This window comes from Tauraco erythrolophus, chromosome 1 (assembly GCF_009769465.1).
Source record: "Tauraco erythrolophus isolate bTauEry1 chromosome 1, bTauEry1.pri, whole genome shotgun sequence".
In the NCBI taxonomy this organism is placed as follows: Eukaryota; Metazoa; Chordata; class Aves; order Musophagiformes; family Musophagidae; genus Tauraco; species Tauraco erythrolophus.
The window spans coordinates 17,517,194-17,587,932 of record NC_141465.1 but is presented as its reverse complement, the minus strand read 5'-3'; the positions used below and the strand labels follow the sequence as shown (position 1 = coordinate 17,587,932).

The following is a 70,739-nucleotide window of genomic DNA, read 5'->3' as shown; positions in this document are numbered from 1 at the left end:
CCTTCTACCCCACAACAGAGCTAGCTTGCTTTATGATGAGACGTGTGCCTGTGATTCTTTCCACACTGGCAACATTGCTTAAGCAGCCTTTTTCTAAAGGCTCAAGCTTTAGAGCTGAGAGATCTCACAGAAGTACAGCTATCTAACTCCACCATGGGAAAGCACATCCCAGGAACTGGCCAGCTAGTAACCTCTGTCATCCCAGAAGTTTCTGAGCAACCATACTGGTTCCTGGTAGAAAAAACAGGAGCTTCAACAATCTACAACATTTGCTAGTCTATGACATTTCTACACAGAGGGACCTTTACGCACACGAATGGCCCCAAGCCGTAACTATATCAAGTTATGCACATGACCAAGTCTTTGCAGGATCGCAGCCTCAGGGACTACGGAGAGTCCAACAGTCCCGAGCGACTGACAAAAAGACTCTCACAGCTTACATTTGGGGTTGAAACACTGCTTACTAGAACAAAGTGCAAATTAAGTGATACCAGTCCAGACAACACAGATTCCAAATAAGCACAAACAAAATATTTTCCATTGACAAAACGCCATCATGTGATTTGCACATGGCATCCCTCACAGCAGAGGCGATTGGGAAGTACATTGACTAGTTGCCATCTGCCTCGGAATTCCCCCAGCAAAGCTGGCCTGGCTGGCAATGTAGGGTGCTTAACTTCCAGGCTATTAAACCTCATTGAAATCAATGCAACTCAAGTATGTACTCAAAATTAAGTAAACGCCTGCGGACTGTAACCAACTAGGATGCTGCACAGCTCTGTGTGCTTCTTTGGCTGATTTGTTTACCAAGGAAATGTCTCAGAGGGACAGAAATTAGAGAAACCTTCTAAAAGCTGTAAGAATACCTTAAATAAACACAGGATAGTTGCATTTACATTAAAACTACTGTGTTTAAGACCCAGTTTCTTAGGCCTTTCCAGAGATCATGCACTCACTTTAACCTTCTTATAAGCATCTAACCTGGATAAATTAAAAGGAGAACATAAATTGAGATCTTCTTCACTTGCCAATACAAGATGCATTATTGCCCTAGGCCTCAGAGAAAACTGTAGATTTGCATTCCCGCTTTTAGTTAAGCTAATGAGGAGAAGAAGGAAGAGAATTTTTGAGGTGGGCTCTTCCTCCTTTCATCTGAAAAGCGGTTACTGAGCTGTTCAAAGCTTGTGTGCATAGCTCTGCGTGCTCAGTACCTTTCGGCGCCTGACTTCCCAGAGACTACTACTGCACCGTTGAAAGGAGAGGTGAGTTCTTCCTATATGCTCCCTGGAAGCAGGTTAAATACTCAGTTAGCAGACAGCCCTCTGAAAAAGGGATACTTTCTTGTTGTGTTTTCTTCTTGTTTCCTTGCAAGTGATGAAACTCCTTAGAAAGGCTCAGGCAGCACAGACACTTTCTGCTTGTGAGCCTAGTAGTTTGGCTGTCCATTCTTCTCACTAGCTGCATGCCAGCGTGTTTTCAGTGACCTAATGGCACTGCTACTTTGGGGTAGCTGCATGGGGAAGCAGACTGCAGCTGCTTCTGAAGGATATAAATATTTTTACTGTCGGGGGGCTCCAGCAGTCCAACAGGCTCAGGGACACCTGGGCTCTATTCCTGGCTCTTCTGCAGACCTGCTGTATTGTTTTGCTCCTTTCAGTAACTCTAAATGAAGACCTTTTCCTGCCAAATTTGTTAGGTGTGAGGCTTCCATTTGAAAACCTGGGCCACAATAAGGAATTTGAGATGATGGGGCTGGACTGTGAACGCGGGCCCAGGCGTTCATTCGATAACAAAATCCCACGAAAGCCATTGCACTGGTGAACACCACGAACGGCTCACAGGCCAACCTGACTTGCGCCATATACCAGTTAGCCATCTGCTCCCGTCAGATATTATTTTATGGCTTTCCTTTGTTTCCACCAAGGCCTAAACAGGAATGAAATTGTGAGTCTTGTCGCTAGCCGTTTTAAATAAATAGGTCTGCCATCGCTCTAATAAGTTTGACAAGTTGGTCCCAGGCCCTGGGCAGGAAGCTAATAAACTTCAAGTTGCTTTTCTATTGTTTTCCTAAAACAATTTGACTTCCTTTCTGATAGCCTCAAATTCCTTCAATAAAAATAGAGTAGCTGGGAGCCAGAGGAAGAGCTGAACTTGAGCCAAGTTGTGCTTACAATGCCGCCTGCGTAAGATCACATTTTTACCCTGATCCACGAAGACTCTTTAAAAGAATAGCAGGCAGACAGCTGCCAATGCATGTCAGCAACAGCTCGGGAGCTAGTCTCCCCCAGCATCAGTCCTCCAGGCTTGAGGGAATCTCTGGCCAGTGAGCCAGTGTCAGACCACAGCAGAAGGCTGAGCTCCTGGGAGCTGACTTAGGCTTGCTTACCCTGTCCAGAGTGTCCTCTCTCAGACACGAATTTCTTCTGGGAGCCGAACACTAACAGAGAGGAGGCCTCCAGCAAGACCAAGGAGCTGTGCTAAGGCTCACCCTTCAGTCAACTTCACCTGTTCCCCCCTCTACCTGTGCAGGCTCAGCAAAAAGAGGTAAAGGTCTGTTCTTTCTTTTCTTCTCACTTCGGGAAACCTATATATGTATACATGTATACACACATATATTTTTGTGAAGCAGCAATTCATCTAACTGGGAAGTTTACAGGACAAAGTGAACGTCTGGTGGCTAGGTAGATGAGGACTCCTTTCTTGAAAATTACTTGCTGATTCTTTGGACAAATCCTTTGTGTTCTCCACGGTTTGGTTCATCCACCTGTAAAGCAAGGAGAATGTTTATAGGAGGTGCAATTACATTATCATTTGCAATGCACTTCTCAACGACTCAGAGATGCTGAAGAGTTGAGAGGTGGAAGCAGTAGCTGTGAGAGTGCTGTGCTTTATTCCAAGTAACATAATGCTGATAACTAAGCATTTACTTTGGGATAGGTAGTCATTTCTCCTCAGTGAGATGAAACCCTCTTCCAGTTTTTCTTGCTGAAAACTTGACTGGGAAATGAGACTGATATTCAGTGACGTTTCACACCTTGCTGTTTCTTGTTTCCTCTTTTCTTACTCTGTGCTGGTTTGGTACTCTGGGATGTGAAGGGGAAAATGTCCATCTATAATGGAATAATTTGGGATTTTTTACTAAATAAGGAACTGTGACTATGAAACCATTCCCTCTCATTCAGAGGCCCATCATCACATGCTGTTCCTGTTCCCTGGGGCCCAGCCTGTCCTTGGGAATTGGGATCCTACTGAAGGATACCTTCAGGCTGTCTCCAGAGGTCTAATGTATAATGGAGAACTTCCCTCTCCCTCCTTCTCTTTCAATCATATCCATGCATGGGGATTTTAGATAAAATGTTTCACCAGGAATGTAGCATCCATTGGTGCTTTAGAGAAGATAGTAGAGGTGCCTGTCCAGCATGGGATAATATGAAGAATCAGAGTGAGTGTAATGCTGTGGCCAGGCATCAGAGATGAAATACATAGAAAAAGTTTCTACCTCAACTGCTGTTGGGTGGTGTTTTTTTTCTGAAATTTCCCAACGCAGTAAGTCTGGTATCCTCCCCGAGCACAAAGTCCTCGGTAATGGCAGGAAAGTACGAGACATTTTCCCTTCAGACAGTCTCTTGAAGTTCTCAAATCTCAGGAGAGCATTTACACACATTTGAAACAGCCTTCCAGCAAAGCCAGATGCTCCAAGAACATCTGTTCTATGTGAAGAAGTTCTTTCGTATGTGAGTTCTCATCGATACTACTGCTTATTTGCAGACCTTCTCTATACATTGTGTTGGCTTGCTCTTTCCGTTTGTTTAAATCCCTGACACAGAATGAATCCTCCAGTAAATATCCATGGGATCAATGCCAAAAAACTCATCACACTGAAACTCTATTCAGGGTTTACCTGGCTTCTCTGTGAAAGGGAAGAGCTCTGATAAAGGCAATAACACAAGTACAGGAAATAGAAAGAAAAAGGGATCTCGTGGCTTATCAGGTTCAATCCCTTTGAATAACAGGCAAGTACAAAACAAATGGCCTTTTCTAAATTTACTAAGCTCTGTCCTAAATCTCATTAGGTTTCCGCCCTCACTTGTGCTACTAGAATGCTCTTCCAGCACCTCCTTCCCTGCTCTGTTGCTTAGAAACCTTCTGATTTCCAGCCTAAATTCATTCATGGCCAATTTATATCTATTTATTCTTGTGCCACATTGTCCTTTAGCTTATGTAGCTCTCCTCTCTCCCTAAGCACTTAGTTTCCCAGCCCCCAATTCCTAAAAGTATTTATAGGCAGCAAATCTCTCTTCTCTTAACCTTTGTTCTGCCAGACTAAGTAACTAAGCTCCCTTATAGTATTCACCCTGCAGGCACATCACACCGTGTTTTAATTACTTTGGGTAGCTGCACTAGCATGAAGTTCAGTGCAAAATAATTAATGTAGAAAAGCTTGAACTGGTACCTCATCTATTTTCACATCAGCTCAAATATCTCTCTGCAGTCAGTTCTGTGACTGATAAGTAAACATGGCCGAGAGACACCCTCCGTCCCTCTGATCACCCCATTGCCTTTCTTTGCACCTGTTCCAGGCTGAATATCTTTCTTGAATGCGGGTGAGCAGCACACACTATTCTGGTGGGGTCTCACATCCTCTTGGACGACATTAATCTCACTCGCTGCAAGTGGAAATACTGGTCCTAAAAGCCCACTTGCCTTTCTCACCCCCACATCACATCCCTGGTTCCTCCTCCTTTGGTGACCTTCACCCAGGACTTTCCTCTTCTTGATCCTGCCAACTAGGAACTCTCGATTGCTAAGGGAGATTCCTGTTACTCTCCTAGCGTGTGACTTTGCACTCTCCCATCTAACCTCACCTCGATCACTCCAGCCACAAAGAGCCTTCAGCCTTCAGCTCTTCTGGTGCTGGAATCCACCTCTGCCCTGATGGTATCTCCCATCTTTGTTCTATCAGTAGATTTCATTAGCATTTCCACTTTCAGTGCCAAGGTAATTATACAAATATTAAAAAAGATCCATCCTGAGAGCAATCTTTGAGCAGTCTCACAGATAACTTCCCTTCAACCTACTAGGGAACTGGTGTCTCTATTCTGTCAGTCTCTTACCTACTTGAGGATTTCTCTAATAATCCCTGTCTTCTTCAGCTGAATCTTCTCCACTAATTTGCTTCTTCTGGGACATCATATCATATGCCTTACTGAAGTTCAGGTAGATAAGGTCTGAAATGTTTCTTTTACCTAGAGGGTCAGGAATCTTACCCCAAGAAAGCCATTTACCCTTGATCAAAAGATGGTACATGTTGTCCTATTTTCCCTTAGCCACTGTCTTTATTTCTCCTTTCCTTCAAAATCCATGCCATAGCATCATAAACTGCTGAGATCTGCAAGCTGAACATGACAAGCTGTCAGCTGTTCTCCTCATTCCCACTGTCTGGAGGAGCATTCTCTTCCACTTGCTCTCCTCACTCAAGTCATACAAGTTTTGCACAGCCGTCTCTTAGGGAGGGGAGGAAAGATTTTTCTTTCCAGCTTACCAGTGGGCAAAGCAGCTATTTCCCTAGCTGTGGAGTTGGAGAAGCTGCCACGACACCTCTGTTTTCACTTGAAGGGGATGCAGTAGGGAAGAGAAGGAACAACACATGGAGAGGCTAGCTGGAGCATCCATACATCTTTACTCACCTTCCTGACTTTTGCCTCCTCGTCTGCCTTCACGATTTCCCTTCTGTGCATCAAAATTCAAATACTGTCCACCACCAAAAAAAAAGAGTTCATAATGGTTACCTCATGTGCATGATACATGTACTGGACAGAAACCTTCTGCCCCCATTCATTCAACAGAACTAGACTGTATCTGCTGGATTCACAGATTAACTCTGTAGGAGAACAGGTGTGCTGCTCAGGAATAATGCTAGGATAGGAAACACAAAGGAGCCAGAAGGGAGAATCAGATCTGATCACCCTGAGCACACAGCAAAGTGTCAGCCACGCAGGGAAGGGGATTACATTTCAGACAGCTCACTCTGAGGAACTGCCTCTCTATAGCACACGGGAAACACTTGACAAGCCTTAGCTAGCCTATCCCAAAGCCATCTGTGAGCTAGATCTGTATTATTAACACCTTTTTTTGGACACTTCTGTGATGAAGTCCTTGACAATTTCACTGGCATAAAATCAACAGGACTTTACATAATAATGTTTTATGGAAATTACTCCAGAAAGATGACAGAGCACAGTGATATTCTCCTTTCCATTAGAAATGACCATTGGTTTCTTCATACCAGGAGTTTACTGAGATGCTGTGGGAATTTACCGCGTACTGTATGTCCTGCACTAACCATCAGTGAGGATTCAGCCCTCTTGAAAAGGAGTTTCACTCTTAACTTCAAAGTGAGAGTGTCCACATAAGACGTCTCCAGAGGTAGCCTCTTGCACAGCACTGTCCCTGCATATGCTGGCTTTCAATCTTGTGACTAAAGGAGATACTAAATTAGTAGGAGAACAAATGGTTAGATGAGTCGCCAGCCCTATGTTTTAGTCTCTGGACTGCTTTTGCTTCATGATCTATGCTAGCTGCTGCATAGGCACTACTGGGCAATGATGCTCTGGATGGGAGATATCTAGCTTAGGAAGGATTGCTGGAGGGACACCCACCAAAGCTTGTGTGCAGCAAGACTGTTCTCAGGGTAGCAGAGTCTTCTGCACAAATTTCACTCCTCTGACACAGGTTCTTTGAGATCAGCCATTATCAAAGCCAGGAGGCATCTCTGATTCACATCCCATCCCCTGACATGTAGGAATTGGAGGCTCAACTTGACACATACATGAAATACAAGAGCTTCATACATTTGATGTGCCAAAAGCATTTTTTAGAAAGGCCCAAACACTCATGCATCAGACTGTGTGTGTGCAGAGAGGTGGAGGGGTATCAAAAAATACCCCTCCTGACAGACAGGTTATTCTCTATTTATTAGTAAGGGGACCTGTGAAACCCTCCTGGGAAGCATCAGGTGCTCTCTGGGACAAGAGCTGTGCTAGGCCCCTGGTCCAAGCCAGCAGAGCAAGTCCTATGTTATTTGGAGAGGCAAAGGACCCAGCTCCACATGGGTTCTGCTTTTCCTGATTAGGCTTGAGTGAGTCAGAAAAATATCCTTTATTGATGTCCTGTGTGCAAGAAGCTTTCCAGGGTCTGGCTGGGGAAACTGTGGGCAACCTTGTCTCTTTTCATTTAAGGAAGAGTTAGACCATGCCATGTTATCTGGGGGAGGAGGTGCGAGGAACAGCCATAGCGGCAACTGGAAGGGACAGCGTGAAGCCGGCAGCGAGTGCATCCTGTCGGCATGGGGAGGGTGGCACGGGGAGAGGCTGAGAGTGGAGAGGGAGGAATGAGATCCATGGTCTTTAAAGGAAAAACAACAGGAAACTAGGTTTGAAAATAGAAAGATTAAGCTGGAGGGGGTGGGAGAGACAAGAAAAGTAGGTGAAGAAAGAAGAGGGGGAAAAGCAGAGGCAGTGGGGAAGACAGAAAGTGACACAGAAAGGGGGTGGAGAAAAAGAGAGGAAGAGAGAGAGAACCATATTAAAGGAATAAAACCAAGCAACCGAGAAGAACAAGGAGTCCAACTCAACAACAGAAAGGAAAAGTGCTAAAGTAAGGAAAGAAGACAGAAGACAAGATACTGGAAATCAGGTAAGTAGCCACAAGGGGAAATATCAGAACAGAACTGCAGAAGCATGGATGGCAGATCAAGCTGTTACACTTGAGGAAAAAACAGCATGAGCGGAGAGAAGGACTTGGTGAGGCAGGAAAAGAAGGATGGCCCAAAATTAATTAAGAAATTTACTTTTTCTTTCAATTTCTGTACAAAATATTCCCACTACTAACAAGACAGGCTTGGGACGTTTTAATAATCAAACTCTTCTTGCCACAGGCAGCTACAGAAATGACGAGGAAGCCCCCCTGCAACGAACATGTATACCAGTAGATTTCAACGTACGAGAATGCAGGATAAGGGCCCCAAGTATCCTCAGCCAGTATAATGTGCAAATTGCAGTTTCTGTCAGATCCCATTTCGGCATGCCATCAGGCTGCTCTGGGGAGGGTGGTGAAGGGAACTCTTACCTATGAGAGCCTCTCAGGGTATAAACACTTTATCAAGTGCCTGCATGAACCGCCTATATTCCGAAGCGCGCAGGATGGTTTCAAAATACTGCAGTTTCTTTTGCTTGAGAGTATTGTGTCCTCGCTGATCTGTGACACGGAGCCTGGGAACGTAACTCAAATGCAGAGAAGTGCTTTGCTCATATCTCCCAGTCACCCGTACTGTGTGTGCCGCGGGAGGAATGCCTTTCTTCTCCATCCCAACGCTGCCCAGGGCAGCCTCAGCAGAGAGGCACGCAGACCTACAGGGACAAACGCCCTCTCCCACTAGCAGCTGCTGTTTCTTTTTATTTGCCTTCCTAAATTTTTTCCCCTTTTTGTACTTTGAATAATTATTCAATTACATTTCCATAATTTAATATTTCTAGCGTTGCCACTGCATGTTTCAAAGAATAGCCTGGCTTAAAAACACAGTACCCCTATACATCCATCTGGAAAGAAGCAATGGCAATGACTGTAAAGGTTGCCTGCTAATTGCAACCTCTGATCTGTGGTGACTCCTTTGATTTCCTAAAGGGCCATTTTACAGGCCATTTGTCATGTCTAATGAGCTTTGTGGCAGTCTGATTTTAACGGCTCAGGTAAACTGAGGCAGTGCCTCTGTCCCTGAAGTACCGTAAAAACCATCAGAGGATCATGTAAGTAGGAGTTTTGGGCAAACCTCAGCTAAAAAAGTCACAGGCTGAATGAGCCTTAATTGTTGAACTCTTCCTTCATGCTAATAAACCTGTCTAAATACCTCAGCGAAGCAGTATATGTGAGAGTTTTTCCCTACTGCTGCCTATGTGATCCTCTATTTAAGGGTAAAGAACTTACTGCATGTAACACATGTGGATATGTGTGTGCAGCTAGGAGCACGTTAAACTGTTACTCAGAAGCCTCGCAGTATTCAGTATTTGACCAGAAGCCAAACAATTCTGCATTTGCTGGTCTTTTCAAAATTTACTCTGAGAAGAGTGCAGATTTCTAACTTTTTTCCCCCTTTCCTTGGGAGGAGAACAGTAGTTTAGCAGAATCCCTGAGGCTTCAGGGTTTAAAATACTCATCAGGCTCCGGTCGCTTGGGAACTATGTTAAGTATTCCTGCTACTATAACTATTTGGGGTTGTTAGTTTTTTCCACTCAACAGTACATATTATCACAATGTTTTAATATTTCGGGCTTTCACATGAAACATTTAAACCTTGCCAGAAAACACAGAACTTCATACCCTAGCCTCTCTTCTCTTTCTGACCTTCAGACAGATTTCACACATTCTGCACGTTTGCCCTTGTTTTCTGACTTATCTCGCAGCATTGAAAATAGACGAGAAGGAATGAGTAATTCAGCACTATACCATGTCATTAGGGAGCACATTTCAGAGACTGCTCCACACCTCGGGTGCTGTTGTATGAGGCACGAGGACAGAGGCTTAAAATTAGAAATAGTTCCCAGGAGGCACCGGAGAAACTTCAGTCTTTGGACTAAGAATTCATAAAGAGGGGAAAAAAAAAATCAATTTCATGGCTATTCATAATCAACAGAGAGATCTCTATGAACAATACTTTAGCATGCCAGCTCTTTCCTGAAAACACATATTCGTCCTACACAGTAAGTAATGAGCAGAGATGCATGCTTCTAAGTCTCTCTAGTGTATCTTTAAAGAGGGGTCAGTGGTTTTTAGTGTAAGAACTAAAGGGTTTACACTTACATTTCCATCTTTCTTCATTATCTTTGTCATTACGGACATGCCTTGAGAATGGCTGAGAATTTCCATACAAAACTCCTCTCCCTTAGAAGCAGAAAAGCTCACTGATGCCTTGGTCAGGGCACAGGGTTGCTGAGGAAGTGAAGCAGTTTGGCGAGGGTGACTGCTGCAGAGCTCCAGGGTCTTCAGCCGCATTTGGATGTCTGGTCAAGAAGGGAGGGAATAGTGGGATGGGAGAAAAACTCCAGTTTAAAAGCAGTTAAAGCTGTCCGAGAGGACTGGGGTTAATTCTTCCTTCGTACTCCAATTACCCTTGTCACAATGGGGCGAAGTACTTAAGCTAGGTTTCTTCACAAATGGCCCCTATCATCTTCTGGATGTCTGACTTTTAGTTGTGGTCCAGCTGGTGGAAGTGATAAACTCTCCCACTCCAGCGTTAACCAGGCAGAGGTCTACTTTAACGTGCATTATATAATGCTAAGTGCACTTAATATAAAACCCAGATTAGCAACACCTCCAAACAGCTTCTAAAATTAATGAACATCTTTTTATCTCAATCTCTCACTGCCTTAGTTCCTCAGCTGTAAAGTTCATCTAATACCATCTCCTCGCCTCCAGGTGTTAATGAAAATAAGTACATTAATAATTGTGAAGCAGTCAGATACTGTTGTGATGAAAGCCATAGGAAAAACCCATGAGAAAACTAATAATTCTGTCTTTAGAACTGGACTTGAATAACATACAGTAAATGAGGCACAGGCCACCCACTGAACAATGAGGAGAAAACAAAACAGTGAATAGCTGCTGTTCAAGAAAGCCCCAGCCAGGCTGGCACAGAATAAAGCAGGCATCCTGTGCAAAGAATGAGGTGACAATGTGAGGATGTGGTTAGAGACTCACAGCTATGGGGCACAGGCACAAAGACATTGAATTAAGATGACTTAGAACAGTAACACCGGCATTTCCTAACTGCCTACTGCTGGGTTTTGTAAATTTAATATTGGTTGTTTTTAAGGTGGAGGATATGCAAATTTACATACATACACTAAGTATGTAAAATAACTCACTCAAGTTATAGCCAGACTTCACCCTGAATGAGAAATTAAATACTTGAGGCAAGGATACAGCAATGAGGCTGGAGTGTGAAGAGAATCCTATGGATTTTTGGAAAGAAGAAATGACATTTGACAAGGTAGCACTAAGTGGGAAGTTACTGAAAATTTCCCCTTTCTAAAGCCGAAAGCGTTAGTGATCTGGGTGTTGTAGAGAGTGAAGTGGTCAAAACTGCCAAAAAGCTGAGGCAAGGTTCTGGGAGGGGGAGCTTGACTGTAGGAGAGCAACGAGGACGTGACAGGCAGGAAGAAGATGGGAGGAGGGGAGGGAAGAAAGGATGGAAAAAGTCCGAATGAGAGCTCTCGCCTTCTCCCACTATCTCCCCAGTCTGTTTTATTTCAACACTGTAAAAAAATGCCTTTCACGCAATCTATGGACTAGTCTAAAATCACATGGATGGGGTTTTTGCTGCTATATTGGGCCCAACGTGATGCCCACCATCACCTCCGCGTCTCCTTATACCAGCCTCCTCCACTGGCTAAACAGTGCTTAAGGCCAGTTTCTCTCAGCAGAGCTCAGGAACTGCTTTACTACAGCAGTACCCAAGTTTCTCAGCAGGTTTCTGTTTTCTGAAGCTTCCCCTGCCTCATTTGGCTGTCCCTCCTCCTGGATACAGGACTGCTCAGTTTAGCATCAGCTGCAAATTCATATAGGTTAGCTTTTCCCTGGAAGGATAAAGAAACTGTAAAGATTCTGTAATCCTGAACTGGGTGCTCTTCATCCTGTTAGTTAAGGATTAAGCTGAGAAATACCCGTTAGCCTCTTTGCAGCATTTACATCAGAGAGAGAATTGATGTTTTTCTAGCAAAAAGCACACGTTCGCCTTAATTTAGCTTATCCTAAGTCCACTTTTGCTGTATTTGTTGGGCTCTCTAAGGACCCACGTTTCTCTAAGGCACAGAGAATTAGAAGGTGCTCTCTGCATACAAAATGTAAGCCTGGATACCACTATCGCATAACTATTTGATGCAGGCTTTTCAAACACAGTAGGACAAACTCGTTGCTCAGCTTGACACATCTGAGTTCAAGGTCGTTTCTGTTCTTGGTCTCCTGCATCTACATCAGGCAGAGCTTGGCCCTAATGTCTGGATATATGAAAGCACAATTTGACCCTGGCCAAGGAGGAGAAAAAGTAGCATTAAATGGCCTGGGCAGACAAATAATAAAAATTCAGCTAACTGGGAGTCTACAGCTTCCACCATCACTTCAAATTGAAATATTCTACATAATACTGTCATCTGTATGTGTAACACATTCCTGATGTACACACTTGGAGGTGCTGAGTGATTTCCCTCTGTCTGTGTGTCTGTGTGCGTCAGGGTGGGTGTGTGTTCAGGAGGTGACAGGTCATTCAACTCCCTTATCTTCTCACCCACTTTCTTTTTTGTGAACTCTGAGATTTTCCACATTTGGAGAGGAGGGGGAAAGCATACCTCACAAAGGAATAACAAACTGTCGGCAGCTGCAAGCAGGGCTAGCGGTATGGACACCAGCATCACCCTTCCAGAAACTGCAGTGAACTCAGGAGGAGCAGAGAGATGAGGAACATTGGATATCTGTCTTCTAGGACAGGAGCTGTTAACATGGAGCTCTGCCTCTCCCATGAGATTTGAGCACTGGAGTCAAAGTCACTCTCCCTGCTACTGATTAAGCACAGGACTTTGCACCCAAGGAACTAGAAAGGAACTTATGCAAACATATCAGACTTTTCTATATATATATCTCTCATAAAGAAGTACAAACCTATTCAGTCCAGATCCGTGTGCAGATCAGACTTACAAATTTGGCTAAAGAACTGGCCTGTTGCAGGCAGAAACTTATAAGCACATGCATGCACATATAAAGCCAGAGGGACAGTGTTTGGACAACAATGCCTAATGCGTCACTGCTTGTCTATTGTATACACATATGAAGGAGCCAAGGTCAGTCAATGAGGAGTCAATGAGGCTTTGAATAACCTGATCTAGGAGAAGGTGTCCCTGCCCATGGCAGGGGGGTTGGAACTAGATGATCTTTAACGTCCCTTCCAACCCAAATCATTCTATGATTCTATGAAACGGTGAACAAAAAGATACACGTTGAGGTGGGCTTTAGCACTGATTTATGTCGCAAAGCTCTGAAAAAGCCTCTGGAATTCAAAGTATCACACCCATGCTGGACAGTGCATTTCTAAATTTATTCATCTCATGTTGTAAGCCATGTGCCCCCAAAATGCTTCCTGACCAGGTCCTGGCAACCACGGAGCACTGCTTATGTACAGTGAAAGGGTTGCTTCTTCCTTTTGGGTACTGACCATGGCTGCGGGCCCTGCAGCAATAACAAGAGGTCCACCTCTTAGAAAAGCACCAGAAAAAAGAGACTCTGGTTCTGCCAGGTGTACCTGCTGTAGAAGGGTAGCACAAGAGGGATTTCTTTCAGGTGACCGAGACAGCATTGTACCAGGGCACAGGAGAGAAGGTCTGAGGTCTGTAGAAGCAGTGTCGTGTTGCTATCACAAAGTCTAAGAGGACAGAGAAAAGGACACAAGTTTGCAAGTCACAAGCCCTGAGCTCTGTCCCCAGACTGCCACTGACACACTGACCTTGAACACGCGGTTTGCCCTTTCTGTACCCCAGTGACCACCATCTGCAAGATAAAGATGACAGCGTCTGAACTGCGTGGGATGCTGGGAGGCTGGACTACTGCTGACAGGGGGCTGGAGATCCTTAAGTGAAGGTACAGCTGCATAGGAAAGCAGTGTCAACTAACCTCCAGTGCAGAGCTGAAGTGTCCTTCCTAAGCACCTACAGGTGTAAGCGGCCAGTTTTGTAGTGCAGGGACCACCCAGGTCTGGCTGCAGCCTGACAGTTATCAGCACAGGGGAAAAGATCTCTGCCCACATACCCCCCACAGTAGCTATCTGTTGTGCTACACACTGGCCTGGACCTGGTGTGAGGTGACGCAGCTGGAGGAAGGAAGGCCATAAGCAATTTCTAGGCACTGACCATGCCACAGCTGGCCCAGATGCTCCACTGCGCAGGGCTGTCACTTCTCACACGTCCACTACCTAAGGGAGATGGCTGCCTCCCTATTTGGTAGCTCAAAGGGGATGGACTTTGTGCATGGCCTTCACACAGCCCTGTGTCTGGTGTGTGAGCCTCTTCAAAAGATCTTCAGGTGCATCCAAAGAAGCGTGGCCAGCAGGTCAAGGGAGGTGATTCTGCCCCTCTACTCTGCTCTGTGAGACCCCACCTGCAGTGCTGCATTCAGCTCTGGGGCCCCCAACAGAAGAAGGACATGGACCTGTTGGAGCAAGTCCAGAGGAGGGCCATGAAGGTGATCCGAGGGCTGGAGCACCTCTGCTATGAAGACAGGCTGAGAGAGTTGGGGCTGTTCAGCCTGGAGAAGAGAAGGCTCCAGGGAGACCACCTAGCAGCCTTCCAGTACTTAAAGGGGGCCTACAGGAAAGCTGGAGAGGGGCTTTTTACAAGGACGTTTAGTGATAGGACAAGGGATTTAAACTGAAAGAGGGCAGATTTAGATTATATCTAAGGAAGAATTTCTTCACTCTGAGGATGGTGAGGCACTGGAACAGGTTGCCTAGAGAAGTTGTGGATGCCCCATCTCTGGGAGTGTTCAAGACCAGGTTGGATGGGGCTTTGAGCAACCTGGTCTAGAGGAGGGTGTCCCTGGCTGTGGCAGCGGAGTTGGAAAAAGATGATCTTTAAGGTCTCTTCCAACCCAAACCATTCTATGATTCTACGATTTGTGTCCAATTGAGCAAATCACACACGCAGCTTTGGCAAAAATGGCTTTGATTTTGTTACTTTCCCCTCCCTGGGAACCGTGCTTCCCCCACACAAAGGAGCCTTCCTCGGAGAGCCTCTCCGCATGCCCCTGGGACCTGCCAAGGGGAAGAGGTGAGCCCAGCAAGGGAGAGCAGAAACAGTGTTATAATCAGACTCTCCCCTTTATTTTAGAAACATCCTGCAGAGATGGCGACCTCCTGTCACCTTCCTTGTGGGAAAAGTTAGCGTGAAGTGTCAAGCTCAGCTATTTATATCGCTGCTGATAGTCTTGCCTGTCTTCTAAAGAGGGGAAGCCTTTCTTCCTAACAACGGGAAATAAACTCATATAAAGAAGATGATTGCACAGGAACAGCCTTCCTGGCTCTCTGGTCTGAATTCTTATCTGTTCCTCAAAGACTTGGCTAGTCCAACCAGAACAGGCGCATCAGCCAGAGAAAGCAGCAGCGATGCGAAACACTCGCCTGTCCTTCAGAGCATGCGGCATCACCAAGAGGATGGGCAAAACTGCTCTCAGAGCAACAGACACTTCCCCTCCCACAGAAAAAGGCAGCACAGAACCAGAATGGTGGAGAGTAGCCTGTGGCTGGCGAGCCAGCCTGGCGCACTAGCAGGTGCCGTCCCCGCTGGGGTATTTTTATCGTGGAATTTGGCAGTCACAAGGCAGCCCAGAGCTGAGCAGACTCCATGCCTGGCCCGTGGCATGATATTCGGTTTTCCCCAGCTTTAGTAGCGTTGTAGGTGATGATTTAGCTGGGACAGCCATGTTGCTGGGTTTGCGCCAGGCTGCGCTGGTCTTTGTCACCTACACGTTTCCCAGTGCCAAGATCCCATGACTGCGCACAGGTCCTTCGTTGATCCAGCAGAAAGCCGTCAGCCAAAAGCACGGCCGGGCAGTGGCACAGCCCATGAGCCTGCATGAATATGCATGACTCTGCTGTCAAGACAGTCTTCTATCAGGTGCTGAGACCCCGCAAAGATACCCAGAGGTGTTTTTTGCTGATTCATGCCAGAGTGAGACAAGATTTGTCCAACTTGAGTCCAAACTAGGAATATAAAAGACCGCAGATGCTCACAGGCTGAGAGGTCAAAGCACGCGAGGACAACAGTAGTCTGGGAATGAGGAAAGGGAACTATATGGAAAATTCCCAAGAATAGTAAAGCCCTGAGGAGAAGGGCTAGGTCAGAGGCAGTCCTGCGTAGCCAGAAAGAGCTGTCAGGAGGTGACAACAATCCTTCTTTGATTGCTGGCAGCAGAGAGCTAGATGCTCTCTTCTGTTGCTGTAGAAGGCCCTTGGTCTGGAATTGCAAGAATAGCTCGCTAATAACTAAAAACCAACTAAGGCAAAACCATTGCTCTAAGAGGGAAACTCTTTCACTTGGTTTCCAAAACCTCTTCTCCTGTGGCCACCTACCTCCTCGTAGCAGTCACCTCAGCTTGCCATGGGGCTGTAGCAGGATGATCAGGAAGCATCTTTGGGCAGCCCCTCCTTTAAACAGCCTGTGCAGGGGAGCAGCCAGCACGGAGGGGCAGAGGATATGGCCCTGCTATCTAGCCTAAGCCTCATGGCTGCCAGACTTGAATCCATCTGATATATATCCTCTTGGAAAGCCTTGTGTATGTGTGAGGCAGGTGAAGGACTGTTATTCTCAAATCCATTAACATTTTTCATTTGTGGACTCCTCTTACATTTGTTTTACTTTGTGTTCTGTACACATTATTTTTTCCCATTTGCAAGTGTCTAGGTTTAGAAGCTTTCTCTAGGGAAAACAAGCCATAATAAAACCCCAAACTACCTGCACACAGTAGAACTGATGGGAAGAGGTGCTCAGTTTGTGATTGCACACGCCTATGGCAGGAAGGAAAACCCAGCCTTGGCACAGCCAGGGAGAACTGTGTTCATTTTTACACTAACAAGCAAGGTGAATCAAAAAAAGGCAGCTGTCATCTAACAACAGCAGGAGCAATAGGGGCGCCTGCAAACAACATAAACTCACCTGGAAAAATGAGGACACCCACCATTGTTCATGCCGTCTTGGAAGGAATATTCCACGCATTCAGTTGTGCTACAGCATGTTGACGTTGGATGCACCTGTACATTGAACTGTAGGTAGTTGGTTGCCTTGTCTGCACTATGGGGAAAAAAAATAATTAAAAACTCTGATTTCAGTGCATCAGTCTGTAAATATTTCCCACCACTGATTTATCTGCCTGTGTTTAATCCCCTGGTGCTCAAAGAATGAAGCCATATTCTCATTTCTCCAGAATGCAGTAACGGCACTGAAGCCATTTCAGAAGGCGAGACAGACCCACGCATTCGGCAGTGCAGACAAGGGGAGTCAGAAAGACTAGCTGATTTTCTGCGTTACTGCTCCTCCAGTTCTGGGCTGGCAGCAGATGAAAGCTTCTGCACATGCCAAGCAGCCACTGGGATCTACATCAGCACGATGGCAGCACGCCTGCCAAAGCAGGAAAGAGCCAAAGCCCATCCTTTGCTTTCTAGTACACCCCTTTCTCCCTCCTCGGGAGGGAGGGAGACAGGCGGCGGGGCAGCAAGTGGTCACCTCCCTGTCTCCTCACCTGGGCAATCCTCACCTTTCCGCAAGGCAGCCCTCAGCAGCACCAGGAGCTTAAGGATTCCACTTTTGATCTTTGTCCCATCCATCCTTGCAGATGGACGCTGCATATAAACAAGCGATGTCAGAAATGATCATGTGCACTGCTACACTAAATTATATCACTCACATAACCAGAGGAGGGGCTATTTTTCCCCAACAAGCACATCTCTCTGTTCTCCAGCCTTTGCTCACAGGAAATCTACACGATATTGCTGCAGTAAATTTTCAGCTTTTAACAGTGTCTACTCTCCACAGACGTTCTTTGCACAGTAAAAATAATTGGCTCTTAAAGACAAGACAAGGGACAATAAAGAAGGAGAGTTAACAATTTAGTCCCTACGGCGTTGGGATTTACCTTGTCTAGTTCTTTTAATATTTCATTATGATGATCTTTAAGTTTTTCATTTATTTATTAAAAGGGTATTTTCAAAAAGACTGATTGTGAGAGAATATTATCTCCAAGGTAATACTGTAGACTTTATAGCACCTGGCCCTTAACTCACACACAAGGGAGAGCTTTGCAGTGCCTTGGGAAGGTAAGTATGGTGAATATAACTGGATCAAATGATTGTTCAAGCAGTCCCACAGAGCCCCACAAAAGAGGGATTAAACCCATCGTTCTCTTTTATCCATAAGGTTAAGTGACTTGGCCAGAAACAGTCTGTCAGAGTCAGAAACAAAATTGAAGCAGGCTCTCCTACATCTTCACTTTGCACTCTTACTACCAGCCCACCAAACCTTTCCTCTCATCAGACCACCTACCAAACAGCACTTCCCAGGAGCTGCTGGTCCTTGGGAGGCATTTCAAAGGAGGCTTTTTTCTTTGCCCGTGTCATTTGAACTGTGAATTTTATCTCAGAACTCAAGAAAAGAGGAGGGAGCAAGATCCGCCGTTTAGATTTTGCAGCAGTTCCCTCTCAGAGAGGCGTGACAGGGTGCCAGCAGATTAGGTTTGCAGGACTGGCACAGCTCACCAAAGCCTTTACGCTCCCCAAAACATTTGCAACTTGTAAATGAAACACTCCCAACTGGCAATGCTGCAAATCCAACGCAAAACCTATGGGCAGGGGGCAGGTGGGCAACAGGAATGTTTTCTCTGCATTTCTTTCAGTGGTGGTGCCGAGCTCAGAAATGAAGCCCAGGGCTGCGAGCACTTCACGTTCCAGGTGTCGGTGCAGGTATTACACAAAGGCAACATACGAAAGTGCCAAGGTACTGCTCACACCAACCTGTAGACGCCAGTCTAATCTCCCAGGGGATCAGCCCATCAGGAATTCCCCAGAGCGCAGTTTGCAGACAGACGAATGCTGCTTTAACCACACAGCCCACAGAGGGTGCAGTATGCAGACCGCAGTAAAAGGACTGTCTGGACCAAGAATAAATCTGGCTCATCCTCCAAGTTTTGGCAGCCTGTTTAACAGGTTGTAGCTGAGTTATGCGGAAAAGATCACTTTTTGTTTCAGTAGCTGAATTAAAAAAAAAAAACAACAACACACCAACAAAAAACAAACAAACCCAACACATTGTTTTCAGTGGATGTGAAACAAAGTTTTCAGCAAACTAGATCTCATTCATCAGGTCAAACAAAAACATTTCCTTTGACACAAAACAAATCATTTCACTCCATGCATTCCCAGTTGGGCACTTCCTAACCCTCCTTAGAACCAATCTCTTCTATTTTCTCCCACAGAGGCTCTGCCTACTTGTCCCTTGAAGACTTCTCATCCCTCCTGGTGAGCAGTAATGGGGGACTGGAGTTTCCTGGGAGAGTTCCTCGAGGAGGTCCACAAACACTCCACAGTGGTGGGGAAAGTCTGGTTGACCGTGCTCTTTATCTTCCGGATGCTGGTGCTGGGTACAGCAGCTGAGTCCTCCTGGGGGGACGAGCAGTCTGACTTCATGTGCGACACCCAGCAGCCTGGCTGCGAGAACGTCTGCTACGACAAGGCTTTCCCCATCTCCCATGTTCGGTTTTGGGTCCTCCAGATCATCTTCGTTTCCACCCCATCGCTGGTGTACATGGGCCACGCAATGCACACAGTGCGCATGGAGGAGAAGAGGAAAATGAAGGAGGCAGAAATGGAGGCCCGGGAGACGAAAAACAACAGTGACACATACTACCAGCAGAAGTGCCCTGTGGCAGAGAAGGCTGAGCTGTCTTGCTGGGATGAATCAGGAGGCAAAATCATACTCAGGGGCAGTCTGCTGAACACCTATGTCTACAGCATTTTGATTCGCACTGCCATGGAAGTGGCCTTCATTGTGGGACAGTACGTCTTGTACGGGATCTTCCTGGAGACCCTGTATATCTGCCAGCGGGCCCCTTGCCCTCACCCCGTCAACTGCTATGTTTCCCGTCCCACAGAGAAGAACGTGTTCATCGTCTTCATGCTGGCTGTGGCAGTGCTCTCCCTGTTCCTCAGTCTGGCCGAGTTGTACCACTTGGGCTGGAAGAAAGCCAAAGAGAGGTGCTCCCGGTCCTACAAACCCAGCCCCAGCACAGCCCCCGGCAGACTGGAGTCTGCCCCGCAAGTAGAAAGGGCCCAGATGTACACTCCTCCGCCAGATTTTAACCAGTGCTTGTCGAGTCCTAACGGGAAGTTCATCAGCCCCTTCAGCAACAAGATGGCCTCCCAGCAGAACACCGCCAACTTCGCCACGGAGAGGGTGCACGGCCAGGAGGATGCTGCTGGTGAAGGGCCCTTCATTAAGTCCAGCTATGCGGAGAGTCCAGAGGTGACCAACGAATGTTCGGCACCCACCTTCCCCGAGAACTACTTCAATGAGAAACGCCGGTTCAGCAAGACCAGCCGTGCCAGCAGCAAGGCGAGGTCGGACGATTTGTCTGTGTGACCTGTCTCCAGGAGGGATGAGGAGAAGGAGCACCCTCAGTGCTTGGTAAAACTTTTGCAAAGTGGACTCCAGACTCTTGCCACTAACCTCTCCCTGGTATAACACCCTCTTGCTCCTTTCCAGTGAACATCACTGCTATATTGCAGGCAGCACCTCTCACAGTTTAAGGCAAGGGCAGCCACAAAGAGACACGCGCTGAGGAGGGGCACCAATCTTGAAACATGAAGCTCTCGGCCATATTTTCATCATGAGACCCACAGGGATTGAAGACTTGTCATCCTTAGCCTGGTCGAGCTCAGGCGGGCAGATCCCTGAGGCTGCCCAGCAGGTATCCACTGCAACACTGTATTCAGCAGACTGACCAGACCTCAACGCCCTTGCATCTTCTTTGGTGTCTATTCAATATTTGCTACATCAGCTTGGCAACTACACCACGCGGAAATGTCTCTCACCTGCAGGGAGCAGAAACACACCAGTAGGCTTTTAGAAAGACATTCTCATCTGCTTTGTTCTCGCTCTTTCTAATCCTTCCTTTCTCTACCTGAGCCCTGATATTTTATACTGGTTTACCTATACAATAAATCCTACTTGAATTTTTTGACACTGTGTATATAACTCTTCCCCATAAATAAGGACGTCTGTGGTCCCCCACGCACAGCTGCCTCATGTCTAATGTTGGAATTCCTTCCTCATTCCTAAGTCAGCACAACAGACTGGCCCCAGGATATCACTTAGATGACCAGTTGATGAAGACTAGGGAATTTTCCCAAGATACTTATGTCATCAATTCTAAGCAAGACATTCATTAACAGAAATAGAGACTCTCCTGTGAGAACAGATATCTTACTAGTAAAAAAGGAATTCTCAAGTGGAAACAAAGTGGTTTTCCCCCTTTTTAAACTCATCTTTCAAGCAACCTGAATGCTGCTGAAAGGCTGCTGCCAGCTGCCAACTTCAGAGAAAACATGCTCTGTTTATCTGCAGAAGTACAGCCTGTGTCTTCTCCTCACTGACCTACCAAGACACTTCAGCATTTTTTGCAAGGAACAAGAGTCCTCTCCAGGTCTTGCACATCATTCAGCTCTTGGTTGCTCTCTCAAGCCTGCCGGCCAGGGCAAGCCAAGATATTTGTCCTGGCAGCAAGTCCCTGTTCTGCCATCAGGTCATCTTCATCACCAATCCATCCCTAGGGCATATGGTGTAAGAAACCACCCATGGACCAGCTCTTTCCACCGCTGTAGCCTCTCAGAGCAGCCACTGGGGCCCAACACCGCACAGTGAGTCTGGTGGAGGAGGTCTGTAGGCAGCTCCCACTCTAGATACATTTTCTCAGTGCAGAGCTGACATCTCTCTTTAAAGAGATTTCCTAAACGGAGCTAAGCTGCTCCCTGTTGTTCACCCTGCACTGCCCTTTCGGACATGGGCCACGGCTTCCCAACATTGGACTGTGTGAGCGAAAGGCCAGGGACCAGCTTATGAGGGGACTGAGCTGTCCCCTCCCTTAGAGCCACTGAAAGGGACTGTGAATCCTTGCTTCCGATACATAGTTAGCTTTGGTACAGTATGTACATATACACACGTATTCACATACAGAGGGGGGAAAACATTTTTTTGTTTGTAAGGTGTTTTATATATATGTATTTTTTAACCCTGAAAAGACCTGTGTGCTCTCCTTGACATGAGATTTTAGTCAATTGTGCCTAGGTTTCTCCTAATAAAGTTCTAACTCCATATCTCCTTGTTGATGTTTCTCCTCTCACGTGGCTGAGAATGAGCTGCTAGCATTGATCAGGCTGCCTGCCAGCCTCTGCTGCTCAGAGATCACAAAAATTCCCATCGCCTAGAGTGGAGGGATGAGGGGAGGGCTCGGCCAGGGGGATAAATAATAAACATTGGGAAATGATTGATTGACTGGCTAAGAGACATCCCCTCCAGCTCCCTTGCCTGCCTCTGCATTACCAAGGCAGACTGGGAAGAGCTGGCCAGAGAGCAGAGCTTCCATCCTCTTGCAATGGAAACGCTCCCTCCTTACATCCCCTAGCATGCCTCTGCACCCGGAGAGGCCACCTGTGACGTGAGGCCACCTCAGCAAGAAAACGGTAGCAAAACCTATCCCTTGAGCATCTGATTGCTTGTCCATGCAGTTACAGGGCCCTGAAAGGCTTTTTAAGAGGCAAGCTCTTGAGAGACATTGACAATCCACTGCTAACCATCTCTGCAAGGAGTTCCTGTGGGTAGTCAGCTCTCTTAAGATGTAGTTGCCCAGCCCAAAGCAAGCCCTTTCTTCCCCCAGCTGATGCCTCTCCTCTGAACTCCATCCCTTGCTCCCACTTTCCAACTTTCACAGGCTCCCTCCTTCTGACCTTGGATCTCCCTGTCCACCCAAAGGAAGTGCCCTTCCTTCCCTTCCCCACACAATCCCCCATCCCGTGGGAATCTGCAGGCTGAGAAGCTGGAGACCAGTAAAGTACTGGGTCCCCGCAAGGAGCCTGAGAGAAGGCATAAAGAATGAAACCGGAATTTGATGAGGACACCGGGACAAGGACCTTTAACTGTGTTAGAAACTGCAGGGACCCTTTAAGATTACAGGATTCTTGGTTTGGGGGTTTTCAGCCCAGAAAGGAGGATGCCACCTGAGCACCCACAGCCCCACAACGCAGCAAGGAGGCAGGATTAGTCCTGCAGGTCTGGGGTTTTTAACTGGCATGTGCACAGCCCTGAGCATGCCTGTCCCTTAGGGTGCCACCGTGCTGGGAGAGATACACAACGAGTAAGTCAGGATCACTCCTCCTGGAAAACGTGGCTACTGAGCGATATTCCTGTTTCATAGGGCCACTCAAGCACTAACCCAGGCCTTGTTTAATAAACTATTCTTGGTTTATAACAAGCAATAGCCCAAACTTTAAAAACTCTGAGCTACAGTCTCTGCTGGAGAGCAAGGCAGAGTTGAAAAATAAGGATAAGGATCTCCTCTATGCCATTTCAGATCTCTACGATCCAAGCATGTCCACAGGTGGTGGTTTGGTGATCTTTGAGACCACAGAATACAACCACCCCAGCTCTCTGTCTCCCAGCCTACAGAATATGTGTATCAAAGCAGATAATCTCCCTCTGTCACTCATTTCTTAATGCCTACCTGGTTCTGTCTTCTAGGTATAACAAGTGGGGAGCATTTGATGAATGGATGTTTGCACTGGCTGACAGACCATAAACTTGTGATTCTTGGAATCCACTGTCAAGGCCAGCCAGGCTATCGCACCACGATAGGAGCACATTTACTTCAGCCAGCGAGCAGAGAGGCTGGCCTGTCACTTCAGACAGATTTTGTATTTATTGCTTTGTCTCGGATGGATGGACGGTCTTCTAGTTGTGACCTAAATCAACATTATATATTAAATTCAGCCCTTGGATAGGCACTCAATCTCTAAATGGCAGCATTACAAAGACAATGCTCTGAAGGGGGGGGGGGAAAAAAAGAACGTGAGAGCTTTTCATTCTGCTCGCAACCCTCTTTTCTCCAGAGTCTTACCTGCTGGAGTCCGCTCAGCCTCTCAGAACTATGAATTCTCCAGTGGCAGCTGGAATCAACGTTTAACAGAAATATCATCCCCAGTCATCTCTTTGGTCAGCACACCTTAAACCATTTCAGCATCGCCCCCTCTAACTGGTGTCTGAAGGAGCCAGAAGCCAGTTCTGATCTACAGCCTTGTGCTGATCAGCTGCCAAGCCTAAGATAGGACAACAGGGAAACGTGTGTTTCAACAAGCTCTTAAAACAGAAATACTTCATCCTATAAAAGGAAAAACTATATTTAAAAATACATAGAATGCCAAAACTAACAAAGTAATGAATTGAGACAAGGTCATGCCTCTAAGTCCCTCTCCCCAGACAGCTGAGTGGGCTAAGAGACAAATGAGGGAGAAATTGAGAGAGATACTTAAAAGTAATGGCTGATCCAGAGCACGCGGTTTCCTCTTTCGGAATATGCGAGCAAGGCAATACTCAAGCAAACACAAATTTGATAACATTTGAGACTGTTATAAGGGAACAGGTAAAAAGATGCCAGACTACACAATCTCCCTTCGAACACCTTTCCACGAAATATCACTGAGACCGAGGAATCAAGAAGATTCGAAAACTGAAGAATAAAAGGAACAAGAACATGCTCGACTGGACCGCAAACGGTCAAAGTATGAAGAACACAGAAATTCACAATGCAAAAGGTCGGCGTAGCGTAGCAGAGAGCCTAACCCGCAGCAGCGGCCAGCACTGCTGACCTCCAGCATCAGCAGGAGCCACGGAGGAGCAGCAATCCTGCCAACCCCACTGCCTCCCAGGAAGCCTGGGACTAACACAGGGCAACAAGAGGAATTGCTGTCCCCTGGGGAGTCACTTCTGTCGCTTCTCCTTTGAGAGGTTCTCACCAACATCGCAGTCTGGCCAGAAGGATGTTCTGCTTGGAGGAGGTGCCGAAATCCCTTGGGGCAGTTAGCCGCCCCAAGGGATTTCGGCACCTCCTCCAAGCAGGGATTACAGGAGGGACCGATCCTGTGCGAGGCTGATGCCCGTTTTTGCACACGTTTGTGAATAAAGGGTGATGTTTTGGTGATTAGGTTACCAGTTGCAGCAGAGGCGTGGACAGACTGAGAACAAGGATGGAGGGTGGCAACTTCTTAAGATACGCTTTTTAGGGGGAACACCTGTGACTTTGAAGTGCAAAAATAATAGCTTTGCTTTTGCCTCATGGTCTAGGTGATTAAAGACCTTTCTGGGAACCACAGGAATTGTAAGACCATACATATATTTCTATATTTTTATATATATATAAAACATTGTCACAAAAATGCGATGACAGAAAAAGGAAGAGGACTAAATGAGCTTACAACACTCACTCTAGCCAAATAATGCAAAACCACTTAATTTTTCCTCCAGTGAACATTGGTTTACATTTTTTAAAATGAATTTGCCAAGACCACGTTCGCATACCACCGCCGGTTTCCCACAGACATTTGAGCAATTGAGTTTGACGGGCAACAGAGTCCTCAGAAAGCGAATGTCAGTCATGGAAACTACATTTTAAATTCATCTGGGCCAATATCCACCCCAGAGGCAGCTGCGCCTTCCTCCAGCCATCGGAAAGCACAAACAATATTGCGTAACCGATCCTGCCAATCACAAACCAAACAACGCACCTCCGCCGGAGAGTACGTGCAAGAAATAAACTCCAAAAGATGTTTTAAAGACAGTTATGCCTTAGATCAGTCATAGCAGGCATCTGAGAGAACCGTAGCGTACTGGCTGGTGGAAACGGTGGTTACTTCAAACGCATTTTTGAGTCCCTTCCACTAGTCCCTAGGCGTTGCCTGAGACATGGCTGCGAATCCTTGATGCCCACGCAGGAATCCCACAGAAAGATGGATGTGGATAAGGGGCGCAGAAGATCCTGCTTTCTTGGCTGCTCACGAAGTTCCCTTGGGAAGGTTCGAGTCCTTCAGCAGCTTCTCCACATGAACACTTTTCACCATTTTGTGGTCCCGCACATAAGGTTTCGTCACCCCTTCACAAACCCCTGCACTTCCCAAGCACAAATGTAGCAAAGGCACCATGAAGGCACTTTGGCATCGGAATAAAACACACTCTCCCATCCTCTAATGCAGTTTGCCATGCCAGGCTTCATAGCCTACCTATTACCACAGAAGCACCGGTCTCTGGATGAATAACAGCAATCACACTATGTTTGCTGGCAAAAAGTATTCCCCCAGAGCAAGCCGGGAAGCAAAACTCAGAAAAGCAGCAATATTTACGTATTCCTTTAAAATTATTTCTGGACCAAGGCCTGTAGGGCTGCCGCATTAAGCCACTTTCCTCCCTTGAGGTGGCTATATCTTGTTAGCAGATTAGGCACTTTTTTTCTTTTTTCATTTCTGCATTACAGACTCTGTTTGGCTGGCCCCTGACACGCTTCTGCGACGCAACAGCCGTGCTGCAGTGCTTGCAGGAGCAAAACCAAGCCCTCTGCAGACATCCCCACCTCTCCTGGTGGGAAGGTGCTCAGAGATTACTCAGAGCTGGGTTTTGTGACTTGCTATTCATATGCAGGAGCTCCTCTTTATAGTAAGGCTAATATAGACAGAAAGGGGTAAGACAGATGGGGCCAAGCTAGAGATCAAAATGAACTGTTAGGGACCCGCGAGAGAGTTAAATTTTCTTGTTCATGTTGGACATGAACCTAACCTTAAAAAGGCATGTCAGCAATGGTCAGCTATATGACAATATAAAGAAAGCAAAAGACACATCAAGTGATTTTTCTAGAAACCGGATATGGGCTGGTAGGACATGACATTTTTAACAGCAGCCCCAGCAAAATCCAACACTCTCATATTCAAATCATGTTAGCCACCAGCTCCTACCCTTAAAAGGAATCAGATTAGCAGGGAGAGGCAAGCCTGAGGTCAGAAACTTGCTGCTATTTGTTTGGGTTTGTTTTTTAAGCAAATGCCATGCCAGGTCTTCAGCCTGGGAACAAAGTTTGAGGTTGAAAAGTGCTCCTGACAGAACTGGTTTGATGGGTGCCAGGCTATGGGCAAGGCGTTTCATAAAGAAGTGTCTAAGATTAGCCACTGCTAAATCACGTAGTCCAATGAAGCCATGTTCCCACCTTGCTTTTCTTCCACTTCAGTCCAGATTCAAGAGAGCACTGAGGTACACATGTACAGCAGAACCACCACCACCTTTGCTGCATAACACGGTCAACCCAAAAGCATATGTGGTAGCTGGTATTTCACTGAAAAATGGGCTTTTTTTTCAATTCATTTTCCCCTTACAGATCATGAGAACTCTTTCTCACCTTTTTTTCCCCTGAAATTAGGCTTTGATTATTTTTCCCCTCTGTGGACTTGTATTTTTCTAGGATACAGTTACATTTTCCTCTCCGTATTTCTAGTTTCTCCAGATTCCTTTCATCTTTGGCATTTCCAAAGAAATGTCAAATTTGAGGACTTTCTGAAAAGTTCATTGAAGCACCCAGTCCTAAATCAACAATAAAGACATTCATTAAATGAAAGAGAACTCGGAATAATTCTCACTGATTCCTGACGGATATCTCTGACCCCACAAGCACACCACAGCTCCCAGCACAGTGAGGTACCGGAGAGCTTGATGAGATTGTCAAAGGAAACAACCACTGAGATACTTTAGCCCTTTTCCTCTCTTAGCGCATACCTGGGGGGTAAGGGGGTCAGCCCACTTCCTAGGGTTCAGATAGGCTAAAGCTTTCCAAAGTGCTCCTCCCCACCACTCAAATCAGGGCTGCCACCGCCCCATGTGTATTTCTGCACGAGCAGCAAGGCTGCAGTGCACATCCATACATGCGTCACATCACAGCATCACACATCCATACCATCTCAGACCCAGAACCACAAATACAGCCAGGCCCAGCTGATCCATACTTGCACACAATGCCAGTTCCAGCAATACCCCCCGCACCTCTGCACTGTAGACTGGTCTGCAAAGGGAGCCTACAGCTTAGAATCGTAGAACCATAAAATGGTTAGAGTTGGAAGGGACCTCAAAGATCATCTAGTTTCAACTCCCCTGCCATGGCCACGGACACCCTTCACTACACCAGGTCGCTCAAAGTCTCATTCAACGTGGCCTTGAACACTTCCAGGGATGGGGCATCCACAACTTCTCTGGGAAACCTCTTCCAGTGCCTCACCACCCTCAGAGTGAAGAATTTTTTCCTTATATCTAATGGAAATGTGCCCTCTTTCAGTTTGAATCCATTGCCCCTTGTCCTGTCACTACACACCCTTGTAAAAAGTCCCTCTCCAGCTTTCCTGTAGGCCCCCTTTAAGTACTGGAAGGCTGCAATAAGATCACTCCAGAGCCTTCTCTTCTCCAGGCTGAACAACCCCAACTCTCTCAGCCTGTCTTCATAGCAGAGGTGCTCCAGCCCTCGGATCATCTTCGTGGCCCTCCTCTGGACTTGCTCCAGCAGCTCGATCTCCTTCTTGTGTTGGGGACTCCAGAGCTGAATGCAGCACTGCAGGTGGGGTCTCAAGAGAGCAGAGTAGAGGGGCAGAATCACCTCCCTTGACCTGCTGGCCATGCTTCTTTTGATGCAACCCAGCTTGCTCTATTTCACTTATCAAGACAAAATTAAGAAGCATTTTCATCCTGCTACAGAAGGCCTTACAATGGGGACACCATTTCTGACAACCGATTGCTCTCCTAACAGAGGCACTCTTATAATGAGAACTATTATTTTAATTAACAGTTGGAAAGCGCAGTCTGGGGATGAGGTAATTTCTAATTATCGCAATGGGGTTTAAAAAGGTATGCACTGGTACTAATAGAAGTTACTGACTCCGCTGGAAATCACTAGTTAACGTCCTCTTCCCTACACTAAGCAGACAGTCGGATCAGTCACTCTAGCATTAAAACCTACAAATCTGTGAAAAATTTGCTGTGGTTTATACACCGCAGTTCATAATGATTATTTTTTGCCCACAGTGCTGCTGTTTGTTTCAATCCATTTAGCAATATTCATTAGCTCCCCACTTCAAATTAGGGTAATTGAGAGTAAGAGAACATGTAATAAAGTTTTTTTATAAGGGCGACGTGCCCCATTCCCTTCTCTGATTCATTTGTTGACTCTGTTGACTTGCAGTTATGTTTTAACAGGAGTCTTTCTTCAGAAGTGCCAAACACGTCGGGAACAATGTTGTGCTGGCCCTTTCTTATGATCTCACTATCACTGAAGATTTTAAATCACACGTTTCTCTTCCCATTTATTCTATTGTCTTGCAAGGGAAGGATATTAAACTCTGACGCCAAGACTATTTTGCCTCTGACCCTTTTTCACAGCTGAAACCACGAATACTAAAGCCCTAGGAAAACTCATGTGTGTCAACAATCCTTAAAATAAATACTAAAAATCATTCTTAAGACAAAAACGACGTTAACCATACCATTGTCTGGGATACTTCAAATTCTTCCTCTCAAGGAATCTCAGTCACCCGCATTAAATGACTCCCAGTTGAGACATGAGAACTGGCAGCAGCCTAAATACCCACGGAGCACTGGCTGGTACAGCTGACAGCCAGATGGGATCAGAATGGCAACAAAAGATTACACTGAGTCTGCACCAGCAACTCAGGCATCGGCCTGAAACTTTGGAGAGTGCCCTCAGGTCCCTACTCCAGCAAGTTTTGTGTCCGACAACAGGCAAGTCAGCCGAGCCTTTCTTTGCCTGAAATTCCTATCTGGAAAATGAACGTAGCAGCCCCTGCCTCCTGCTAAGGAGGTGCTGAGGTCCTGCAGGAATGCAATGCCCTGAGATAGACAAGAGATGGATGGAGGAACCAGAACAAAATAAACCCTTTGTGACCAAAGGAAAATCAGTTGCAGAGAAAGATAAACAAGGACAAAAAAGTTTAAACTCTGTGTCTGGAGTTACAGTAAAACACAGACAAGGCACTGTGTGTGTACCCATGGAACATGCACAAAAGCAACACAGGACTATTTCCATTTTATAATAGCAGTGTTTTTGTAACCATAAGGGTCCAGGACTGTCAAGCAAGACCTGAAGTAAAGGTCATACTGGTCATTCCAACAACTATTAATATAGCTTGAAAAACAGCTGAGCTCTTGCATATACAAAGCCTTCTGCATGTACTTTGCTACCTCACAGCCTTCCTGGTGAGGCAGGAATAAGTGTTACTCCCCTCTGCCGAAAGATAACCCGAGTTTGAATGGCCCACTGAACGCTGCACGTGATTCCGCTCAGGTTCCCAAGATCCTTCCACAATTCTCATTGCATGTCAGGACCCAGCCTCAAGTTCATTACCTTCACGTTTTGAATTAGCACCTGCCGTCTGCATACAAATGTACTATTTGCAGCTAACATTTCAACAGCTTTCAAAAAACGTGAAAACCCTCAGAAGAGATGCAGCTCGGTTCTTCCAGCACTGTTGCACGACTCGGGTTCCTGTGCGCTGTTCTGTGTTTTGCCGTGGATTCACGGCAGCACCGGGGCACATCGTTAAATCTCCTCGTAACACCGTCTCTCCTGGGCGTGCGCTAGAAATCACAATCATGAACGGTACAGATTAACGACTGTGAGCTGCTTTGCACTGCATGGATGGAAGACACTACGGATGTGTGAGCCATAAAGTTAATAAGGGATAACTATGCATTTCTTCATTAAAATCATCAGCTGCTGCTTTGTACTGGATTTCTCTTGCTGATTGCATGTTATAAGCAACACGTGTGTCTTTTGTTTATGAATGTGAAAAAAAACATGGTATGTCTCACCTCTCTGCTAGCTCTTGACATGAGGAGGATTCACCCTTTAACTCTCCAACTGGTACCACACCAGATTTGGAGGCTGCCCAGCCTCTGCCATAATTCAGCTGGGTTTGTGCTTCCTTATAGCTGGTGGTGGGGAGCTAACTGCTGTTGGCTCCTACTGATTTACACCATCCAGTGTCTGTCTCAGTCTGATATGCAAAATAGTTTTTCCATTTGACCATATGAAACATATGAAAGAGACCTGCCACACATTTGCAATTAGGCACTGGAAAACAAAGTGACAAGACTCAATGTCTGCTTTGAAAAAGCCCTGGTTTAGGCCAACAAAACTGATTTTCACAAACCTGTGGGGAAAATGCAGTTTTTAAAAAAGGGTGTTTTTCCCAGCTGCAGGACCAAGAATAGAAGGATGAGTTATAAGCTTTTCAAAGCAGAGATTTATCATGGAAATTCTGACAACCGTCAATGTGAGCAATGCAGCCAGGCACCACTCACAATCCATAGCATCTTTCAAACCTGTTGGGGCTTTTTAGAAAGGGCTAAAAATAAATGCAGAAATGCAGTAATATATACACACACACACAAATATATGTATTATTGTTCAAAAAAGAACAGGTGGTCCTGCCAGCAGTGTAAATACAGATGACTCTCAAAACCAGCTAACAAACGTCCAGTTAAGCAGCCTTTCCTAGCCATTACAAGTAGCACATTCAGAGTCCTACTTGAGTTCTCCCAGTCTTCAAACCATAATCATCTGGGATCCTGACTGTCTGTCATGACGAGGCCTGCGGACTTCCAAGCGTCTTGATCTCCTTCACCCAACGTATTCACACCATTCCACCCTCCTGACCTCCCATGGATTATTGCCCTTCTGAAAATAACACACATGGAACAGCTGGTGGAGCCAGAAATGTCTTGAATGTAAATAGCATAGGTCCCTGAGATGAGGTTTATGTCCCCTCTCTAGCTCCACTTGATCTGACCCCTATCCTCATATAACAAAGAGCAGTACATACTGAAGATGAAAAAGGATCAGGGCACCATGGACAGCCTAGAAGGACTCAAACACCAAGCCTGGATGAGTGCGTGTTGAAACCCATCAGGGCCACCACCTGCAGGAAAGGGAAAGAAGAAAACTGGAAGCAGTCCTGGTATCTCAAAATTTACCCTAAACCTGCAGTAAAATAAAAGGATAACGTTTTACTCCAGATTCCAGCTATGGCTCCCCAGCCCATCACAGGAAGAAGACTGAAGTCACAGGTTGTATCACACATAAATCCTACTGCTTGGTCACTTCTGTGTGAGTGTGAAAGCATAACAGAAAAACTTTGGTAGGAACCCACTGTAAGCCTCAATGTGATCTCTTTGTAGCCCTTCTCCTCTGGGCACTTAGAAAAAAGTGACCGTAATTTACACTTGCACCATATCCTTTAATTTCGTATCATCCCAAACCACTTGGTGTAATACCTATTCAGAAAAAGAAAAGGAGGTGGCAAAGATTAAAAGTGCCAAATGGTTAAACGCTGCCACAGGGGAGCACACCTGCCACTGCGTCAGAGCCCCAGGATGCAGCATCTCGGCCGCGGTGAAGGACTGGCAGCTCTCCCACTGCACCCGGACAGCTCCGCCACGAAGACACAGAGAGTCCACCTGACGTGGCTGGGAACAGCTTATCCAGCTTGTTTCTGGAGGCTCCTACTTACCTCAGCATTCATCTGCACAGGAAAAACACACTTTCAAATTTGAAGAGAAAACAGGCCTGCTGTTATCCCAGAGAGGCGCATAATTGAGTCGGCATGATGCCGCAGACTACCAAATGCAGCAGATGGCTGTAGGCATCATCCAGTTTAGGATGACAAAGTTTGAACAAAAGAAAAACAGAAGGCAGGGAGCGCATCTTCTGCACTGGGTTACAAGGCAGGGGATGAACCTTCACGCAGTCGGTATGTCGCCCAGCACACGGCCGGCTTCCAGCTCTCCCCCTGCCACACTGACAGTGACCAAGTGGCCTGTCATTTAGAAGGAAAAGAGAGGGAAAATCATGTGGTCCCAGGCAAAAGGCTCACAAAACAACTGACTGTTTGATACTGTTTCTAAAATCCACAGAATAAAATCTCCAAAAGTGTCCTCATGATACCAGCCCTAAATTCCATGACTCTGACTTCCAGGACTGTCCCACATAACCCGCAGGAGTTCATAAATAAAACAACAACCTGCAAGTATCAACCCACACCATTTCACTGCTGACCAAAGCGATGAAGGTAAGGTGCTGACATGAAAGCATGCAGAAAAAGAGACGAGATGCATAGATCTGTACACTATACCATGAACAGGGCCTCACAGGGAGGGCTTGGCATGCAGTGGCATTTAGAAGTTTATTTTTTGCCGATTCCACCCCAAAGGATCACAGAAATTAGGAGTGGAAACATTCCTTCCATTTCCCACAGCAGCTGGCTACAAGGTTCACGACGACAGCCAGACTGGAGCAGACAAGAGTGATATAGCTCCACAGGAAGCAATACAGCGCACTTGAGCAATTTATAAACAAATTTCTGCTCTTTGTGAATGCAATACAGCTTACATGCCCAGACTGACTAGTTCATAATAGCTATTGTGGTCACCGATCCTTGCAGGACGCAGAGACATCATCATCAGCTCTACAGCTGGGAATGGCGAAAGCTCTTTTGGCTGCAGGGTAAAGCAGCCTGTGATTTCCAACATGAACACCACGTGTATTCTGGCCCATGTTGCAAGAGTAGAGACCTGCCAGTTACAGCACCTGAGATTTCAGCAGCCACAGACACTTCAAGAGACCAGGGCGAAAAGTAGCACTTCGACTGTACACAATTGGAGAGCCAATCATGGGAACATTCTAGGGTAGAAGGGGTATTTGGAAGGGTAGGAAAACCCTTTGTGCTAGAGCAGAGCAACAGATACTCCACCCAGGAGTGGCTCCGGTAAGCAAAGTACCTGACCATTAAGATATATTCCACGTGATCCATGCAGTTCACGGAGCTGCCCCACAACAGGCATGTGCACCGCAAGACTGGGACAGTGAGATGTCACGGTTGACACGAGCTTCTCGTGGCTCACTTTGGGCAGTCACACTAGCCTGGTTATGCCACCCTCCTCCAGCAGCCAGCATCACAGCTGCAGCCTGTGTTGCGTAGAGCTGCAGGAGAACGTTTCCAGCCTGCTCCTCTTGCTGAGCAAAAGCGCTTGGGAAGGAATCGAAACAAGCCAAGGCAATATAAGTCTATTTTCTGACCTCTATCGTTCAGGGGGGGAAAAAACTCACCTACCTAAAGACTGTCCAAATTCTATGTGTGTCTCTATCGTGCAGACATTTCACGGTAAATCTCTGATTTACACCACAACAGTCACAGGCCTTTGCCAGAGAGAGAGTTTGCCTAATCCAAGAAACAATAAAACACTGGAACTCATCAGGCTAAATTGTTTCTTTGGTGGGTATTTTTAAAACACTATTTCATTTCACTTCATGTCGCGGAACAAAAATCTAATCATGATAGTTGGACGCATACCTTGTCAATGTTTCAGCCACACGACGGCTTGGCTTGGTTGAACTATGGAACTCACTACAACTCGGTTTCCTCTTCAAGAAAAAATAAGGAGGTAAACGCAAAATATCATACAGGAGCATTCTGAGGTGTGATACATTTGTGAAACACTATAAAAAGGCAAATGATAGCAACAGTAATACTTTGCAAAGGTAGTAATCATTGTAATTTGGTTAAATTCCAGCCAGGAGGAAATCTGCACTCTGCTTTCAGAGAACAGGTTTCCTGAAACTTGGTTGTTCGAGTTCATAAACTCCTCCCAGCGGAAAAAAGCTCACCCACAGTGGCCATTGGAATAGCTTTCTGCTCCTCATCTGGTCACGAAAAGCAACAGAAGGATAAAAATAACAGGTCCTTAGAAAATGTTTCGGTAGAGATGATGCATCGTAGAATAAATTTCTACACAGTTGGACAAAGAAAAAAAGGGCAGCACCATTTGCTAAAAAAATTGACAGCCGCCTGCTATTTTGGAGAGCTCTCCTCTAATTGCACGCACCTGCTGCAGCATGGTATATTCTAAAATACATCTCAACAGCAATGCTGCTTGGCAGCAGCCGAGTCCCCCCAGGAGGGACCCTGCAGTCCCAGTCTTCACAGCTTCACAGGAACTGGGGTTTTCTTCCAGGGTAACATTCAAATGGAAATTCAAATAAATTCACTGTGAGCTTCTCTCCTTGCTCTACCTCTGCTCACGTATATCACATTACCTCTTGCTCTCTTCCTCCTTCCCTCCCTCCCTCCCCTTAATGACATTTTCATATGCCCTCTCCTCCCAGCATCCTTGCACCCCTTGCCCTCCCACAACACAAGATTCAGGCTTGATTTCTCCATTTGTTATTTTCTTGGCTTCTGAAATATGTTTTTCCTTCTCTCTCTGCTCTGGTCATGCCTCTGTGCTTCATGTGTTCTAAGCTCAGAAAACTGAGGTAACTCTTTCAGAACAGCATAGCTCTGAGACACGAGGAGATCACCAAATTCCCCCATCTGCACGTCCCAGGGGCTGTACCAACCTCTCACCACCTGCAGCGCTTCCTCCCTCTGGCCTTTGTGCAGGTCCCCATCCTCTCTCTCCTATTGCTCCTTCACCCATGTCCTGCTGCCTGCACGCACCAGCTGCCTGCAACTCATCTGGTGCCTTCTGCCACCAGCCCTCCAACCAGAGGTCCTGTGAGTTCTGCTTGAATGAATGCTGGGTACCGATCCTAAGAGACAGATAAAGGCACACGCAAAATTGGCACTCGAGGGATTTGGGAGGAAGACCTGGGCAGAGAAACCAACACAATGCAAATTCTTCAGTTGTCTTTGCCATAGATTTCTATCTGTAACGTGGTGTTTGTACTCCAGAATGGTTTGAGGATACTTGCCTTTAAAGTCGGGCAAGTACTGAGCTGCTCTGGTGACAAGGGTCATAGATGAGTTTCTGGTGGGTCCTCCTCAGAGCAGGAGATCCTGGGTCTGCCAAGTGGACATTTACAGGCACAGGCATGCTCATTCAGCCTGCGTCGAGCTTCTTTCCCAGCCTGATACCAGCTTGGCACCTGTGCCACATGCATCCACACTGGGCTCCTCTTTCTTTCAGGGATGACCTCAGAGGAAACAATCTTGTCTCTCTTTCCAGGATTTCTTTAATTGCCTGCAATGGAAAAAATGAAAAGTGGGACAGCTGGGAGCCAAGGAGAGGTAGATGGGATACGAGGGTACACTGGGGACAGGGACACCATGTCCTCTCATCCTCACTGTCCCAGCTGGCCCCAGACAGCACAGGCAGGCTACAGGCTGCCAGCACCCACTGTAGAAGCCGAGCTTTTCAATCCAACGGGGCCAAGCAAAGGGTCTCTGCTGGTGTAGGAGGCTGCTGATGTTAGGCCAGCAACCATGATGTCAGCCCTAGTGTTCGAGTGTCAGGTATGGCTTGCTGAGGTTCACTCTCTGTCACCCAGGGCATGCCTTTGGCAACAGGCCAAAGGAAAAGAGGCAGGAAGCACCCAGATACCAGAACGCTCAGAGTCCAGGCAGGCAACAGACATGCACATTTCAGACCAAGCAGAAAATCAAAGTCTGAGAGACAGAGGCAAGACCGTCCCCAGAGGAAGGGACACTCCTCCAGACTAGGGCAGCAATGAAGCACAGAAGGGACTCCTTTACCCTGGTAATGAACCATAGGCGCTTTATGAGGCCCCAGAGGCACCAACTCCTCACTGCAGCAATCTCCACTCAGTAGCTCTCCTGAAGGCCTCCTTTACTGTAGACACCCTCTTTGGCCTGGTCTCCATGGCATTTTTCTGGTGCACTACCTTGCAAAGACCACTTTCCACCACTTCCAGCTTTTCAGGGAGTGCTTCAGCTCCCAACAGGCAGCTCCTGCTTCCACACAGGAAAATCAGAAAGAGGAAGATAGTGAGTGCAGTGTAGTCAAGTCTGCAATTGTCTATAGAAAAATTAAAGAACTGATATTTAGAGACAGTTAAATAACTGTTTGATAGCTTCTATTGACACCCCAAATCTCTGTAAAACTTCCCCTGATCTCCTTGGAGAGTTTTAAAACCTTGGCACTGTGAAAGAGTAAAGAGAAATGAGAGTGAGACAGACAGGACAAGAGTAACCAGGGAAAGGAAGGCACCAAGAACCATCAGTGTAAGTGGGAAGAAAGGGGGAGGATAAAAGAAGTCCTGGTTAAAGTAGAGACCCAAGCCAACAAGAAAAGGAATACTGGGGCCTATAACATACGTAAGGAGGCAGGATGGCAGGCAAGGAGGAACACAGGAACCCTTAATAATCAAGTGGATGCGGTCTAAGGAACAAGCAAACTGCTTATTCCCTGATAAAAATACTGCTTATGCAACAGTGACATCTTCACCAAGTCCTAAATCAGGAGGTTCATAGGAACCAAGGAGACAGGAACCTGTTGACTGCTTTATAATGTCCAAGAAAGGCTTTATGAATGCACAGCTCTCTAGCTTTCACATATATCAAAGTTATCAGCTGCTATGTTAAAAAGATGCTAAATAGCATTTAAGAGTCAACTTGTACAGATTCACTGGTCCTCCACACCATTGCCAGGAAAGGAGAAGCAACGGTTTCAAGAAACAAGGAGTAGAACCTGCACCTCCAGGCACTAGGTTCACATTCACTCTGGGACAGCTTCGCCAAGTGCTGCCAGGGAATGCCAAGAAGCAGCTCCAATGGTACAACCAACCCTGAACCACTCCAGGCGACAGCGGGTTACCTACATGGTGGGCCCATGAGCTGAAACACGGGAGGTTCTGCTTAAACATGAGGAAGAACTTCTTCCCAGTAAGGGTAACAGAACACTGGAACAGGCTGCGCAGAGAGGTTGTGGAGTCTCCTTCTCTGGAGATGTTCAAAACCCGCCTGGACGCATTCTTGTGTGATCTGATCTAGGTGGTCCTGCTCTGGCAGGGGGATTGGACTAGATGATCCTTTGAGGTCCCTTCCAATCCCTAACATTCTGTGATTCACGCGGCTCACTGCTGCAGCTCGTCTCCAGCCCTGGAAATGCCAGTGTTGTGATGGTTCCCAAGGCCATGGTGGGAATGAGAGGCCAGACAAGAGGTGTGTCTGCACCTGGGCATCCAAATGGAAAAAGACCTTGTTTAGCAAACTCACGGTGGAAAAAGCTCTCATTTAAACAACAGCAACAACCACCAAAATAGCAGCACACCACCATGTTTGGCACCAACTGCAAAACTTTGCTGGTGAGGTCAACAGACTGAGTATGGGCAGGTAGAGAAACAAGCTGAAGGGGTAAGAAGCTGTTCCCTGCGAGCAAAACGCTGCTGTTAAGATATAAACGGGAGGGAAGTTTCTCCTGCTCACGCACCACCCACCAAAGCGCTGTGTGTGGCTGACTGGCCCATGTGAGACTTGAACTGAACACAACACCCTCCCCTCTCCAAAGTTTCCTTCCTAATCAAGGTCCACTAACAGGAGAGGACAAGCAGCGGGATGGGGAGGAACTCAAGAAACCTGCTCCCTCCTCGCAGGCTCTTCCCTGTGGACTAAATTCAATGCACTGATAAGCCCCAGCGCAGGCTGCTCCAACACACCACTCCCGTGGCCAAACGTGCCTTCAGATGGAAGCGCTAGAAGGAAAACAAAACCAACCCAGAAGGACTTCTCCCTCCCGGGAGGCCGCGCACGTGCCCCCTCTGAGTCAGCCCGCAGGGAGCGCCCGTCTGGGCGCTTCCCCACGGAAAAACGAAATAAAAGGAGAGAAGAGGCGGCGGCAGACAGGAAGGCTGCAGGGCAACAGCGCTGCCCCTCTGGAAGAGGCGACATCGACGCAGCCCCGCCGCGGCGGGGGCTGCCCGGCCGGGCGGCGCGGGGACTCCCACCCTTCCCGCCCGGGGTGTGGCGAGGCGGGGCCGCCCCCCGCCCGGCGCGCCTGCGCACGGCGCCTCCCCGGCAGGCCCCCCCCCCCCGAGAGGCGCGGTGCCCTCCGGGAGTCGTAGTCCGCCGGGGGCGCTCCGCCTATGATCGGGACCAGCGAGCGGACTTCGCTTCCCGTCGGCCCCCTCTCCGCCGGCCGGCGCCGCGGTGCCGGCGAGTGCCGGCAGCGACAGAGCCGCCGCCATGGGATGGGGGACCCGGCTGGGTCTCCTGGGCGGCGTGGCGCTGTGGGCGCAGCGGCGGCGGGCAGCGGCGGCGGGCGCTCAGGACGGTGGCGGCGGCGGTAGGGAGCGGCGGGACCTGGAGCTGAAGCTGGTGCAGGTGGTCTTCCGGCACGGGGCGCGCACCCCGCTGCGGCCCCTCCCGGGGGCAGCGCCGGTGAGGAACGGGACGGTCGCGGGGCCGGAGGAGCGGGCGGGCGGAGCGGGGGCGGCTGCTCGCGAGGCTGCCCGCGAGGCTGCCCGCTGCTGAGGCGCTGCTTTGCTTCCATCAGCCTGTGAATGGTTGGGGTTTTTCCTTTCCCAAGGCACTACCGAGAGGAAATTTGGGGAAAGCGTGGGAATTTGGGAGTGAGAGTGGAACGGCGATAGTGGTCCTAGTGGCTGTCAGTGGGACGGGTGATGGCAGAGGGAACAACGTCTGCTGTGGCTGCAGGGAGCCCTCGGAGGAGGGACACGGGGATGGGCGTGCTGGGGCTGCGGCGGCGGGAGCACAAGTTACTGCTGCTCCCAGGGACTTTGCTCTCCAGCGCCAAGCGCTGAGCCGTTGCCCCGCAGCGCTACACAGCACAGCAGATGTTGGGCAAACACGTGCTTACTTGCCTGGGTGCTACCGCGGCTGATCCATCTCCCCATGGCCTCCAACGAGGCCGCCTCTTCAGCTGGCAGGTCCTAGCTCTGGCCGTTTGCTGGAGAAGCTTTTCAGTGTGTGACAAATAGCAGCAATAGCGATTTCCCACAGGTTCTTCCCCTCTTACTCATGGGAAGCGAGTACTGCGTTTCCTGCGCCTCATCTGAACATGACGGGCAACAGATCAGCAGATCCAGGATGCAGCAGCACTGTCCTTTCTGTATGAAGAGACCTCTTTGGTTGTGTGTTGTGTTATTGGCAAGGCAGCACAGAGTAACAGTCCAGCATTGGTTTGATGCTCTTGAAAGTCCTCCTTTTCCACTGAAGCACTGCGTGTTTGTTTTAAAACAGGTGGAATGGCATCCCACTCTCTTAGATGTACCTGCTCAGACTAAGTTTGATTATGTGGTGACTGACCTGAATGGAGGACCTCGACCTCCCTCGCCCTATGAGGAGCAATACAAAAAGATCACATTCAAGGTGAGGCTGTATTTCATGGTGGTTTCATATTCCCTCTGCAGACTTGTTTATTTCCATTTTTCACTGAAGACCCTTCCTTTTCTTTGCACTTAGGGTGGTGCAATTGCAGGACAGCTGACAACAGTAGGGATGCAGCAGATGTTTGCCCTGGGGGAAAGGCTGAGGAGAAGCTATGTGGAAGAAGCCAACTTTCTCTCACCAACATTTAAGCCTGCTGAGGTCTTGTGAGTCTCTTCCCTCCTGGACCTTCCCTTGCTTCCTCCCTCCTAACAGGCAGCCCTGTGCTAGCAAAACTTTCTGACCAGCATACCCTTCTCCACCCTATAGCAGACTGGCTGGTCCCTGGGCTTTCATCTTTGCTCAGCCTGCATATCCCGGTACTAGAACTCACTCATGACACAAAGCATCCAGTTCTCCAGAAGTCCTGGGAGTGATGCCAGGGACAGATTCACGTCGTCTAGGTTTAGCCACTGACAGTGTTATTATGCACCTTTATGGTGAGTAAAGAGAAACAGGCATTTCTGGAGCACAATTTAACTCACTGTAGATTAAATAGCTAAGTTCAGTGAGACGAAGCACACCTCTGCTGCTCACATCAGTAATGCTGGGAGTGTCTGGTCTAGGAAGAGATAAGAGACTGGCATTTCTCTGGTCTAATTTTTATCTCCACTGTCTCTGAAGGGAAGTTAAAGGGCAGTTCAGATAGAGGTGTCTATTTAAGATAGCTTTAGCAAGGCAAGATGAATCCCACCACAGGCTTCCAAAGCCACGGTGAAAGCAGAACCCTCAGTTCCAGCAAGTCCTTCCCAGCTGCATCCATGTCCCTGTGAAGGAGAAAGTGCTACCCTCACAAACTGCTTTCTCTCTTTCAGCATCCGCTCCACTAATATTTTCCGGAATCTGGAGTCCACACGGTGCCTGCTAGCTGGGCTGTACCAACAGCAGAAAGAAGGTTGGAGAGACTTCTGACCGGTGCCTTTCCTTTCTCAGTCTTTCTTAGATGCACACGCTTCACACATCCCAAATCTCTCTGGCTCCCGGTTGTTACTTCTTCCCTGGTTCTTTGCGCCTGGCCCTGTTCCCTGTGCTCTCCTGGCTCTGTATGTTCTTTATCAACTTGTCACTTGCTCCCTCTCTTTGTGTAGCTTTTTGCTGGTGCTCAGCTTGGATCTGTTGCCATGAATGCTGCAATTTCAGACTTACTGAGGAGGTTAGCATTAACCAGCTTCAGAATCAAGAGGGCAAAAATGTCCAGGTCCAATGTTCACGAGATGCACATCTGAAAAAAATTTCTCAGAGAAACCCCAGTATCTCAGCCAAGATCCTTTACAAGTTCAGAATCTGGGGTAACTTTCAGCTGTATCCTACAGTTGACAGTACTTGTAAGTCAAGTACTTACTTGTAAGTTGCAAGTACTTACAGTACTTGTAAGTTACAGAGATACGCTCTGGGTTTCGAAGATCTTGCCTCCACACCCTCCACATTCAGCTCCAGGAACAAACAGTAGAGGTGGCTTGCCAGAGCTCCTGACGCATCATGACACAGAAACTAATTTTTGGCACATAGAAACACTAGAAAAAATGAACATACAACTAGAAAGCTTTGTAAGGTGCACAGCAGACATCCCTATGGAATTAAATGCTGTGTGCACAGAAACAAGCACAGTGGCTTGTGTTGCAGGTGATGGCTCAGGTGGAATTGCTAGTTGACAACAATGGACTTGAGCACAAAGACTGGGGGATAGATTAAAGCTGTCTAAAGACACGCAGATGCACTAGTGATCGCAGAAGCTTCTTTCTTGTTCCACAGGATCTGTTGTCATTGTCACTGATGAAGCAAGCTCTGAAATCCTCTACCCCAATTACTACAACTGCCAGCGCCTGAAATGCTTGAGCAGGTAATTGCCAGCCATACCTCTCCATATGATTTCACTGCTGTTTCGTTTCGGCAGTAGTAATTTAAAATAGCACATTTTCTCCCCATTTCCCAATTTCTTCCCCTGCCACTTACTGTTCTTTGGCAGTGGTTAGCTAGTTGTATAAAATACTCTGTGAGAGGAGTCATATACCAAGCAATAGCACCAGAAGGAAAAAAATACAGATACTTTTTCTTGAAAGACCGATTTAACTTAGTCTGTGTCTAGCAAACACTCATTACTAGCTAACATACAGCTATTCTGCGGCATTGCTGCAGGGCAGAATTAATGTCATCTACATCCCTTAACAAGTCTTTCAAGTGTGAACATATTTGGCCTCCTTTTTATATTCAGCTTCTGGTTTGGGGGTTATTGCAACATTCCTGTCACATTTATATCCCGAAGACACTGAAATATACTCAGGCTTGACACATTAACAAAGACTTAACGAAGTAAAATAAGGAACATCCTACATAGAAAGAACACTCATGTTTGCAGAGTCAGGTACTCTAAATGCCTGTGCCAGGTTGGGCAAGGGCTGGAAACTGAACAAGAGAGGCAAATGTATTACAGTTTGGTTGGATTTTGTAATCCATATTACAAAATCAGGATTTTTGTCCAAAAAAAAAAAATATTTTTGGACAAAATTCAAGAGTTGTCATAATTCACTTGCAAAAGCTCATTATATAATGCTTGACTTTGCAGGCAGAGGATTGTTCTTGACAGTGGTGAGGTGACAGTCCATAGAAGTAGTACCTTCAGCCTCCTCTAGTAACATCGACTGTCCAAAAAGGGAGTAAACTGCAAGTCCTTCCTCTTCCTCCCCCCAGGCCACCAACTGAGCACATTTTCTGACCGTGTCAAGATGGATCTTTTTTAAGCTGCAGTAAGAAGCACTGCCTCAGTTTACAGGCTACCTAATGTCAGAACTTCTAGCAGGCACATTTGATTTCAAACAGAAACTAGTGCTGTTCCTAAAAAAATACAAAGCAAACTTAAAAAACTTTTCCCACCTCCTACTCAACAGATCAGGGTCAGAGAAAACAAAACCTAGGCAACATATTTTGCTTGAAGTACATGGCCAGCATGGATATTCTCTGCTAAACTTTTTTAAAAAAAGATACATAAAACTGTAAAAGAGGCAAACGGCTTCTAACAAAGCAAGAGACAAATTTCAGCTGCAAGTGAGCATCTAGGTGTTTCCCTTTCCCACACCGTACAGCAACCAGTTCAAAGCTTCTACCCTTCTTTCATGCGGCACTTAAAGGCTACTCTCTGAAGACAGACTTGTACTGTTCCAGCATGACCAGATCTGTTAACTGATACACAGCCCTTGCTTATGGAAACCACTTCTGAGGTGTTCACATCTCTTCTTAATTTACCACCACCTCTGTGAGAGCCAGCTCCAATCATTGACATGTAGACACAGTGTCTGTCCACTCTACAACTTAGGCTCCCAACATCAGTAATCCCTCAGTATCCTGTGGTACTTCTCCGCCCCTCACTGATGTGAGGCAACTCCACTGGGCTGGGTCATAGAAAAAAAAAAAAAAAGAGAGAAAGTCTGATGTGTGAAAAGTTTTTAGTTTTTTTTTGTTTTCTTCATTCTCAACAGGCATAAGTTGAAGAATGCTCTGCAACAGCCAGGTATCTCTGATGACTTGAAAACAATTAAGGAGAAGATGGGTATTGATGGTGAAAAGTCTGTGGATTTTTTTCTCCTCCATGATAACATTATTGCTGAGCAGGTGAGCTGAGCAGTTCGGTTGCACTGTTGCAGAAAGAAACAACCCTTTACTAGGCATATGGAGGAAACCACGGAGTGCCAAAACCCACTGATACCAGTGGGTACCCAGAAAGTTTAATAGAAATAGCAAGGCCTTTTTAAAAAGCAAAATGTAGAGTCAGCCTTGCTCTAGGATGGATGAACGCTCATCTCCAGTATTTATGTTCTTACCTTGAAATCCAGTGGCTCTTTGAAGTGTAATGAAGTTACATTACTGCTAAGAGAGCAGTTGGGCCTTACTTACCCCATTACAAAGTGCTTTCCCTTTTTTGGCAGTCAGAACCTAATGGAGTCATCTTCATGCTGGTTCCAGCATACTACCCGTGAGCCAAATTGCTTCTGCTACTGGAAGGGAGCTGGACAAATTTGTACTCCACTTAGTACCTCTTTTTTGCTGGAACTAATGGTAATTGGTCTGGCTGTCGGTTGAATAGCTCAAGGTGTTACACTCTCTTCATGTAAAAATGTATCCTCAAGAACAAACTCCATCTTTTTGGTACACAGAGCAAGCCTCTACGTTTAAAAACATCCTAAAACTCCTCACATGAATATCACAGTACAGTACTGTAGTACAAATGCTGTGACAAGAACAGCTGGTTTTTATGGGCAGTCATCCATGTGTCTTCAGGCTCGGTTCAGAAAGGGTCAAACCCTATTGTTATGCTACATCTTCTCCTTGCAGGTGCACAATTTGCCAAGCTGCCCTGTGCTGAAGAACTTTCAGCAGACAGTTGAGCGTCGATCCGTTGACTCACTGCTTTTCGTTCTGGAAGACAATTCAAGGTGATTGCCCACATCCATGCCTCCAGCCTGAGGGGCTGTTTTAGGCTTACCCAGAGCGGATGAGCTACACCAGCTTACAGCAGCAGATGGAAGTCCTTTCTGATCTGCTGCACTCCCCCAACAGACGCTACTGCCCACTCGTGAGGTCTGTGCCTCAGCCACCTCAGTGTAGAGTCCAGTGCCTTGAGTCAGGAACATGAGCTACGAAAAAGGAGCGCGTATGAGGAGGCCAAGACTTGGGCTCATGTCCTGTTTTGCTGACAGTCATGGAGAGAGTTGTCTCTGTGGAACAGTAGTAAGCCACTGAGGTAGTCAACAAGTGCCTCAGTTGACAGTTTTGACACCTAAGCAAGCTGGTGTCAAAAGCAAAAGCAGAAGAGACTAGGAGATGCCTCCAGCCTGAGCACTGAGGCTGCACAGGCAAGGCTGCCCTTGCAGATGCACAACTACAATCTGAATTCCAGCCTGGGAAGTTTATCTGAGTGATGGTACCTGCACAGCTGGGCTGAGAAGTGTTGGTGCTAGTGGAAAAGGTGATGCCAGGCCCTGTGCACATGTAACTACTTGCAAAAGAATCTGCTGCTACCTGCAGTTAATTACCTCCTCCACAGTTGTTTGTAAAGGTGGCCGAGTTGCAAGCCTAGCAGCCGTTTTCCTTTTGGATTCATTTGCAGCTGCCATATTCACCAGCTTTTCTCAGGTGGTGGTACAGGACTGTCTTTTCTCTTAGGGCAGTTGCCCTTAGCCTTTTCTTTAACTTGTTTTAGAGATCTCAGGTACCGAAAGACTGATTCCCCTCACTCCATCAACACCCGGAAAGCCACAGTCACTCTCATCCGCCATTTCCACCGATGTACTCATTAGGTAGAGGGAGTTTCTTCACACCAGAAGTTGTCTAAAGATTTCCTCTTTGTTCAATACAGGGATAAAACCTGATTTTTAAATATAGCCATGACTTTCTTGAATTCCACCCGTCCCCTTCCTGCCAAAGACTCCAGCCACTTTGGTTGTTGTTTTGCAGTCAACTACAGTCATCTCTCCTAGCTGAAAACGATGCATCCAAAAATCACAACTAGGGAAACAAAACAGCATAGAGAACATAAAGGGAAATCTGGAAACTCCTTGATGTGGGCCACACCTCTTGAGACTGCTTGTTAACACCTCTCCCATCCCAGTCTGCAATCACATTAGAAACTCTGCGGTGACTATGCAACTGCTGAAAGAAAAAGTAACCATAAGAACTATTAAATGCAATTCCTAGCTACACTCAATACATGTTACCAATTTCTAAGAGAAAAGCAGTTTCCCAGGTGTTTGTTTGAAATTATTTCATTTGAAAGTTTAAAAACTAGTGGATTTAATTCTGCTTCTTTTACAGAGAAGTTCTTCAGATGAGCATTGGTCTCCTTTTCTATACCTTACAGACGAACATTACAGAAGCAGTAGATCCCTCATCTCCAGCTGAAAAGGCCAGGTACAGGGCAGATGTATTCCTCTAATTGTTATAAATTCTGACTTACTGTCAGCATGAAAAGCTGGTTCAGAATGATGTTGAATGTGTGGGTAAAAAGACTGAGTGCTCATCTGCTAGAAAAAGCATGAGTGCTACTGGCTATCCATGGAGCAACAGCTAACATTTTAGGTTTGTTTTTTCCTTCCCTTTTTTTATCAGAAAGCTCATTCTCTATGCTTCTCACGACACTACCCTTATTCCTCTCCTGGTGGCACTGGGCACCTTTGATCGCAAGTGGCCACCTTATGCTGCAGATGTGACCCTGGAACTGTATCAGCACCAGCAGTCCAAAGAGTGGTTTGTTCGCATGTCTTACCATGGAGAGGTAAGATCCCAGGGGAAGTCCCTCGTATAAATCTTGGGCTTTTGGTTTTGCTGTGCACGCGTGTAAAGCTGTGGAACAAGACTTGTTCTGAGCATGTCATCAAGCCAGATAACAGTAAGACACCTACAGCGCATCCATGGTAGCCAAGATACCTTTTCTGTTGAGCTGCCTATTGATCTAGTGTGAGTTTAGGCAGAGACTTTGAACCTCTGCCTCTGTGCCTTTGCCTCCACTAGCATATTTCCCTGCCACAGAATGCATCAATATCCATAAAAAGGGCTTTGGTAATGCATGAGAGCTCTGATTTTCTCTCTTTGCCTTTGCAGGAGCAAGTGGTGAAAGGATGTAGAGCAGGTCTCTGTCCACTCGAAGAATTTCTAGAAGTTCTTTCACAGTACTCCGTCAGTCCAGAGGAGTACAATAACCTGTGCTCCCAAATGGAGGGGAATCAGCAAACTGACTCATGATTAAGTTGTCTTAAATTAACATTAGTTTATTGTCACAGTCTTTGACCATTCCTCTTTATATTCCTGCCCGCCTTCCCTATTCTAAAGGTATTTCAGATGAGGGGACTTTTTCCTACCAGACACAGGGTGGCACAGTGTCACTTTTCACTGTTGGCAACAAGACGGAGGAAGCCACATAACAGAATGACTCGAGTTCACTTCTGAGGTAGCCACATAAAAGCACAGAGAGGCTGAAAACAGCAAGGGGGAGAACAGACCTTTCTTAATTGCCCTGTTGCTTCAGGAACACGAGAGAAAACATACCTGTTCCTCATATGCCGAGTCTGTAGGATGAAGCCCAGCTTGTTCTGTGCTACCAGACTTGAGAGGTCTGATGCAACGATTGTTTTTATGTATGGTGAACTACAGAAGCTACTGTGCCTTTGCCTTTCTTTTGTCATGTTGGAGGGTTGCTCTGCAGACAGATGAACCTCCCAAATTGCATAGCATTTAGCTACTCCATCTTCTTCAGGGCATTTTTGTGCACACAAAACCTCTCCAAAGGGACAGAAAGCCTCCAAACCTCTTCCCTGCACTCCTGTAATTATGGAAATTCTGCTGCTAACATGCAAAACAACCACAGTGGGCCAAGCACAAGAACACGCACTCTTAGTGAACTCTACTTAACGTGCTTTAAACAAGGAAGTCCCAGGAGCTGCTATTGACTTCAGCTTTGGGGAGCATTGTTATCTATTTTGCACTTGCTGAAACAGGAATAGACCAGCACAGCCAACAGAGGTACTTCTAGCTGAGATGGTGACGCTTTTTCCTGTAAGACAGTACTAACGATCACTATGTTGGCAAAATCTCCATTTTTCAAATCAGTAAATAAAACTTGGATCCTGATGTTCTTTCTTTGGGATAGGTAAAGGCTAAAATAGGGGGACTGCTTATTGAAATGGCCCTGCAGTTTTGGTTCTGTGTTACCCCTGCTCACTTAGCGAACACAGACTGCAGTGATGTAAATGTAAGTCATTGACAGATATGTGGCTGGAGGCACTACAGTACCTTCTCCCTGAGAAGCGTGGGCTGGATTTACCTCTACTCTTTCATTAGCCTGCCCCCATCACAATTACATGTTGACACCATGCACAGTGAAGAGAATAATTTGAATACTAAATACATTGCTGGAGGTCTCACTGAACTGCTATTAGAAGCTGTCAAAAAAGCAAACAAAACATTGTTATTTTCTACCGAGTTTTTATGCAGCCTAAAAACATAATGCCATTATATAAAAGTCAATGGCCTACCATTGCTTAAGAACAGCGTGTTCTGCTCTAATCAAGCTCTCTCTTATGCACGGTATAAGCTATTTGGAGAACAGCGATGGAAACGTTAGGCATATGGTTGCAAGTTATTTGTGAGGCATGGACTGCTTGGGAAAGGGGTATCAGGGAGCAGCAGCAGAAGCTTTGGCCATAGCAGTAGGCAAAGGGGGAATTCACTTACCTTCTCCTAAACGACAGCTAGGAGCATCTCCCAGCAAAAGTGACCAGCAACCAGGTTAAAAATAAATAAATAAATAAAAACCCACAGCACAGTTAAAACCCACAGAACTCGTCAGTGTGAGCTGTCCTAGTGCACGTAAGATTGTTAAAGGGTACTGCATTCACACCATTAAAATAGTCACATCACTTGAGGCAGATGTCCTGGTTTTGCCAAGATAAAAATCAATTTTCTGTTCAGAGAGGCTACATTTCTAAAGTAAGCTGCATTTTTAAGACGACTGCAGCACTCAATTTGGTGAGAAGAAAGTTGATAAGACACTTGGTTTTACTTTGTAGCCAGCCATGGTGTGCAGGTACCCACAGTAATCAAGGAATTTTTCAACTTGTTTTTGCTAATGACCCAGACGTCCAAGAACCTGAGGGGAGCGTGGCCAGAGCAGTTCACAACTAAATTGGCAAATGGGTATTCCATACCATGTAACATCACGCTTACTATAAACTGGGAAGTTTGTAGGTGATGAGTTCTTGATTTCTCAATGGTCACTGTTCCTGGAGGGTCTCATCCGTCATTCTGCTCCCAAGGCCTACTCTCTCTCTTCTGGGATTGCAGTTTCAGGACTTTCCTGCTCTGGGATCACTAGCTGGGAATAGGCTGGACTTTGTCAAGGGGTGGTGAGCAATTGCGCTGTACATCACTTATCCGTATATATTACCACCACCATTATTATTTTTCATTTTATTTTATTTCAATTATTAAATAGTTTTTATCTCAACTCACAAGTCTGCCCTTCTTTTCCCGATTCCCCTTCTCAAGTGGGGAATGGGTCACTGGATAATAGAATAGCTGGCTATTGTTTAGCCCTGGATACAGGCTAAACATAGACAGCAAGTTAACACGTTTCAGTAACAGCAGAAGACTTCAGGAAAACAGGCCAGCTCCTTGGCAGTGGCTAGGAAGAAGTCTCCACTGGGAACAGGTTACATTGCCTCTTACAGGTTTTCTGCAGTAGCCTCTGTGCGCTGCTCCAGCCTTACCCTTACTCCAGTGTGGAAGTGGTTGGGCCATGCATTGGTTTCACAGTACGGAGGAGGAGTTATTTCTGACCACAATGAGCGTAAATAGCAATTTCAAAACAGGATTGGTGGGACAGTGGAAGAGTTTTAGGACCAGAAGACACAGGTAAGCGGGAAGTGCTGAACCGCAAACACAGCATGGAAAAGCTGAGGCATTTCCGAGAACATGGAATAAAAATTCCCAGAAATCAACGATTTCCCAAGGAACCAGTGCATTTACATGAATAGGCTGACTCTTTGCAAGAGCTGGGAAAGACACAAACCCCAGGGGATAGAAAAAGAAATCCAAAACCTTCTTGCCCTGGGCTGTTAATAAGAGAATTGCTGACACGACCAGCTAACCTGTTCAGCCTCAGGTTCCCTCCAATTCGAGCTGGAACTGCTAAGCCAAGCTAGTCTGCCTCCCTCGCTATTTCAGTCCTATGCAGTTAACAGGTTGGTCAACTTGAACCTAAAAGACTTTTTTTTCCATTTTGCATTGCAAACCTATGCTCATGTAGTACGTTTCATTTAAGGCAATGTTAGTATAACAGGTAATTGGCAGGAAAGATGTCAACTTAAATTTAGGGCTTTGTTTTCCCCTCATGTAAAACATCCTTTTTTAAAGTTTCCAGTATCCTAAACAAAACATCACTTTTTTTTCCTGCCTCATGCTCTGACTCAAACAAAAACAATCCTAAGACTAAAACCTGAGTCACGAGGACCTACATCTCTCGGCATGAGAGGTATGATGGCTGAAAGTCAAATGGAGATCAAGAGGACAGTGAGCTTCAATATTTGTCAATAAACCCAACATGTTAAAGCTAGCAGTTTGGGTCGTTCTAAGGCATGAAGAACACTCCTGACAATGCGCTTTAACCTGAAGCAGAAAGAGCATGATCAAACTAGGTGTTGGACATCTACCACAAAGAACATTAACAGAAACGACTGGAAACTATGTGGACTGGCTAGAAATTGAAAAATCTTTCGATTAGAGGACACCTCACCACAAGGATGACATGGCACATATGCAAGACAACTTACCTTTTTTAGGTTAAGAATTACTACCAATCGACACAGTGCGCTCTACTAAATACAGGCCTGTACCAAACACGCATCAATTCTCCTTGAGAAGTAATAAAATGGGGAACAGGATTCAGCCAACAGCCTGCCAAGGCTGCACAAGGAAAGCATTCACCATCATGAGTGCAGAAGAACACCACCAACGAAACAGCCTTTCCTGCCACCAGAACGAAAACCGGCACGGTAGATGGTCAGCATACCAAGCACCACGAAATTAAGCCCTGTGTATACCATATTCGTGACAGCCCCAACACTCTGGCACAACAAACGCTGTGTTCCAACAGTCTGAGAAATGTGTTTAGGATTTACGCTTACCCTCAGGAAGTCAGGCACCCACACCTACTCCAAGTCAGGACACATGTATCTATCACACCAGAAGCACCACCAGCACTCAAATCCCAGCCAAGACCGATGCAGATTAGAACTCCACATACTGGTCTGTCTGCCAAAATGTTACCCATTAGATAGCAGTAGGAGGTCAGGACTAAACTCATAAGGCTGGCTTCTTGCTTGTCATGTTCTTCGGTAGATTAGCTAGCCCGTGATAGAGGTACAAAGCTCGAGTTGATTTGGACAGTGCTTAAAATTACCAGTGTACTTCACAGATGACCTGTTTGCAACAGTCTACTACTTTAAAACAAACAGATTTAAAATATTTTAAACTTTTGATTTAGCAGGCGCATTACTTTGCGTTTCAGAAGTTCACCATCTGCTGGGTTTACCTTTTAAGTCTCTCCGCACTCCGGCTGCGCAGCCATCTGGGATGAGATAATTTGAACAGCAGACTGTTTCCTCCCATGTTACTAGAGAGGAAGAGCAGCCAAGCATGTATGAATAAAGTCTATTTCATTCTTTCAAACAAAGGTGGAGGAGGAGGATTTGAAAGTTTAAAAAAAAAAAAAAAAGAGGAGGGGGAGGGGAAGGAAACTAAAAACGGCAACCTCACTTTCTGTCTTCAACTGCACCATGACTACCAGAGCTGAGTCACAGTTACTATTGATTATAAATAAGCAGGAGAGAACAGAGCCCGACTACAGATCCCAAGGTGAATTTGCAAGGCTGGCAGCTAGAAAGCTTTCTCATTTGCGAAGCAAAAAGGGAAGAAGTTCAGTCTACATCTACTGAGTCATTTTTTCAACTGGAGCCAGCTAAGGCATTAGCACCTCTTGTCCATCAGCTGGTGCAAACCAGGCAATGCCACTGAGGTTAAGTGCACCTACTTCTTCTCCATTTTCTGTAGGAAAATCTCATCCAGATACCAAATACCAGCATCTGAAGTTAAACAGACACAGAAAGAACTTTAATTATCCAGCATCTTTAAAATGCATCCTTTCACTACCAAGTGGCTTTGAAACAGTGAATCCCCTATGCTAATTTTTCTAGAATAAGTCACGGTCACCTCAAATCCTTTGCTATTCAAAACATCTCAACAGGCATAGGAGGCAGTGAGAAAGACTGTTGAAAAAAAAAAAAACAAAACACAAACACCAGAACAAACTCTCCAGGTTATTTCTACATCGATCAAGAAGGTTGCTTTGTTCAACATGGTAAAACCAGTCAGGAGTTGTGGCAGAAGTGGCAACACTTAAAAGGGTTGCACTGTGACAATCTCCGTGCAAGGTCCTCAAAAGGGAGCTGTGCAACCATTTAAAGAAGAGGTAACTCCATTATACAGAAATAACACTTACTGTGTCATTGTCAGCTCTTTCTAAAATCTTGACAAGCCCGTGCTTGAGGCACGCCGCTTGTCTTGTTAGAGGGAAGCACCACAACATACATCCTACGCTTTGTCAAAAGAGTAATTCTCACCCAAAATCATTGTAAATTTGCATGACAGCACAAAGGTGAATTTGGAAGCAGGCAACAGAAGGCTCTGAGGCTTGCATGCCTCCAGCAGTGCACAGCTTCACTCATTTTGTAACACTGGCAACAAAACTTTGGTAAGCCAGCCACCGACAGCAATTCTTTTTCCACTTGTTAAGGATCAGTTAACTCAAACCCTCGTGCACAAGCATATTTAAGATACTCCTTTTCCACATCAAGTTTCACACTAATAGCCAGCAGCCCTTTGAGGAAACTACTCATTGAAACAATTTCAAGTAACAGCAAGTGTAAGGAAGAACAGAGATTACACACTCCATATACAGCGCGGGGGGACCAGAGAGCAGGCAGCCACAGAGGCCACACCGCACACCGTGCTCTACAGATCTGCATCTGGCTCATCGTGGTCTTCTTCAGGAGCAGGGCTCAACTCCCAATCCACGTTTCAGCATCCAGTCATTCCTCATAGACAAAGCCATAAAACCTTCTTGCTGAAATTCTCTCAAAAGGCAAGTTTGAAAAGACAGGAGATTAGGAAGCAATCAATGAGAACTGTGGCAAAAGAACAATTTACCCAGCAGGGTTGTCTTCATAAAAACCTGCTCACTGGCGATTTCTCTCTCACCTTTGTTATTTAGGCTCATCCATTCCCCACTATCTCGGCCCCTCAGTGCTGGCAGTCAGAGACTCGACCCAACCCAGAGTCCCCAGGGACACACACAAGTCCAGTGCCCCACGCAGCGCTGGACTCCAGCACTTGGCAGACAGACACTGCTGCTTAGGGAAAGCTCAAAACCACGTACCTTGTAGTGCTGCAAACACTCAGAAGGAAGTGATGAAGGCAAGAAGTTTCATCTATTCCTTGACCCTCGGCAAATCAGAGGAAGAAAGACTGTAACTATCATCCCTGGGGCATTCCGAAATAAGACCTCACTCCCAGAAAAAACAAGCTCAGTTCAGAATGAAGCAAACAGAAGTGCCTTGCAAGGAGCACGCAGCTGCCTACACACCAGACTTTTAGGAGCTGCCAAAGCTTACCCACCTGGCCTCTAGGCTGGCCAGTGGTTGTAAGGAAGAGCAAATAGTCATCTGGCCAGCCATCTGACGTACATAGAAACAACTGGACCGGATAAAGACGACAGTTCATTTTTGTAAGAAACAATATATTTTATTTTTCTGACACCACAGCCCTGGCGAGTGGTTTTGTACCAAATTTAATGGAGGTTACACAGAACGTTTTACGCTGGGGAGGAAAAAAAAAATAACCACAAAAAAAATCCTGGATAACTTTTAGTGTCTGTTCCACTCCCACATTAATAAAATCACTTGGGGTTTCTAAGAAAAGGAGAATAGGAAACAGTGAGAGAGACTACTGTAGGATGTAACAGTGTCCAAGTCCAGCCCCTTCCTAAAAGTGGGAAGAGTCCCGACACGAGGAGAGGCTCTCCTAGATTTACTCTCCAAAATAACACAATGTATTGCAGCTGCCATAGGAGGAGACAGAAGAGGGACGGAGAGAGAGAGAAGCCTATTTAATAAAGAGTGGGAGGGAGAGACAGAAGGTGCTGGACAGCACGCCATAATTTGAAAAATATGTCCTTAACTTATTATTTATTTCTTTTAAAAGATTCCCCTCACTGAACTTAAGTTCCTTTTTGTGCTTTTCATTAATACTCTGCTCTGAGGTCGTAGTTTGGTTTTTCTATACATTGGAGTTGAAGGAAAATAGTCCAAAGATCTGAAGATGGATTCTCCACCTAAAGTAAACAGCCTAGAATCCCATTCTCCTCTCACCCCAAAGACTAAAGTCTCTGCTAAAATCCCTTTTACAATATAGTACAGTACACAAAAAACCCCAAAAATAACCGAGAGTCCTGGGAGAAGCCAGTCCGAAGGACGTAAACATACAGAGAATGGTGCAACTTGTGACAAATGGCAATTCTCAAAATACAGCTACAGATTCTCAAAGCAGGTGCCGTCACGGGATACCCAAGTCCACAAAAATAATTTTTAAAAAATAAATCTTAAAAAAAAACAACCTGTTAAAATGAATAATTTTTTTTTTTTTTTTTTCTTCAGGTAATTCCATACATTCGAGATTTCCCAAAGCGTCCTCTGGTCTCTTTTCACCTATTGCATGGCCAAACTGTACTCCTGAAGCTCCCAAAAAGGCCCTCAGGACTTGGAATCTCATCTTGACAAGGATCAGAACATCCAGTCTTATGGTAGCAGCTTAAAACATCATGTTCCCTGGGTTTCCAGGGCCTTGGCTAAATCCTCCCATGCCAACGTCAGCAGCCATACCTCGGGGCCTCATCTGGGGGGGAATCATGATGTTTTGTTGGGGTCCCATCATGCCCTGCATTGACATCATCATACCAGGCGAGCCGACGGGGCCCGGGTGGCTGTACAGCCCCGCAGGGGCTCGGTCCTTGCCTGGGATCATGCCCACGGCAGCCACGGGGTTACTCATGAGCGCAGGCTGGCCCGGCATCGCTGTTTGTGCTGGTGACATCATGCGGTGGTGCGGCCCCATCATGCCTTGCTGCAGGAAGGCAGGAGGTCTCATCGGGTTATGACCCGGCATGGACGGAGCCGTCCCAAGAGGGATATCTGGAGTTCCCACCGGCCCGGGGCCCCCCATGCCAGGCAACGTTAGTCCCATCCTCGGGGTCTGCTCTCCTATCATCCCCTGCATGTGGGAGAACCCAGGCCCAGGACCCTGCGGCTGCTTGCGGCCCGGCACCTCCCCACGAGGGAAATACTGTAGTGTCTGGCTAGGCTTCTCCGACGGAATAATCCTGGACAGGTCAAACTCAGGTATTCCCGTGGCTCCAGGACGGATCACCTCCTGCAGCTCTGGATCAGTGAAAACCGAAGGCATATTGTTTCCAAGAACCGTGAAGGAGTCTGGACCGCCAGGGCCTCCAGTCTTGCAAAGTGCTGGATCTGTCGAACTTTGGGGCAGGTTGGTAGGACGCCCCAGAGGTCCTTCTCCGTGGAAGCCCATTCCCGCTGGGAAGTTGCCTTGTCCACCACTGGGCCCATTGTGTGGAAATGGCACCTGCTGTGGAGGCGATTGTACAGGAGGGAACCCCTGTGGGAAGCCCAGGCGTCCTTGAGGTACCATTGGAGACTCCTGGGAACCGTGCCCCATCATCGGGTTGTGTGACATCAGGCCGGGTCCCACGGGGACCCCATGAGGAGGTATATTGGGTCCCATAGCATTTGGAGAGGGCATCTGGTTGTTATGGGAAAGAGGCTGGGTCATTCCCATTGGGCTAAGGGTTGGCATTGGACCCACTGGGTTTGGACCTGAAATTCGAGGATTCTGAGAATTAATGCCCATTCCTAGGGAAGAAATAAGGAATGACATTTAGATAACAGCCAATAACAATCAATAAAGGTATCAGAGAGCTTTCTGCAAGGTTACCAAGTCCACGCACACACACACAAAAATTGGTGCTAGTAAAAAAGCATCAGTAGTGGCTCTGGAAAACGTTATTTTAACTGGGGGGGTGGGGGAGAGTGGGGTGGGAATCGATGCCACCTGCATAGCTGCCTCCCTAAGCCTGTCACTGCCCTATCAAAAAGTGACTAAAGCCTGCTCTGTAAGTAGGATCTCAATCCAACCCACACCTTTACTACTTCCCTGGCAGTCCAGACGACGCAGGCAGTAACAAACATGTCTGTGACAGATTATCAGCATATGGACACTTGTCCACTGGGAGGTGACTGAATCTCCTTTCAAAACTCGAGAAGTGACAAATCAAGTAACCCTCGTAAGACTAGCATGCGGCAATCAATGAGGTTAATGAGCTATCATCATGAACTTATTCAATTAGCCAGCTTCCCCAGGTATATTCGGTCACTCTGATCCTTACTGCATGAAACAGACAGCAAAGCTACAGGTAAACTCATCAAGAATTCATTACCAGTTGCTGCTCTCACGAAACATCCACTCATCCTTTCTTTCAACTATGTTAATTCAATTGGGTGGGGGGGCTACAGACTACTTGGGTATTAAAGATGTATCCATGAACATGAAACTATCAGCAAGGATTGGATTTCTCCTGTAAACACGCTCACCCACAAGACAGCGCAAAAGGGCAATGTTTTCTTTTACTTTTCCCTTAACTCCCTCAGGTAGGGGCCAGGACAGACTTCCCTCAGTCCTGGCTGAGGTGACCCACCATTACACATTCCCTATATGAAAAGATGTATGCTTTGAGAAAGTGCTCTAACACTCTCATCTGTAGCAAAGGCAATCCACAAAACCCAAAAAAAGGTAAGATGAATCAGTGTCAAAAAAAAAAAAAAAAAAAAAAAAAACGTGAAGCTTCTATGACATTGCCTTAAGACAAGGGAAGAATGGTTTCCTCTGGGTAACACGTTGTAGGTCTGACCCTTATTCTCATGAGCAGCCTTCACTCACACAAGTAATTCCAGTCTGCCCAAGTGAAAATCTCTCCCAGGCACAATGGGTTTTCAGATTAGACACTTTCTGAAGAACAGACACTTTCTGGACAGAAAAAACTGGTTGCAAGGATTTCCATCTCCCCATTTCAGAGAACCGCAACTGCCTTCCTCAAAAACAACCCATGGCTATATACTCTTCAAGGTTTTTCCCTCTCACTATCTTCACCTAATAAAGCTCCCATAAAAATCACGCTCACTGTACTGCTTGATAGCTTGGGCTAATGGTTCTTTGAGTTTCTTACCTGGTACACTGTTCATAGGTGGCAAGTTTGGGGAGCGTGCTGGAGGGGAGTCATCATCTGAGCTGGCCACAGTTTTGATGGCATCATGATAGAGCGGTGTAGAGCTGGGCATGGCAAATTTGGACATCCTGGACATCATAATGGAGAGGGGATTCTGGGACAGGGTCGGCTCTGGAGGCATTGTGTAAGGACTGCTAGAGGGAAGATTTCCAGGGAGAGTCACAGGAGCAGACTGGCTGACTGTGGAAGGAGGTGGACCACCTTGGGGTGGGACGAGAGGGAAGAAAAAGAAAAAAAAGCCAACTTTATTTTTTTCCTTATCGTTTTTTCCTGAAATCCTATCCTTTTCTCCCAGAAATCTCAAAAACTAGAGGAATCCCTTTTATTGCAAGACACCATCTCACTAATGCAGTCAATGTCTGTGAAAGGTAACCAGGAAGATAAGCCTGTTGGTCTAGATGGCAAACATTTGTTGTCCTGGATTCTGCACTTCTACTGGAACTATCTTGAGCCTCTACAAATCCACATGAAGAATTACCAGGTACGCCTGAAAATCCTACTATTCAACTTTCATGTGCTTAAGCAGACAGACATACATACCAGGTCTAGCCATAAAAATCCAAATCCGTAGTCAATTAATTGTTCCTGCACCCACCAAACATCAACTGTAACTCCTTTCTCTTTAAAGAGCATCAAAAAAAGCACAAAAGACACAGGCAGCACAACCAAAGATGTAGCAGATATTATGCTGAGACATGCAAGCAGATTTCTGACAAGCTGCATCAGCAGCTACAAGTAAAACTCCTTGTTTATATTTCATTGCGGGTTTTATATGCACATATTTAGCGCTCATTCCAGTTAAAGAAACGTCCTCTAGCCCTCTTAGCTTATCATCCTCTGCTTTCCCAAAACTAGAAATAACTTAATCTCACTTCCAATCTCCTTTGTTCTTCACTGATTAACTTCATGCCATCCAAACCACACGTGAAGCAAAGATGCTAAACTGAAGTTGTACTGTCACTGAAAATTCACTACACATTCCTTGGCTCACCCCAGAAAAAGGAAAGGAGAGGAACACAAAAATCCTGCAATGCCAAAACATTTATGCTTTGGAAGAGCTGCGTGTAAAAGCATTCGTTAAGCACGTTAGGCACGGACTAAAGCACTCAGTTCCGACTCGCAGGTGCTCGGGCTCACGCCGGGAACAGCCTCAGCAGCCACGAGGGACGCCAAGATCCAGGCTCCCCTCCCGAACGCGGAGACCGAGGGGTTACCCTCCCGCCACCGCGGGTCCCTCGGTCCCGGCCGCCGCCGCGCTGTTACCCGCAGCAGCACTAGAGGGCAACGTGGGCAAACAGCTCCTCTCCCCGCCGGGAGACCATCCCGGGCAGGGTGCGGCGCTGGGAGCCCGGACCGAGGGGAGAACGTGCTCCGGAGCAAGCTCCGAGAGGATTTCAGAGCAGGAAGGAGAGGGCAGAGGTGTGCTGCCAACAGCCGGGAGCCGTTCAAGAGCAGCCCGGGCACTGGCAGCACCGGCACCCCGAGGTCCCAGGCACGGCACGGCTCCGGCACGCTACGGAATGCTACACGGGCTGTTCCGCTCTCTCCAAAACAGTTGAAGCCTGAACAGATGTTAGCACATCTCCCTGTTCGTGGTGGTTAACCTAGAAAGCCGTAACCATACCTGAACCAGATCTAGATACACGACTGACTAACTACGCTCAGCATCGATTTGTAGGAGCCTTTATTTCCAAGTGTTTTCACAACATCAGAAACTTCTCCACAAAGCTACAGCCACCAGGAGCTGCTGCAGAACACTCAAAAAAACCCTCAAGGAGAGATTTCTCCTATCAGCACTCCTCATCTTTTTATGGCTCTTGACCCTACTCTTTCACCTTCATGTCCTCTAAGTGACCAGCCCTCACCCCAACACACAGGGAGGCACAGGGAAACCCACAAACATAGGAGAAGGACAAGCACTTGTGCTCCACTCACGTAGCCACCAACCAGATCCTCAGACTGAGCACTGCCTATAGCCTCGCAGCACCACCCCCCTGCGAGAAACCTCCTCCCTCTCCCCTTGCTACACACCCCGGGATAACTCGACAGAAACCGAAGAGCCAAGCTGGGCTAGCAGAGGGGGCACTCACCCGACTCCACGTTCCCCAGCATGGCTGGAGAAGACATGGTGAGAGACGTCTTGTGGTTCGGGGGAATCCCAGGGCTCTGCAAAGGAGGCTTTGGAGACGAAGTCCATCCGGGAGAAGGTGCAGGGAGAGACGGAGACTTGAGGTGGACAGGAGAAGCAGCAGCGGACCCCAGGACAGGGGGGGACTTAATGGAGGCAGCAGCAGCTGCGGCAGTGGGGCCCGCAAGCATTCCTGCCAGCTGGGAGGGCGTCTGAGGGGACTTGAGGTTCCCCGAGGGAGACCCCATCATGGGAGACTGGACCTGGCGCATGGTGGGGGATTTCAGGGGGTTGATTCCTGGCGAATGCACCTGACCGGCTGCGGAGATATCCAGGGGCTTGCGGCCGAGGCTGCGCTGCGCAGGGGGAGCAGTGTTGAGGCTATTGGGGTTACTGGTGGGATTGAGAGGTAGTGGCGGCATGTGGCTGAGCCGGTTGTTAGTCCTTTGGTCAGGCCCGATCTGTTCTCTGAGATTTCGGAGACCGACCCCCGGGCCCTGAGACATGGGAAGGAAAGGCCTGGGACCCATGCCATACTCCTGCTGCGGGTGCTCCCCGAATGGCAGCGGCACCATTTTCTGCTGAGAGGAGAGCATCTCCGAGACACCGGGGCGCAGTTTCATCATCTCTTCCGGCCCAACTCCTGCCTCCCTCAGCTTCTGAGGGACCAGAGGTGGGTTGGAGCCCATGCTGACATTCATGCCCATGTCCCCCTTCATGCTGCCAGGGCCCATCCCAAACTCCAGCTCCCTGCTAGAGGCCATTTGTGGGGGTATTCCTTTTGGGAAGTCCCCCCTGGAGGGGCTCATCGGCCCTTCCACCGGCATGCGAGGGAAGATCGGATTGTTCCCAGGCTCCATGTGCCTCTGGGAGGGCATCATTCTGTTTATCTCCATCCCGGGCCTGATGCCTTCCATGTTGAGGCCAGGGGGGAGGCCCATCTGCTTCTCAGCCAGCTGCTGCTGATACAGCTCTTCGGGCAGGCCCTGTGGATTGGGGAACCGCTCCCCTCGGCCAGGGCCGCTGAAGACACCCTGGCCAGGAGGGAAGTTTCGGCCATCTGGGATTTTTGGCACATCGTCTGGCCAACTAACTCCCGAAAGCCCAGGCCGGGAGGCAGGATTCGGGACACTGGGGCCCTCCATGTCAGGGTTCATCATTCCTGCAAAACCAGGCAGGCGCATCTGGCTCCCAGGCATGTTGGGATGAGGGGCCATGCCCCTGGGGGGCAGAGAGTGCGACATGTTCATGCCTTCGGGGAAGGGCTCTGGACCCCCAGGTCCCCAGCCCTCCCCAGGGGCCATCTGGTAGGGAGGGGGAGGGCCTCGGACCACCCCACGAGGCCCGTGCTGATGGACCATCATGTCCTGCAGGGAACACTGCTGCACAACCACCTGCTCTTGCTTTCTTCTCTTCTCCTCGTAAAACTCCTGCTGCAGCTTGAGCCAGGCCACCTGCTCAGGAGTCATGTGGTCCAGGTGGTCTGGGCCGATGGGTCCTGACTGGGAGTTCATTGGAGGTGGCCCCATCTCATCTGGCGAAAAGGGCATGTCCCTATGTCCTTGAGGGCCAAATGGAGCCCCTCCATCTGTCCGAGACCCCGACCCTTTGCCTAAACTTTGGGATTGAGCCATCATGGCCTGTATCGGCCCTTCAGGTTTCTTTTGGGGACCATCCAGCACCCCAGCATTTGGAGGTGGCCCCCCACTCTGCCCTCCCGCAAACTCCTTCTCATCAGGGAAGAGCATGCGCTGTATGTCTCTCAGGGTCTGCAACGAGCGCTCTCGATGCTCCAGCTGCTCCTGTGACAGTCCATCTGGATTCTCACCCAAACTGGATGGGTCCCCACCAGACACCTGCTGGGGAGGACCTTTGGGGTCTGCAGCAGAGCTATTGCTACCTTGGGAAACTGGGCTAACCGCTCGATTATTGGGGGTCGAACTCTGCCCAAATCCTTCTGTCTGCAACGGGGTAGAGTTGGCAGGGCTGCCCACAGACATCACTTTGCTTTCCACGTTGGGACTGTCCTGATCTATGGGGCACGAGGGGCCAGTGGATTTGGATACTGGCGCTGACACGGGTGGAGTCGGCTGCATTTTGGCGTTCTGGGGAGGGTTCTGGTCCTGGGCAGTGGGGGGCTGCGGCAGCGGCTTGGGTTCTGTCCGAAGTGCAGTGATCTGGGGGTTCTGCAAGAGAAAGCCACACGTTATTACTCATTCATCTTACAGCTGTGTCACACAGGCAGAGGTGCAAACGAAACGCCCTGTCTCAACACCACCAGCCCACACTCTGCAAGGAAGCGCAGACGTCATGCAGTGTCTTGGCCATGCAGAAACATATTTAGCTCAAGTATTACAGCAGGTACCCCTTGCTTCTGTGATTTCTAGCTCTGCATGAGCAACAGGTCAGAAATACACTAGCCAAATACTGCAAGACTCAAGCTCATCTTTGGATGGTCCAAGACATTTATTTGCAGAAGGCTAGGACAACAACTGTCTCTTTTCCACCCTAAACCTTATTTCAGTGTGTAAATAATTATCCATCTCTCTGAATCACACACACAAAAGCATGTTAACAATTTCCCTTCCCACCCACATGCAGGTATTCCCTACCAAGGGTACAGTGTTTCGTTCGGCCTTGCTGTTTGAGATGTTCTGGATATGAAAGGACACGATGGTTTCCACCTGTCCCTTCAGCACAGCTTCTGCAGCCCTGCAAAGACAGACGCACATATCCAGTTGAAGCTAAGGATCAATTTTTCTTACCTGCCCTCCCTTCTATCCTTCAGCTCACAGAAGGGAGAGAGACTTCACCATACATATTTCACTCTAGATGAGTAGCAAAAGAAAAATGCTTACATCTACAAACTCATCAGCATTCAGGGTTCATGTCTCACTTTAAGCCTTCGTGGCTGCTACTCACTGCATGGATTGCAAAACAGTATCTACCAGCATTTGCCAAAAAAAATACACACCTCAGAGGAACAAATAATCACTTCTCAGTGGGCAAGAAGTAGCGACGTTCTCCACTCCAACCCCTTCAGCATCCCCAAACAAGTAATGACTTTGTACCGTAAGAATGCACTCGATGGAGAAAGTGCACTTGAGAATCTCTCAAAAAGGGAGCACAAATATAAGCCCTGCTCCCTGAAGACATTCAAGCATCCACCTACTTACTTGTTGGCCATCTCAGTAGAAAACACGTAAACCACTTTGGATGGAGTCTTCTGCCCACTTGCTGGCTCCAAAGCAGCAGTCAGGCCATGGGAAGGTGTGGAAGACCTTGGGGCTGAAGCATTTGAAGGAGTCATGGAGTGTGGTGTGTGCTGAGAATCCTGGGACTTCACATGATCAGCAGAATTGCAGTCTGAAAGGGGAGAAAAAGAGGGGAATCACTACCTTGGGAGCGCTTTGGAAACCATTTCGGAAAACAATCAGCTCTTCCTCCTCTGAAATTTCCCACTTCTCCCTCAACCACTACTAAAGGCAACTTCTCTATCACACCATGCATCTTCCCTCTAATGCCTTACTGCCTTTCAGGCACTACTGAGAAAAAAGCTCATCTTGTCCCTTTCCAAGGCAAGTGGCAGTTCCCAGAGCTGATACCTTTGAATTCTCTAATGGCCACACAGAATAGCAGGGAAACTACAAACTAAAATGAACAAATATAAATATGTCTGTGCCCAAGGAGAACACTCTGTGCAAAACTTCACTTTATTTTTTCCCCCCCTTCAGCCACCTTAGCCAGGTGACCTAGAAAACAGACAAGAAAGGAAAGATGGACAACTGCACATCTAGTCTGGTTTTGCACTGCCTCGCAGAGGCAATGCTGGAGCCAGGAACAGAACACCGAAATCCCAACTCTCTGGCTCGTGTTACCAGTCAGGGTGCTACGGGTTATGTATCTGTGTTGACAAAACAGGCTTGCATATTGTTCAAAACCCCAGTTACAACAGAGCAGTTCCTGAAAGGCCAAAGGCCAGAGGAAACCAACAGGTTGCATTTGTACTTTCAAAACCTCCGGGGGAGTTTCAGAGTTACAAACAAACTTTCCCACCAGAGTCAGGTCTACACTTTAACTGAGCATGAACAGGACGTTTACCAATATCAGCTATGACAACCTCTCCTCTTCACCTGCTCTCAAGACCTTTAGACTGCGTTGGCCGGAACTTACAGAACGCCAGACAAATAAATGTTTCGCTAACACTTACATAGCGATTTTCCATCTCACAGAGGAGTCAGACTAATTGTCTGCACTTGCGCACACATCCCAGCAAACATACCTTTGATTTCAGGGTCATCATTAGGAGTCCCAGCTTCCCTCTGTTCAAAGGAGTCTGCCGAAATGCTCCTCTCTCTCTTTCCCTTCCCCTTGGCACCGTTTCCAGCCCCATTCTTCAGCCCCATGCTCCCACCTGGGCCAGGGAGCACTTTGGGGGGGTGACCTCCACTTTTGGGGTCACAGGGAGACGGCTGGGATTGGCTGGTGGAGCCCCCTTGTTTGCCCTGGTTGGAAAATTTGGAATCCAGCTGGGGGTTGCCAGACGGGGACATCACTGTAGGGGGACGGACCATCACCTCCTGCTTTGATTTGGGGCTACTGGGGACAGAGCAAAAAAAGGAAAAGAAAAAAAAAAAAAAGAGTGACAAAGCACACCATGGATTCATTCAACCCTGTAGGAATAGATTAGAGAAAAGCAGAAACAACCACTGCCACCTTTGCAAGCCAAGACAATTGCTGACAAATAAAAAATGCCTGCAAGCTTAGAGTCATGCAGGTGCTTTTTTGAACATGCCCCGAAATGGTTATTATCCAAGATGGGATCTCATTGCTCAAGAAGGCACTAGGACAAGCTACAGACCTGCCAGATCCCAGGAACCGCTGTCACATGAGGACCTACCTCTGGGGCTTCTGTCAATAAAGACAACGGTTTCTATGTGCACAGAGAAGCGCCTCACACCAAGACCAGCTCAGAGTAAACAAACAAGGCACAATAAAGTTCACCTCACCACTCTCCTAGACCCCAACTATACGCTGCAGCTCTCATCACAGTAGAACCCCCCCTTCACCCCCCCCTTGCACCTCCCTATCCAGTTCTACAGGGAGCACAAGGAAAACTCAGCATTACTGCAGCATTCATCATACATTGGGGCGAGCTGCCAGGAAAGCACAAACCTCTGACCGTGAAAACAATTAAACCAGCTACAACCTGCCTCTGAATAAGGAAAGAGAAGGATACCATCTCCCTGCACACTCCTGCAAAATGGGGCAGATGAAGCTTCTTTAATTTGCCAAAGGAAATTCAGAGTCTTTCCTTCCCTCTTCCATTCAGCAGACTGCATCCTAAAAATATTTTGTTCCTCTGGGTTTTACACACGTATTAGCCACCCCTTTCTCCTCACCCTCCAGTTACTCCATTGCTATCGGATCTTCCGCATTGTTTTCCCATCATCACTGCCACTTCCAACAAACAGTGCTTGCTAGCATCCTCACTGTGGGACTCACGCAAGCCTTTTCCTCGTTTGGACAGACATCTGACTCAGAGGCATTCCCTCTGAATTACTCTTGAGCTCCAGATGACCTCTAGGAGTAAACAATCAAACTCGAGAATGCTGTCAATCAGATCATTTTAAGTCCCTGGACAGTGCTTCACTTCCATATTTTTCCTCTTCCAAATTAGCGAAGGAGAGATGCCGACCTGCTGCACTGGCAGGTGAATGATGCAGCGGATCTCAGGGCACAGCTGATCAGTTCTCCAGGCTGTTCAGGCCAATAATATGGAGGAAGTGTTTTGTGTGAAAGTACAGACAGAGAGACCTTCTGCTGCCCAACTACCCCTCAGGGAAACAGATAATTAGAAGAGGGGGAAGGGAAAACAAAACAAAACAAAACAACAAACCCCAAAAAACCCACCCAGACAGAAACAGTATGTTTCCTCTCCTACAGCCTATTCAGACAGCTGATGGGAGGGAGGAATGCAGAATCCACACCTCACGGGTTTACAGCTTTCAGCTCATCCTGAGCCTAGCAAACGTGGAGGTTCGTCAGCACTGTGCAGCCAGTGCTCAGGTACTCAGCAGGTCCGATGGGAGCACAAAGGAGGACCAGTAAGTCACACGCACCAGTCCTTGGCTAATCCTGCAGCGAAGCAGGGACAGCATCATGCACCAATCCAGAGCAGCTGACTGCAGGCTCTTTTCCTTACCTCTGCGTGTTGCCTGACGGGGAGTTCCTCACTTTGGGGTTACTGGAATGCATTGACAGAAATCCTGAGCTCACAGTCTCACACGCACGCAGATGGGCTCTCGTCAAGTTTCTCTGGGGAGCGTGCCGCCAGAGGCAGCGTCGAAGCGCTTTCTGCCACCCGCTTCTCTCAATGCTGGCTGTCTGCTTGCCTTTTTTCTCTTTGCTCCTCTCTGGTTTTGCAGTGGGCGCTTCCCTCCTGCAGCTCCAGCATTCTCTAGACGCGTGCCTCCTGCTGCCCAGGGGAAGTCTCGCATCTCCAGGGCACACTGTCAAAACCACCCCAAAAGAAAAGAACAGAAAACCAGTGAGGAACTTTCCCAGCAGATGTATCTGGTGTGAAGCAGTAAATGGCAATTCTTCCCCCATTACTGAGAAGACACAGGAGAAGAGCTTTCAGATGGCTTGGTACAGCTGTGTATTTCAAACTGGAAGCAGCCCTGGCTGGCCATTCAGTTTACAGGCAGCGAGGCAGTCTTCCCTTCACCCAAAGCAAATCACTCCGGAGTCAACAAAACAGGGAAGCGCCTCATATCTGGACACTTTGATTTCGCATCTGCGCTCAGCTTGAAGACATCTCACAGCAAGTCAGTAGGAAGCCAAAATTACAAATCCTCAACATGACTTAGCTATCCTGAATTCCCCTGTGAATAGCCGTAATCTGATATTTCTAAGAACATAAACTCTGCTCAAATCTCTTCTGTCTCCTTGGTCCAATATAACTAGACATATGTTCAACGATGTGTGCTAAGGGTTGCACAAAGGGAGGAAAATAAAATAAAATGCCTTCCTGACCACCTGTAAGCAACCAGCTATGCTGTGATTACTCTGAAAATACCAGGTTAGTCACACATTATATCTATTAGAAAGGCCAAAAGATCACTAGTGAACTACCCTTCTAAATTTGCTCAGCAACACCACACAGACTATTGAGGCTTTTTTTTTAAAAAAAAAAAGGAAAAAAAACCCCACCCAGCAAGCACTTTTTCAGCTTCTTTCAAAGACACAAAATGCATGACGCAGGCAATAAGGCATATACAACTATTTCTGGGGGAGGAAACTATTGAACATTACTGTTTACGTCCTTTGGGCTACAGTATTTTGGAACAAATTTCTGTCTTGTTTATGTTTCAACAAAATCTCTCCTGTTCATCTCACCTACTCAGATGCAAATCCACTTAATTTAGAATCTAACCAAGATTCATTGTTAATGTATTAAGCATTGCTAGTTAAATATTATTCAAATGTAAATATTCCCAGTATTCCTTTTCTGCACCAAAGAAGCAGTTTCTTCCTGTGTATATCCAATGAAACAAAATAAATCTCACCAGACTGAGAATGTCTTGACTTTTATGAAGAAACTACTGCTCAAATTGCATTTAGAAAACAAAAATTGGTTTGCTTACGTGCTGACACCAAGGTGATTAAGAAACACAGGCACTATATGGCCAGCTCTGGCCAAGGAGTTATCAGTAACTTGTAGTATTGAGCACCATGGTATTCCAGTTCTGTAAATTTATCTTGTTATGAGGTTGTGTGATTACACTTTTTAGTGACTTTGCACTGCTGTACTTTTAAGACGATAGTGCTCCACACTGCAGTTGTTCCATGAAGTTCTGTGTCATCTCCAAAAATTCTCCTCTTTACCACGTGCCTCCTTCATGACCCAGAGAAATCATCCTGCTCCCTATTCTCACCTCCACTGTGCTGCACAAACCCATTAATATGGGGGAATCTTTCTGCAATTAAGGTCTAATTTTTAATGTCTCCTACTAGGCACAATCAGATGAACTCCAATCTGAGCCACACACTCCACAGACAGGATCCACATGCCTCTCTGGGGCTATCAGCTGGTTATCCCTCTGATTTTGAGAACAATGTTGGAGTTAATCTATTACTATTGTTACTACTATCATGCTGTAATTGGAGCTGGTGCTGTACAGATACATTAAAGACAAAAGAGAACATCTTCACAAGTATCTAAATTGTACCATCTTTGCATGCAAATTTGGCTCCTATGTGTTTTGACAACAAAACCATAACATTGTCAATGGCACCCAACTCCACTCTTCAAAAGAGATTTATGCACCTGTAAAAGTCAGTGGAACTCAGGTACTTTGGGATCCTCACTTAAGGTGTAGGCGTGACCAAAACCAGTGAATTCCAGGTAAAAAAGGAAAAAGGGGCGATAGCATTAAAGCGAGCAGAGCTCAATGCTAAAACAGGATGCGGAGGCCTATGTGATGAACTTATGTACTCCAGTTGTTTCATCTTCTGCTTTTCCACTTTTGATATTTATGCATTATCATGCTACCTTTTATTATAAGATGAGAATTTTCTCAGACTCATAGTCTTGCACAGTGCAATGAGAAAACATGAGGAACAGATTCAGGATCACACTGGTTGCACAATAATTCTGACATCACCAAATTTTAAAGTACTTCACAGGGAAAAAAAAAAACAAACCTCCAATTTTTTAACCCTACTTTTTTATTACCTTATATACATGTTTCTTCCATCTATTAGAACTGACACGCTCTGCAAGAGAACTGTATTTCCCAGTCTCAGGTTAAATTTCTTCTTACCAGAGAGAGCTATAAAGGACACATCAATATATTCACTGGTGGAACAAGGGCAACTCAACTTCCTCCACATGTCATTTCTGTACACTGGGAATGTACCATTTTTTACAAAGTGAAATGGAGCGCCTTGTGATTTTTCTAAACACACTTCTAACATATGTATCATATAATCTAGGACTTAATAACAAAAAAGCTCTAGAGAAACGTATTTTTGCAGCTGGAGTCTGCCTGCCATAGCAAAGCCATTATCATTGCTCTAAAATTAGAGGTAGGGTCACTGACAGTGAATGGTCAGCCACTTTTCAAGACATTTTGGCAAGCTACATTCAAGGCTGTATTTTCAGGATTGCTTTAAGATATCCCAGGCAATGGCTGCAGAGAAAAGTCATGGTTCAACCGTCTACTTATTCTCATCACCTCTCTCCTGAACAGACTGGGAAAATATCTGAATGGGAACTAACCCAAGGGAAACAGCAGAAATCTCTATTCTTCTGGCTCAGTCCCCTGGTCCAGTTGATCATGTAACCACATCAGTCCACTGAAAGCTCAAAGGAGGAGGTGAGAACAGGTGAAAAGTAGCCTCACTCCACTTGGTTGCAGCTTACAATTTGGATGGCTTAAAATGACTTCCAACCTCAATTCCAGAGACAAAAGAGATAGATCTGCATTTGCGGAGATATGGTAAGTCCTCGCTTTTCCAACAAGTAGCTTACCAAGACCCCTGGTGTCACGACACAGCAGTACTCATTGTGGAGGCCATGAGTTGCAAACCACTCGTCTCACAAGAAAAGATCACCTGGAAAAAGAAGAGATGAGTTTCACCAAGAAGAACGCACAGCTAAGCTGTGCATCCCTCCCATGCATCCAGTCACAAAAGCAGAGGAATCAAAACTTGCTCTGATCCACTGACAAATGGAAGCCTCTGCTCAGTCTGGCAAGATTTGACAGCACTGAAAAAGCCACCATCAGACTGGAAGAGTCTGAAGACGCATGCTGCGCATGGAGGAGAAATAGGTCAGACCTGCTTTAGCACTCCCACATCTGAGCTAGCTGGATTCCCATGAGCTCATCTGTGCTTACAGAAGCTGGCACAGAGCTTGGACATGTAACCTCCCCTTCTCTGCACCCATCTCTCTTCAAAGACTCACCTTCCCCTCACTATGAGCCCAGCAATTCCTGCCAAACCCCTGTGCTTCATATATACAGCCTCCTCCACAGCCAGACAACGTACAAATAAAAACATAAGCATAAGGTAAAGCCAGGCCATTGCTCAGTCACGTCTAGGGGAAAACCAGGCAGGTTTTAGAAGGAAGAAGCACTATCTACTGTTCTGTCAGCTCCTACTTCACATCACTGTGCTACACTACAAGGAGAAGGGAATCCAACTGCAAGCTTTCCCAAGACATACTGCAGGTTTACTCAAGATAGAGGGGTTATAGCCCCACCTCGCACTATGGTTATTATAAGGCCAAAAGAGTTCATGGGCCAAGAACTGATCAGCCACGCTTTCAGTAATGGAGACAATCCTGCACCAGTTACTGTTCACTCACATGATAAAGCAAGTTTAGCTGCCTGAAAGTTCTGTAATACAAGGAAATGCAGACTCTGAGGCATGGCTCAATGGCAAATTTGAGGTCAGTAAAGAAAGACAGAGCAGCTACCTGCCAGCTTCTCCCTCACCCTGAAGACTGGAGAGGCTGCAAGAACAGTATGAATCCAGACAACATTCCCGCTGTTGAGGCCAGCGTGGTCTCTCAGAGCACTCTCAACTATTTACACAGCACGGACAGCCTTGCAGTTAAAGTACGACCGCAAACTGAAATCACTACCAGAGGTTCTCTGTGTAATCCCAATGCATTCTGCTGACCAGATCTCCCAACAGGAACACAGGAGCTGTTGTGAGGCTCAATTAGTTACGCATTGTGAAACCCTGTGCATATTCTCTTCCCTCCAACATTCTCCAACTATTATCTACTGCAGCTTCACCTTAATAATGTAGCAACGCACTGCCATGTAATCCACTTCAACAAAACCAAACTACAAAGCTAGTCCCAAACAATGTAGCTACATTCTCCACCCAGTCCAGCCAAATCAAACAATGAAATCATCGTGATAGACCATCCTTATCTAGCCAAGTCACACCTGCAGACAGAAGCTGAAACAAACACCTATCGCAACAAGCTGCTTCATCCAGTAAAACCTACCATAGAAGCACAATCATCCCTGAATCCAATTACCCAGTTCTACCTCCTCTCCCTTCTCCCCCACCCCACCCAACGAAACAACACAGGCTAAATCATGCCAGTGCCAATACTGGCACACCTCTATCAAAGCAGCAACAAAAATCACCTTTTCCCTGGAAAGGGAAAACATGTGAACACCAGCATGCATCACGATGGAGAGAATCTATCACAGCAAACAGTCAGGGCTCTATTGCTTGAAACATTCAAGTTCAACTTGGCAAAGCACCAGAGCAGGGCAGCCTTACAGACCACAGCTCAGGACTGCAAGAAGGACACAAACGATCAGACATGGTCCATCTTTAAGGCTACTCAGATGAGTTACCGCAAAGTAATTTCACCCCCTAGTTTACCACCTCTGCTGCTCACCTGCACGGTTTTAGCCCACACTGAGTGCAAGACACCTTGCTTCACAGGGAATTTAAGAGTTAAAGGGTGAGAGCATGTACACAAGCAGCTACCACAGAGTAACTACTGAGACGCAAATGTACATCTTAGCTTACCTTTTGGTAACTTACCCATGAACCATCCCTGCACTTCTATGAACTAGCTACCATATTATTGTACAGCAAAAAGAAGGAAAAACCCATCCAAACTAACTTATTGCTCCTTTATGCCCTTAAACTGCAGAAAGAAGCTTGACAGTGACAAGTGGTCAGGTACTTGGAGGTGTATAGCA

General features: G+C 46.9%; 4 protein-coding genes across 4 annotated transcripts; 2 read left to right on the top strand and 2 right to left on the bottom strand.

The window, feature by feature from the left end:
• Positions 1-19,112: 19,112 nt before the first annotated feature.
• On the top strand, positions 19,113-20,421 carry GJA5 (gap junction protein alpha 5). The gene is made up of 2 exons (XM_009990326.2): positions 19,113-20,200; positions 20,346-20,421. Exons 1-2 carry the CDS (start codon positions 19,113-19,115, stop codon positions 20,419-20,421), a joined length of 1,164 nt encoding a protein of 387 aa, XP_009988628.2.
• Positions 20,422-38,707: 18,286 nt separating this feature from the next.
• On the top strand, positions 38,708-47,440 carry ACP6 (acid phosphatase 6, lysophosphatidic). The gene is made up of 10 exons (XM_086631183.1): positions 38,708-38,902; positions 39,725-39,853; positions 39,947-40,077; positions 40,726-40,805; positions 41,663-41,750; positions 43,384-43,516; positions 44,237-44,337; positions 45,716-45,811; positions 46,010-46,175; positions 46,502-47,440. Exons 1-10 carry the CDS (start codon positions 38,708-38,710, stop codon positions 46,640-46,642), a joined length of 1,260 nt encoding a protein of 419 aa, XP_086487309.1. The 3' UTR covers positions 46,643-47,440.
• Positions 47,441-54,319: 6,879 nt separating this feature from the next.
• Positions 54,320-65,253, bottom strand: BCL9 (BCL9 transcription coactivator). The gene is made up of 7 exons (XM_086631161.1): positions 65,201-65,253; positions 63,278-63,594; positions 62,172-62,361; positions 61,608-61,707; positions 58,958-61,181; positions 56,808-57,068; positions 54,320-55,437 (listed from the first exon to the last, which is right to left on the bottom strand). The coding sequence occupies exons 1-7, from the start codon at positions 65,251-65,253 to the stop codon at positions 54,320-54,322; spliced, it is 4,263 nt and encodes a 1,420-aa protein (XP_086487287.1).
• A 50-nt stretch (positions 65,254-65,303) lies between these two features.
• On the bottom strand, positions 65,304-65,495 carry LOC147529375 (uncharacterized). The gene has a single exon (XM_086631173.1). It carries the CDS (start codon positions 65,493-65,495, stop codon positions 65,304-65,306), a length of 192 nt encoding a protein of 63 aa, XP_086487299.1.
• Between the last annotated feature and the right edge of the window lie 5,244 nt (positions 65,496-70,739).

What these genes read in the sequence shown, in the direction of transcription:
- ACP6 (XM_086631183.1), top strand. Translation starts at nt 38,708, where the DNA reads ATGGGATGGGGGACCCGGCTGGGTCTCCTGGGCGGCGTGGCGCTGTGG. An exon ending in ATAACATTATTGCTGAGCAG is followed by an intron (nt 43,517 to 44,236) that starts GTGAGCTGAGCA and finishes TTCTCCTTGCAG; the next exon opens with GTGCACAATTTGCCAAGCTG. An exon ending in GTTCTGGAAGACAATTCAAG is followed by an intron (nt 44,338 to 45,715) that starts GTGATTGCCCAC and finishes CTTCTTTTACAG; the next exon opens with AGAAGTTCTTCAGATGAGCA.
- GJA5 (XM_009990326.2), top strand. Translation starts at nt 19,113, where the DNA reads ATGGGGGACTGGAGTTTCCTGGGAGAGTTCCTCGAGGAGGTCCACAAA. An exon ending in CGTGCCAGCAGCAAGGCGAG is followed by an intron (nt 20,201 to 20,345) that starts GTCGGACGATTT and finishes GCTCCTTTCCAG; the next exon opens with TGAACATCACTGCTATATTG.
- LOC147529375 (XM_086631173.1), bottom strand. Translation starts at nt 65,495, where the DNA reads ATGCGAGACTTCCCCTGGGCAGCAGGAGGCACGCGTCTAGAGAATGCT.
- BCL9 (XM_086631161.1), bottom strand. Translation starts at nt 65,253, where the DNA reads ATGCATTCCAGTAACCCCAAAGTGAGGAACTCCCCGTCAGGCAACACG. An exon ending in GCTGGGGAACGTGGAGTCGG is followed by an intron (nt 57,069 to 58,957) that starts GTGAGTGCCCCC and finishes TCCCACCCCAAG; the next exon opens with GTGGTCCACCTCCTTCCACA. An exon ending in ACCTATGAACAGTGTACCAG is followed by an intron (nt 55,438 to 56,807) that starts GTAAGAAACTCA and finishes TTTCTTCCCTAG; the next exon opens with GAATGGGCATTAATTCTCAG.